Raw genomic sequence first — 70,969 nt, forward strand, 5'->3', positions numbered from 1 at the left:
GCCCCAGCCATGTGCCGCAGAGAGCGGAGCCCCCCTCTCCGTGCTCGGGCACCGCCCCGCTCTCTTGCCGCCGCTGGGGCGGGCCCCGGTCTGCTGACGCAGTGTCTAAGCCCGGGGCGCACGCTTCGGGTTTTTTCTTACTTTATTTTGTAACATTTTTTCTACCCTTCTTTCCCTCCCTCTCCCGGTCACGTCTCTCCTCCTTCTCCTCCCTCTCCCCACCCTCCTTCCCGTCCGCGGCCCCGGCCCGGCAGGAGCGGCAGGAGGGGCTGGAGCGGTGAGGAGCGGAGAGGAGCGGAGCGGGCAGCGCCCGGGATGGGGCGCGGCTCAGCGGGACCGCGGCCCGTCTGCCCCCCCCTGTGCCCCCCCCTCCGACGCCCCCTCTGCTGCCTCCTCGGGCTCCAGCTGGTGCTCGGCGCTGCGCACCCAGGTGGGACCGCGCTCTCCCTCCTTCCACTTTCCTGAGTTTTCATATCGGGGGGAAAAGGGGGGGGGGGGGCAAACCACGTCGAGCAGCCAAACCAGGGCGGGAGGACCCCCCCCCCCCCCCGGCCGGGCTCCCCCGGGGAGGGGTTGGCGGGACCCCGGCGGCGCGCAGGGCGGAGAGAGCCGCCTCGCTATAACTCGGATCACATCGCTGTGACTTAGTTCATCGCGGAATGCATTGCTTGCTTTTGCTACGGTTTGTTTTGCTCCATCCCTCTCCGGTCGTGGCGCCTTCCGCCGCGTTTTGTTTTCTCCAGTTTTGTCGCGCCGTGGTTTCTTCCCGATCCGCCGCATTGGCACTCCGTTTAATCCCTCTTGAGTTGAACTCTCCGCGTCGAGCAGCCACGCAGCGCCGGCCGAGGCCAGCGGAAGCGCTTCCGCGGGCGCGGGGGGGCCAGGGCCGGGGGCGCCTGCCGGCCCGCTGCGCTCCGCAGCCGCGCTCCGGCTCTTTGTCTCTCCGGAGAGGGCAGTTCGCGAAGCGGGAGGTCGGGAAGGGGCCGAAGGGGTTTGTTGGAGCTTGCGGCCCTCTCCCATCCTGACCCCCACCCCTCTCCCGACATGTTACTCGTATGAAAGAGTGCCCCCCTGAATCAGGGCCCGACTGGGTATTTGCAAAGTTTTTTTTCTTTAGTATCTCCTCACAATAAAGTAAACGGGTTGTGTGTATATATATATATATGTATTTAATCTTCTGAAGGCACTGTGAGCCAGACATTGGAGGTTCCTCTGCACGTCCCCTGAAATTGCCGTTTGAGACCCTTTTTTATTCCTGGATAGTCTAGCCTAGAACTAAGGAACTGCTTTTGGGGCTTCATTGAATTATTTTGGCCCTATTGATAAAAATTTAAAATTTCAAAAGAAAGCAAAATTGGCTACTTTTGCCTGAAAATAACAACTGTAAACCCTTGGCCTATTTTGTCAGAGAACATTTAGCAAATCCAAAGCAGATTTGGAAGTGGCAGCATAGGAACACTGCCCCCACCTCCCCTTGCCCCCTTGCTTTCCTCTCTCCCCCCAGTCTCAGAGTTCCTGGGGCTGAGCCACCTCACTCCAGGGGCAGACATGAGGTCATGGACATGATGACAGTGGGCAGCAATCCCATGATAAGGGATCAGTTCTGGGATCAGAGGAGAAACTGCTTGGCTGGGAGATGGGGAAAGTAGGAAGCAATGGGAAAGGAGACCCCTGTACCCTTGGGCATTTGGAAGAGCGGTCAGGGTCTGCTGCTGTTTGTAGACATCTCAGCTGGACTTTCCACAGCTGAATTCCTGTTAGACCTCCCCATAATTTACTTGAGGGCTGTGAATTCCTCCTTCTGTGGGCTTTAGGGGGATTATTTCATTTCAGCAAGGTTTTGATACCTTTACAGGCCAATTCTGGCTGTTTCATCTCAAAAAATATCAGTGGGATCCAGGTCTGGCAATTCTAAGAACAGAGGCACCTCTGTCCCAGCTGTGGGACGGGAGTGTGGTGGCAGCCGACCCCGTGCCAGGCATGGGCGAGGAACAAGGCTGCTTTCAGTGGCTGCCAGCCTGTGGGGCTGTGTCACTCATGCCTTGCTGGTGCTGAGCACCCTCAGCTCTTTCTCCTCCCCATCTCGACTTTCAGCTGCTCCTGCCCTGCTTCAGTCCTGGTTGAGGCCCTGTGGATGAAGGGGACGGAATATAGCACCACTGGAGGTGCGACGTCCAGGATTTCCCAGCACCAGGCTGGTTTACAGCTCAGAGAGGATCCTCACTAGGAGTTTGGGATCAGAGTAAAGTAGTCCCAAGAGTTCCTTGTTTCCAAGGACACTTTCAGTGGGGGCCAGCCCAGAAGACAGGCATTGATTCCTGTGGGCAACTCTTGCTTTCTTGCTTTTCTTTCACAAATTTCTTGTGAGATTTGTCCCAAACCCTCACCGCCAGGACAGCCAGAAAGGTGAAGCAAGAGCTCTTGGCAGGAGGTTTTGGACTCCTTGCTGGGATATCTCCTCCAGCTGACCCATCTGTGTAGCTACATGCCTTCCCAGGGAAACGGAGCAGCAGCTGCCATCCTGCCAAGGCTGCAGACAGGAAAAGGTCCTTGTCTCAGTGCCAGGACTTGGTGTTGGATCAACTTCCCACATATGCAGTGGTCAGTGTAGGTCCTGCCTACTTGTCCTGCCTACTGTTGGCTGTGGGGCAGGAGAGAACGCAGAAGAGACCTGGAAAGAATTTGCAGCTGTAGAGCAAACTGAGCAGCCTTTACATTAATTTCCCCCTCCATTTTCCCCTTCCTAATAGAAATAGCTTGTTGCATGGCAAATGCAGCCCCAAGAAATTATATCTTGATCTTCTTCGGACTGTTTAGGAGCAGGAAAAGGGGTCAGAGGTGTAAGCTTTGCTGCTGGAGCCTGGCAGGGCACAAGGAACAGTGGAGACTGCTGGAACATGGCAGCAGGGCTGGGGATGGTGCTTATGCAAGAATGACAAGAGTGGAAAGAGACTTAATTTAACCTTCCATGCAAAACTGTCCCCTTCCCCTAAAGCCACCCAGCTGGTGTCAGGACTCCAGGGTGTTTCCCATAGGGAGGTGCTCCTTGCAAGCATGTGCAAAGGCATTTTCAGGCGAGGTCTTGGTGATGGTTAAAGCCACGTTGCAGATTTTTCTCTCTGGCTTCATTTTCTCTCTGGCTGGATTTTGCACCTTTCCCTGCAAGCAGAGGCACTCTCCTTAAGTATTACTTCATTAAGTATTTTCCAAGGAAATATTTTGCCCCAAAATCAAAGCAAGTGTGTGCTGAGGATGTTATCATCCCTCTGTACTAAATCATTTTTTCCAGATGGTAAAAGAGGCTCTGGTCCCATTGCCTCGGTGGGTGCTTGGAGCAGGGAAGGGAAGGCTTTCATCCAGCTCTGCCACAGGTCCCAGTGTTATCCACTGGATCATCATGCCCTGCTCAGCTCCATGAATGCAGCTGGATCTTGGGTGGGAGTAGGAGTGGTGGCCACCCTCCCACCCACTCCTGCCCATCCTGAGCCAGCATTTCCTTATCGTTACAATTCGAGATGGCACAAATAACGATACATAAACTCCGGTTTCTTCGGAGGACACTATAGTGGACATTTATTGAGAGGCACATCCTTTTATTCAGTGTTTCAGTACAATGAATATTATTGGTCATTTGAAGCAACACCTCTCAATCCTTTCTTACAAATAAACAACAAGTTAGAAAAAACACCAGGTGTCAGGAAATGGGATATCTGCAAGGATTGTTTGAGTACCTCATGATTTCCCAGGCCAGAGTGGGACACAGCCTCAAGCTACTGCCTGAAGCCTTAAAATCTATTTTCTGACAACTGTCAGTTCCCACATTTCCTGAAGGGTTGTTCAATTTGGTTCTTCATGTGCAGTGAGAAGCAGGATTTTAATTAATCTGCTAAGTGCACAGCTCGGAGAGCATCAACATTTTTCTCATTCCTAAGATTGCTTGGAGCCCAAAAGAGACTCACACAGATGCTCTTGTTCTTAAAGAACCCATCTGTAATTTCTTAAGGATTAGAAAATGATTAGTGGATTGACTTGCAAATTCCTGGGAGCACTCTTTAGTCTGAGAGCAAAGGTTTTGCTGTTTCAGAGGGCACAGAGTATTTTCCAATATCTCCATCCCACTGCTCAGTCCTGCACTGCACCTCATGCTGTCGCAATAGGGACACATATGGGATTTTCCATGTAAAACAGCCTTGTTTGCAGGATGGTGCAGAGGTGGAATGGACAGATGGAGCTTTTCCCATTCTTCCATCTGAATCCAGACACAGCAACTTGGGGCCCTGTAGTAGTGGCCCCATTACCCCAGTAATGCCTGGTCTGGGAGTGCTGGGCATGAGGCAGGGAAAGGGCACCCCATGGGAAGTTTCATGGTAAATATAATTTCAATTAAAAAAAAATATATATATATATATATATGTGGAACACTGGAGGCTGCCCAGGGTAGTGTGAATGTTCTTGGGTTTGGTGAATAGGAGGGTCCCTGTCCAAAGACAGTGATACCACTCCTCATGGAAAAAACATTAGGATTGGTACTGGAGAAGCGAGGGAGGAGAAATCTATGGATCTTGCATCATTTTGCGGGGAATTTCTTTAGTAGTTTTGAAACATTTGGTAAGTCTTCCAGCTGTGCTGGAAGCGCCTTGTGTATACGAGGACGTGTCAGGGCTGTCCTGCATGCCACGTCACACCACTGGCCAGTTTGCTGGCCAGAGGGTCTGGGGTGCTGCTGCACTGTGTCCTGGGAGGGAGCCTTTACCTCTCCCACTGTGCTCTTGATGTGTTCATTGCACTTCTCCATCCTGGCTGGAGCCCATTCAGTGAATGGTGCTGCCTTCATCTCCCTGCATTCCTTGGAAGTCAGAACCTCTGGATGAATGCAGCTGCTTCAGGGCTGGAGCCTGTGCCAAGTCTAGGGAGAAACTGGGGAAAATTTCCATCCTTTTATCCTTTGCTGGGTACCAGAGGGCAGATTCTGGGGCTCTTTTCTCCCTTGTGGCCACTGTGGTAAGTCCCTTGGGCAGCCCAGGGGCAAGCATCTCTTCTGAAATGCATTCATTTGTCGGTGTCCCAGGCAGGATGCTGGGAGAATGGGCTTCTTAATGTCTGCAGAGAGGCTGAAGCCAAGTATGTGGTGTCCTTCCAAAACCTTTACAAGACAGCAGCGGTGAGCTGGGTAGTAGGTAGCCATCATTGTCGCAGCCAAGTAAGGAGCTCATCTCATAGAGCTCCCACCATATAAACAACAGCTTCTCTCTGACTGCTGGGCCAGCCAAGAGGCGTTTCTCAGCTCCAAGTGCACATCCTGCTGCTCCATCCACTGCCAACCAGACTGTCTGAAACTTCACTTTCTTCTTTGTAGCAAGAGGTGCTTTACTCCGTGAGGTCTGCTTTTAAAAACAAAACAAGAACCACCCTCTTTTATTCTGGAGCTTGGCTTGGAGCACCCAGAGCTACTTCTGGCAAGTCTAGCCTCAGGGTTGTGCTGTGCTGGGTGAGTTGGTGGGATGTTGAGCATCATTGCGCAGTTGCTGCAAACCTCGAATTTAGAAGCATTGAGGGTGGGGGTTGTGTCTCCTCTCAGCTCTGAGCAGACAGGACTGGTGCCTTTTATGAGCCAGACGTGTCCTAGGGCTGTCGATATCACTGCATTTCCTTCCCTTTTTTTTTTTTTCTTTTTTTTCTTTCTTCTTTTTTTTTTTTTTGGCCTGAAGTTCCTCTCTAAGGAGTTGCATGGAGCTAACGATGCCAAGAGCATCTAGGGGAGGTAGAGCCATGAGGTCCTTCCTGCAGGCTGGGAATATTGTTGTGTTGTGTGATTGCTGGCAGCTGGGAGGCTCTAGCTCTGCTGTTGGGAGCTCCCATAGGCATAGCTGATGCTTTTATCACTGTTTCCCATTCCCAGCCTTCAGAAGGATGCACAGGCTCCTTCGTCCGGCCAAAAAGTGGTGCTCTTCGTGGCAATGGCTCTGCTTTTTGCTCTTCTCCCCACCAAGATGTAACAATGGCATCAGCCATGCCTGGACTGACTGCTGGAGCTGGGAACTTGTCTCCAGGAAGAGGATTTTCCTCCAGAGGAATAATTTGTCCAGTAATATGAAATTCAAGATTGGGTTGGGGCTTTTCCGTCACCCTGCTGTATCCCTCAGCAGAGCTGTCTGGTCATGGCTGGGGGGGCAGTCCTGGGATGCCCACCCAAATGTCACTGGAAGGTGAATTGTCAGGCTGGTCCCCTATTCCAGCAGTTCCTTCTCCTCCTCAGGGCTGTGCAAACTGAGCCCAGCTGAGGCTCTGTCAGGTGAAACTTCAGTGTTTCATGAGCAACTATTTTTGGTTCTCTGTGGAGTCACAAAATGGCTTGCCTTGAAAGGGTCCTTAAAGACCATCTCCTTCCACCCCCTGCCATGGGCAGGGACACCTTCCACTAGGCCAGGCTGCTCCAAGCCCTGTCCAGCCTGGCCTTAGACATTCCCAGGGATAGGACAGCCACAGATTCCCTGGACACCCTGTGCCAGGGCCACTCCACCCTCACAGGGACAAACTTTTTCCCAATATGCTGTCTAACCCTGCCATCCTCCAGCTTAAAGCCACTGTCCTGTCACTCCCTGCCCTTGGCCAAAGTCCCTGTCCAGCTCTCTCAGAGCCCCTTTAGGCACTGGAAGGGACTCTAAGGTCTCCCTGGAGACTTCTCTTCTCCAGGCTGAACATCCTCAGCTCTCCCAGCATGTCTGTATTTTTTTGTCATCTTTTTCTATGTTTTTTTTTTTTTTTTTATTCCAGGAGAATTTTTCTTCTCTGTTGCTGATCTTTTCCTCATACATGGTGCATCCTCACATGTTTATCGTGAATGAGTTCCCACTTGCTGCAGTTTCTCACCCATCAGTGCCATGTGGGTTTCAGAGCCACTGTTCATCCTTGGGCTGCAAAAATGGGCTGAAAAGATGGTGATTTGGAGTAGGTGGCTTGGAGATGCTGTGCCCTGTTTGCGGGCAGGCGAGACTCATTACATAAGGAGGTTCAGGCTGAAACAGGGATTCCTTTCTGCACCATGCAAGTGAAGGCTGGGTTTCTTGCTGCCAGATGTTACAGGTACAACTTTTTCTGGGCTCACAAATCCAAATGAAGGTATTAGCACAGAGGGCTGCAGCCCTTGAGAGAGCTCATGAATCTCAGACCACCAATGGAGGCCTGTTTGCTAGCATGGCTGGGGCACCTAGTGGGGCTTCAAGGCTTTGCTGCCTTTACCAGGTGGTTTGGAGCAAGCCATATCCATGGTGTGTCTGCAGCACAAGAACCTCTGAGAGGGAGGTGGCTCTGGGTGTGCTCAGCCTCCTGCACAAGCAACCTGGAGCTGTGTTTTTTGAGACATCCTATATAAAGGGGAACCTTGAATAAGAACAAGGGCATGGAGCACCTTTGCCAGGGCAGCTGCAGGGCAGGGCTGAGTTCCAGAGGAGGGACTCTGGCATCACATGGTGGCGTGATCACCCTCACAGAGGAGCCAAAGAGGTGGCAGGAGCTGGAGAGGATGTGGTAACAGAGCCTCACAGTACTGACATGTTGGGGACAGCATTTGCTTTCAGTTGTAATTGCAGCCAGAGCCCTGTAGCTGCTGCAGTCCACAATAACTGGGAGTGGGGTCTAGCTTCAGTCCTTTCTTGAATTTGCTCTCTGCGTTTGTTGCTGGTGATGGGAGGATGACAAATGCAATGGAGCAGGGATACTCTGGGTGTCCTGTTGTGGGTGGCTGAGCTGGAATGTGCTTGGGGCTGGGTGGTGCCAAGGATGCCCATCCATGTCATGCTGCAGGGCTTTCTCTGTCTACTGTCCCTGTGGCCTCTCTCATCCAGTGCTGCCTACAGTCCCCAAAATTGCTGGTTGTGAAGCTTTTCATATTTGCTTGAGGGTGGTAAAGCTGTTGTAGGAAGAGTTGAGCTGAGTTCCTTCAGTCCAGGCTTCCTGCTGGCCAAGAACTTGCTTTGTTTTGATTAAGAAAAAGAACCTGGAACCAGCACAGGGTGTAAAAGCTCTCTTGAGGTCTGCCTCAAAGGATGGCAGCTTCTCCATTCCTGCAGTGTTCAGCCACCAGTGCCAAGGCCAGTTTCTCCAGTTTCTCCCACTGTGCTTGGGTATGAGCAGCTGAGTATTTCCCACACGGGAGAGGAGAGTGTTTCTGCTGGCAGAGCCAGTGTCCTGCTTTCAGTCCCAGCTCCCCCCCCATCCCCACCATCACACTGCCTTGTGGCACCAGCTGCTTTCCATGATCCTGCCAGTCGGCTGAAGGCAGCACCCCAGTGGCTGCACAGCTGGGACAAGACACTGTCCTCGATGGAAGTGTGTGGGATTTTGCTTTGCTTTCACAAGTCATCTGCAGAGGAGGAGGACCAGGATGTGATGGGTCAGAGCTACTCTGAGCTGGCTGTGCTCAAAAGAGGGAAGATGCAGGAGGGAGAGACAGAATATATCAATCCCAGCCCTGATTTAATTTTGGTGATCCCAAGCAGAGCATCTGACAGGATTGGGTTTTCCAGGGGTCTTTGTCCTGTGCCAGAGGACAGCTTCTCTTTGGGAAGGATCTGCCAAAGGTGTTGCCATGGGTGGATTTCCGTAACTGGAGGGTGATTGGAAAGCTCTGCCTGTGTAGTTTCAGGTCCACAGGTGGCTACCAAAACCTGAGGAACATCTCTGAAAGGAGTCAGCCATATCTGTGCCATGGCTACTGAGGGCAGGAGAGTGGGCCTTGGAAGAGATGAGGACATTCCCAGTCCCTTTGGGATACTCCTCTGGAGCCGTCTCCTGCAAGGATTTGGTTTAGTCTGCAGAACACCAAATTGGGAAAAAAAATTAATTGATCCAAACTTGCCTCTTGCCACCCAACTACACATCTGTCCTGGGGTCAGGAGTGCTGAATGCTCCTCTCAGTGCCCAGGAACGAATCCAAGCACTACTGCTAAAGTCATGAACACCATGGACCCAGTCAATCCCAAATTCCATAGAAATAAGGAAAGGAAGGTGTATTTTTGGTGAAGCACAGCTTTGCTGCCTTGTGTTGAGCTCATGTGGGTTATCCCCCCAGCTCCTCCCCAGCTGGAGTTTTGCACAGTGAGCAGTTTTGCACAGTGGTTTAGAAGGAAGAGCTGTGGGGATGCCAAGACAAAGCTGGTGCTGGAGTTTTCCCATTCCTTCATGGCCCAGCAGACACTGGGGACACACACTGCCGTGGCCTCTCTTGCCTTCTTTGAGCCAAGGGGCTGAGCTGCTTGCAGCATGCAGGGGCTGCCCAAATCCCATAGCCTATAATTTCCTGCCTCCTGCTCTTCTCTTTTTAGAATAAAATGGTATTTTGTGGTTCTCTGGCCCCAGGCCTGCCCCATCCAGTCTGGATGGCTTCCACTGCAGGGCCACTGGTGAGTGTGACCCTTGCATGGTGCTGCCAGCCCCAGTATGGCACTGAGCACCCTGACATCGATTCCTGCTCCAGGGCTTTTCCAAACAATTTTTTAATTTTTTCTTGCAAGACCAGGCTCACAGGTAACAGGGAGGGGTGTCCTGTTGCTGATGCTCCCTTTAGTGATGCTCATGGTAGGGCAGCTTTTTCTCTTCTAAGGAGCAAAGCACTGGTCTTCAGCTCCTTGCAGAGGAGCCACTGTGGCATCAGGCTGTACCCCAGGGAGGCCTCATCCTGCTCCAGTGGGTCGCAGTACTGATACTACATCAACCAAACCTGTTTAAAGACTCCCATGTCCCTGGTGCTGGAGTGGCTCCACTGCCCTCACTGTAGGTGGGAAGGGGAGAACAATGGGCTGGGTGTGGCATGGGTGGTGCTGGCATGGGGAGAAGGTGTTTGGTGGGGGATGAGCTGGTTTCCCACTGTCCAGGTCAGAATCAGGCCAGATCCAGCTGGAGAAACACCAGCACCAGCTTAAGGAACCTGAGCTTCAACCAGCCAGAATCAGCCTTTGTGTAGATTTTTGCTTATTTTCTCACTTGCAATTATTTTTAAAATATTTTCAGCAAAATTAAATGTTTCCCTTAAATTAACTAAAGCCCTGCAAACAAGCTGCACTTTTGTTTATTTAATATCATCAAATAAATGTCCTCTGGGCTGGGGAAGGGGCCTCTGACATAATTTCTGTCCCAGAGCTGGGTTGATGCTGAAACTCTCAAAAGAAGTGGGAATGTCTGTCTTCCTACACTTCTTTGTTCCCTTTCATACACAGGGCAGAGAAGTTCAGTGAGCCAAGATGTTTGTTGCTTGAATGTGCTGGAGCTGCCTGCAACAACAGAGCTGGGGCAGGGTGAGGCTGTGGGGAAATAAGAAATGAAAAACTTTTCAGCCCAAAAAATTCGTACAATGGCAAAGTCCAAAGCAAACCAAAGCAAAATATAGTGGGGCCCATGAGTTCACTTGGACTTCTGGTCAGTGTTTGTGGTGTAAAAAATGGGATGTTTTGTAACAGGAAAACAACAAAAGTGGTGGTGTTGATGTGGTGCTTTCGGAAGATTCTTGCTGGGATGTTGGGGCAAGAAGAGGCAGTGAGAAGAAATTTAGCTTAGAAACATTCATTTGAAGAAATAAAGAGTCTTTCAAACATGACACATCAGCTGGAGCAGCGTGTCCCATCATAATGTCTGGGATTTACTGGTTTATACAGGTTTTGGGATAAAGTCACGTGGTGGGGTGACCCCCAGTGATGTTGGGGTTCAGGGAATTTCCTTGTGGATGCATGGTTGGCCCATGGCAGCAGGCAGGACTGTGGGACATATGTGGAGCTGGGGTTGATCTTAGCCTGTCTTCTCTTATTGGCTGCACCTCTGTCTGCTGGCAGGGATTCCGCTCATTTGGCTTCTGCCTTCCAGTGCCTGGGCTGGGATTCCAAAGGGTCCTGGCATGGCATTTTGTATTTGCTGGGGCTGTGCAGGCATTTTCCTTCACAGGATGGGAGACCTTCCCCAGCAGTTCCTGTTTGCTCCACAGTTTTTAGCGGGTCCTCATGCATAGCAGTGACACATGCACTATTTCCCTGCTCTGTTTTTCTCCGCCCGGAGCAGATGACCGGTGCCGAAGCCATTGGCTTCTCCAGCACTGGCATCATTGCAATGCCTGGGAATGCTGCAGCCAAGTGCTGCCCGTGGGAGGTCAGTTTTGAACAGCTCTAACAATGCAGTTAGAGTGGGCAAGCACTTTGCTCTGGCTCTGATACCCAGCAGCCACCCTTGTTGGTGCCACACTGGATACAGACACCCACCCATGTCATTTTGCCCAGAGCCCACCACCAGGAATGGGCACTGGAACAAACCCTGAGTCAGTGCTGAAGGGCAGCAGTGGTCCCCAGCATCCCAGGTGCTGTGCCCAGGGATGCATGCCAAAACTCACTTTGTACAGAGCCAGGATGTTCTGTCAGGGCTCAGAACTGTTCATGGCACTTACTGAATCCACAGTGATGCTTTCACCTTTTCCATTTGTTCTCTCCCCAGACTCCAAAGTCTTTCTCATCTACAACACGGGTGTGCAGGGCTGCCTGGAGACCAAGGACTCGCTGGTGCGACTGGCCAAGGGCTGCAACACCAGTGCCCCAGCCCAGCAGTGGAAATGGGTCTCCAGAAATCGCCTCTTCAGTGTGGGGGCCATGCAGTGCCTGGGGGTGTCATGGCATGGGGCCAATGCCACGGTGGGGCTGCACCTCTTGGCCACCTACGAGTGTGACCGCGAGTCGGTCAACATGCGCTGGAGCTGCCGTGGGCTGGGGGCGCAGCTCTCACAGTATCTAGGTGCCCGCCTGAGCAATTCCTCCCTGGACAGGGGGGACCAGGCACATGGCTCACAGTGGAGGACGTATGGCACTGAGGAGGATCTGTGCTCCATACCCTACTCTGGTAACACCTCCTTGGGCGTTAGTGTTATCCTGTAACCCAAACCAATCCCAAAATGTGAGCTGAGGCTGTGGTGCTGTAGCAATTGAGTCCTGCCTGGGAAGCTCAGTCCCCGTTTTCTGGAGCTAGAGAACCAAGCAGGATTGGGGCAGTGGGGAGTGGGAAGCCTCTGGGCACCCCATAACCCCCCCCCGCACTGGGCCAACCTGCACCCCTCACCCCAAATTTTCCTTCAGTCCCCATAGACACATCCTCAAGCAAGGGCTCCTCTTTTCCCTCAGAGATTTACACCATCCAGGGCAACTCCCATGGGAAGCCCTGCACCATCCCCTTCAAGTACGACAACCAGTGGTTTCATGAGTGCACCAGCACTGGGCGGGAGGACGGGCACCTCTGGTGTGCCACCACCCAGGACTATGGCAAGGACGAGCGGTGGGGCTTCTGCCCCATAAAGAGTAAGTAGAGGGACACATCCCATGGGAAAAAGCAAAAAAAAACCCATGTCAGTCCCTCTTGGGGACTTTCAGGGTTCTCCTGTAAGCCTTCTGCAGTGCCAGAGCAGCAAGTTATTTGTGGTTTACTGGGTTATTGGGAGGTTTTGTGTGTCTGTTGTTTGCTCACCCTGCTCATCCCCACAGGCAATGACTGTGAGACCTTTTGGGACAAGGACCATCTCACTAACAGCTGCTACCAGTTCAACTTCCAGTCGACACTGTCATGGCGGGAAGCCTGGAATAGCTGTGAGCAGCAAGGGGCCAACCTGCTGAGCATCACAGAGATCCATGAGCAGACTTACATCAATGGTGAGATTCTGTCAGCTTGGTTGTGTACTCCTCATCTGGGGCAGAGCTGATGGTACCGTGGGCATTGCCACTGCCAGTTTGCTCTGCCTGGCCCAGGTTTAGGGGGGTGACAAGCTGGGAACCGAGCTGGGCTTGCAAGACTGATTCTGCCCCTCTGGCTGTGTTGGCTCCAGGTTTGTTGACTGGGTACAGCTCCACGCTCTGGATTGGGCTGAATGATCTGGACATCAATGGAGGCTGGCAGTGGTCAGACAACTCACCCCTCAAGTACCTCAACTGGGAGAGTGGTGAGACAGGGGAGGTTGTGTTGGTGATGAGGTCTGAGGAACACCCTGTGACCACCAGAGATAGCCCCACGGCAAGGGAGGTGGCCCTGACTGCTCCAGGGTATCCCCTTGCTGCATGGGGACAGAGAGCCCTAGGGGCCTGGGACATCTTTGGAGCTGGAGCAGGGACACAGGGTGCTAAGGGGGAATTGGCCTTCTGCAAGCACTCATTGACCCTGTGGATAACCTGGGCTGATGTTCCTTGTTTGTCGCATTGCTGCATCCCTGCTTAGTGCTAGAGTGTGGCATAGGAGTAGTCTCCAGCTGCAGACACCCATCCCTAACCCTGCCCTAACCCTGGGGTTGGTCATGCCTGGTGCCATCACCCAAAGGCATTTGGGGGCTACACTGAAACACTTGAAGGAGATTTGAGGACAGGTGGGAGGAGTTCAGGTCTTGTCCTTTGATCCCCTGACTGCTCTCGACATTTCCAGGTAAAACAGTGACCCTTTGGGTTCTTGTGCATTGAGACTCTATAAATAATCCTGGTCATGTTGTCACATGTCTTCGTTGTGCAAAATAACAAAATAAAGAGGTTTTGCTGGTGTTGAAGCAGGCAGAGCTGCATTAGTGGCTCTGTCCTGGCTCCTCAGTAGCCTGTCCCCTCCTTATCCCACTCCGCAGACCAGCCCGACAACCCCAGTGAGGAGAACTGCGGGGTGATTCGCACAGAGTCATCTGGGGATGGCAGAACCGTGACTGTGGTATCGCCCTCCCCTACATCTGCAAGAAGAAGCCCAATGCCACAGCTGATCCCTTCTTGATGGGTGAGCAGGGGATGACCAGCATTGGGAGTTGGCAGCTCTGTAACTCGGTGTGCTCCCAACCCAGCACAGTCAGGGGATGCTGTCCATATACCTATATGTGCCTATATACCCATGGTGTCCTCAGCTTGCTGTCCTAGGTGTGCAGAGCAGGGCTTGATTTAGGAAAAGTCATCCCCAAGGAGCATTTCCAGGAAGTGCTTTGTGCCATTCCAGATTGGGTGGTAAGGGAGGGATGGAGAACAGCAGGTCACTATGGTCCCCAGGGAGGGGATGCGCTCTGCTCTGCCCTCATTGCTCTGGAGACAGAAGGGATTTTGTTTTGTCCCTGGAGCTCTGAAGCCACCATTCCCACACCTTCTAAGCCTGTTATATTTTATAAAGCCTGGTGGATTTTGGCTGTGGCTTTCCCCCTGTGGCTTTGGCTTGGTCTGCTGAGCACCCGCAGGACTGCAGTCCTTTCCCTGCCAAGGATAGGGCTGGATAGCTGGGCATGAACCCTCAGGCCACCTTGTATCCTGGCAGACTCGTGGTCGGAGGTTAAGGTGGATTGTGAGCCCAGCTGGCAGCCCTTCCAGTCCAACTGCTACCGGCTGGTAGGAGAGAAGAAGAGCTGGCAGGAGGCAAAGAAGACCTGCCTGCGGAGCGGGGCTGATCTGGTCAGCATCCACACCCTCTCCGAGCTGGAATTTGTTACCAAGGATATCAAGCAAGGTAAGGAGGAGCTTGCTGTGCCAGCAGCACCTTTCTTGTCTTATGGGCTCCATGAAAAAGTCCCTGGATGTGCTAGAGGCTGCAGAGTTGACCTTGTGCAGGGAGTGGAGGTCCCAGGCTGGAAGGTGCTGTGTTCCTTGGAGGAGCCCATAATCTGGGTGCATCTTCCATCCAGCAAATGTAAAAGCTGTTCCTGGAGCCTGCAGTGCTGAGTCAAAACTACACAGCTGCAGCTGGGAATGGTGCTAGTCCCAGCGGGTTAGTGTAGGAAAAAAATGGGGAAAAAATTCCTGCTGGACTTTCTGGAGGAGGCCGGCATAGGAGAGTGGAGGAAGGAGAGGAATTATTGCTGTCCCCAGGCTGGTAGCAGACTGGGATTTGCAGGAAAGGAATGGTTGAAAACAGTAGTTCACTGGACCTGAACCTACAGACCTGGACTTCTACTCCCATACTGCTAGCCCTTCTCTGAAAGCTGCAGCCAAATGTCCCTGTGTTCCCACTCTGAGAGTCCATGTCCTTGTATTTCCCACTCCGAGGATCTATCTTTGCAGGCAGGAGCTGCCGTGCCCTGTCCAGCTCTGTCCTGCCCACTGGCACAAGGAGGTTAGAGCTGAGCACTGAGTGAGTTTTGGCAGGTGCTGTGCAGAGACCAGTCCCATCACGAGGGCTGAGGTCACCAGGGGATTCTGCACAGGGTCAGCCAAGAGGAGGGAATTTCATTCCCTCCCTTCTTCTCCTGGCAGATGTGGAGGAGCTCTGGATTGGCCTAAATGACCTCAAGCTGCAGATGAACTTTGAGTGGTCAGATGGGACGCCTGTGAGGTTCACGTACTGGCACCCCTTTGAGCCCAACAACTTCCGTGACAGTCTGGAGGACTGTGTGACCATCTGGGGACCGGTAAGAACCTGGAGGGGATCCTGCACCTCTGTAAGGAGCACCGCAGCATCCTTATTGCTGAGGAAGACATTCCTTAGGGAGTGTCTCCAGCTGGTTCAAGCTCATCTGAGCCATTGGGATGGGAGGAATCCATCTCATCATCCGTGGGGATTTGGTGTGGGGAAGAAAAGTCTTTGGACCCAAGGTAAGGGGTGCAGGGGCTGGGACATTTCCCAGGCTGTCAGACGGGCTCATTGCCACTCCTTTTCCCACCCTGCAGGAAGGAAGGTGGAACGATAGCCCCTGCAACCAGACCCTGCCATCCATCTGCAAAAAGCCTGGTCAGGTGAGCCAGGAGAAGGAGGAGGATGACCACGGGTGCCAAAAGGTGAGGGCCACCTAGGACAGCAGTGGCTCTGGCTGCCCCACAGCTCTTCATAGTGCTCAAGGCTTCAGGGGGCCTATCCTAAAATGATTGTGGGGAGCCCTGCGGAGCAACACCCAGAGCAGCTGGTCTGTTTCTGAGAGCTGCTGAGCTGGAGCTCTCTGGGGCTGCTGAGCCTCTCACTGTCATGGTGAAGTCCATGGGAAGAAATTGGGACACAAAGCACATGCATCTGTGCGCATCATCTAAGACCCTCCCATCAGGCAGCCTTGACTGCTATCAGGATGTTCATTTTTTCCCCCTTTTGCCTCTCTTATGCCAAAACACAGGAGCACATGGGAACCTAGCAGGATGGAGGTGGCTGCTGGCCCTATGCTGTAACATGATGGCAGGTTGCCTCCTGCAAATCTCTCTTCCAGCCTTTCAGAGCTGGCCAGTTTGCTTGCACCCTGACTAGCAAGCAGCCACTCCAGGCCAGCTCCCAGAGGTGCTGCTGGGCTCCTCCCATGTCTTTGCCCCATTTCCAGCCACTGCTTGGCTCTGCCAGAACTCGGAGGAACACAAATCCAGGAGAGCTGCCATGCAGGGCCAGATTTGAGGGCTGCCAGACATAGCTGGAAGAGCCCCAGTGTCCACAGGTGCTGGGGATGAGATACTTGGTGGCAAAGTTCTGCTGCCACGCATCTGTGTGTCCCCAAAGCAATCCTGAGGATTCCCTAGGCAGATTTGACTCCCTCCTGGCTCTCCAGCCACAGTCTTATCCTGGTCCTGGGTGCCCAGCAGAGATACACTGGGAGGAAAACTGTGAGGGACAAATGAAGCAAGAACCATGCTTCCTTTTACTTTCTCATTCTCAATGAGGACCTTTGCCATCCAGAGGAAGCAGCTGGTGGAGAGGAGGCAGGTCTTGCTTGGGGGTTTGCTCCTATCCACTCCATCCACTCTGCTGGTTATTCATGGTGGCATTGCCACTTTCCCCCCCACTTTAAAAATCCCCTTTATTTCAGGAGCAGCCTTAAAGAAAGCATGAAGGATATCCTTAAATGAAGGATAGAGGTTTGGGCAATGGGAAATGCAAATCAGGAGAGGGATGTGAGGGTGCACTGGGATTGGAAGCTGGAAGCTACAGTTGGGGTTGGGGATCATATCCTGGCCCTCTTTTGGATCACAGGGACTTGCTGTGATGCTTAATGTGTGGCAGTGCACCCCCAAGGTATTAGGGGTCCTGAGGCTGCTGCTTGGTTGGAGACATTGCATTGTCCCAGGATAGGCCCATTTCTTGGCTGTTCAGTTCCATCATGCTGTTCCACAGGGACCCAGCTTATAGGTCTGTACCTGGATTTGCCAGCTAAAGAAAGAAAGGCTGTAGGAGCAAGAACTTGGGGCAAAACCTGGGATTTGCGGTTGTTTTCATTTCTTAAAGTTGCTCTCCTGCTTCCCTCTCCACTGTGCTGATGACACTGCACATAGCATGTGCCCCCACTGTCCCTCCAATGCCCAAGGGACCCAGGAGTAGAACCCTAGTGATGCTTCCCCTTCCAGGGGGACTCTGAGCCTGGAGCCACTTGGCTTCTTGACTGAGCCACTTCAGCCTTGCAAAGGGTGTGTGTCCCCTCTTGCAGATGAGCCTCCATGTCCCTCCCCACTCTGCCACCACCGCTGCCAGCCCCAGGGCCACTCTTCTCCCTGCTGTGGCAGAAAACAGGCCCTGTTGTGTCTCCAGCCCCGGAGAGACTCCAACATCAACAAGGCAGGGATTAAAGCTGGCTGCAGTGGTACTCGCTTTGGATTCACCCCTGCAACATAAAAGAGGAGGATTGTGTTCCCCTGCCTGCACCTTGGCTGGGGCTGGATGCTGGCAGGGAGAGCTGCTTACCCCAGCTTTGAAGCTGCCTCGGTGTTTGTTTTCCCTGTAGCCATGTCCTCTGGGGCCAGGGACTAGTTAGAGCACAAAGCTGAGCGGGGTCAGGCAGCTAGGGGCAGGAGACTTCCCAGGAGAAGGCAGAGGCAGTAGTGGGATGTTGCTCTCGTTCCCTGGGATTGCTCCCATTCTTCTGGAGAGGTCCAGGTGGGCAGTGGTGGATGTTCCCTGTCACCTGTCCTCAGGGCTGGAAGTGGCACAGCCCATCCTGCTTCTGGCTGGGCGAGGACCGTGTCCCCTACAGTGATGCCCGCAAGACGTGCTCCGACTACAGCTCCACGCTGGTTACCATCACCAACAGGTCAGAGCCATGCCAGTGGTGGTGAGTTTGCCCCAAAAAGAGCCCTGCAGGGTGGGGGCTGGAGCATCATGGGCAGCTCAGTGTCTTGGCTCGCTGTATTGTCCACTGTCACTGTCCTTCCAGGTTCGAGCAGGCATACGTGAGCAGCCTCATCTACGGCTGGGATGGGGAGTATTTTTGGACAGCTCTGCAGGACATCAACGAGACAGGCGCATTCCACTGGCTGAGCGGTGATGAGGTGATGTACACTCACTGGAACCGCAACCAGCCCGGTAAGGGATGGGGGTGGGATGGGGACTCCCCCTTCATGCGGGGTGGGGCTGACACTGTCCCCCGGCACAGTCCAACCCTAAGGCTGCCATCTCCCCTGCTCTCGTGAGTGCTCCAGGTTACAGCAAGGGTGGCTGCGTGGCTCTGGCCACCGGCAGCTCCATGGGGTTATGGGAGGTGAAGAACTGCAAAACCTTCAAGGCCAAGTACATCTGTCGGCAGAACATGGGCACCCCAGTCAATCCTGAACTGCCTGGTCCTTCCCCCACGCCCAGCCTCACTGCCACCTGCCCCCCAGGATGGAGCTCCGACCCCAAACTCCGTCACTGCTACAAGGTGAAGGGGGGTTGGATAGGTCGGTGTGGGGATGCACGTGCCTCCCCAGTGCAGGGGAGTGAAGGGGCACATTTTGGTGCTTGCAAGAGACACCTCACAACCCTGGCTGGTGCTGGATGGCAGAACTGTGCTCTGGAATGTCTGCCTGCTGGTGGGAACAGTGCTCTGCTCCTGTTCTGCTGCTGAGCCCCCCATGCTCTGGGTTCTTCATTTCCCAGGTATTCAACTTTGAAAAGCTGCAGGAGAAGAAGACATGGATCACTGCACAGGAATTCTGCCGGGAGCTGGGAGCCCAGCTGCTCAGCTTAGGCAGCTATGAGGAGGAGCATTTTGTTGCAAATACCCTCAACAAGATTTTTGGGTGAGAGGGTAGCAGCCTCAGTGTGTCCCACTGTTGGAGTGTGCTTGACTCAAGCCCACGGCCTTCCTGGTGCTCTGGCACATTTGAATGGATGAATGGGTGGATGGATGGATGGGTGGATGGATGGATGGATGGATGGATGGATGGATGGATGGATGGATGGATGGATCTCTCTGAGCACAGATTGGTGTACAGAAGGTGCATCAGTTGATGTGGGAGATGTGCAGGAAGTTCAGTGTGATTTGGGGGTGGAGCTTGGATTTAAAGCAGCTCCAGCCCTGAGACGGCATGCCTGTTATCCTAGTTCCTACCTTCAGGTATGTGGAGATGGCAGGCTTTTAAAACAAACAGAAAAAGCCCTGATTATAAATATATATTTGTATATAAATATGAACCCCTGTGGTTTGAAGGGGATTGTTGTACTCACCTCTCCTCTTGACTCTCCGTAGGGAGTCAGAACCAGAGCACCATGAGCAGCACTGGTTCTGGATTGGCCTGAATCGGCGGGATCCCACTGGTGACCAGAGCTGGAGGTGGAGCGACGGGCTGGGGGTGAGTCCAGGGAGCGTCTGGGTTGTGAGGGGGACAAATCTGGTGCTGGTGGAAATGCCCAACGCTGCCATCTCTCTCAACCCCCCCCAAGTTCTTCTACCAGAACTTTGACCGCAGTAACTATGATGACGATGACATCCGGAGCTGCGCAGTGCTGGATCTGGCCTCCCTGCAGTGGATGCCAATGCAGTGTGAAGCCCAGCTGGACTGGATCTGCAAACTACCCAAAGGTACTGGCAAAGGGGTCCCCAAACCCATCAGCTGTCACTGACCTGGAGGAGCATGGGCTGTGGGGTGGTAGCATCCTTGGGAGGAGGGAAGGTGATTCCTAATTCAGGGACTAGGAGAGGTGCTCTCACTTCTGGGGGAATTTAGGAAAGGCATCCTGCTGTTGTAGTCCATGGACTGTCTGCAGAGAAGCATCCCAGCCTGCATCTCACTGACAACTTCTCTTTGCCCTTTTTCCAGGTGCTGATGTGAAGGAGCCGGAGATCACAACCCAAGGTGTCTTGACCACAGCCTGTGTCAAAACACAGTCACAGACTATTCTGAATTGGATGGGACCCACAAGGACCATTGAGTCCAGCTCCTGGTCCAGCACCCCAGCAATCCCACCCTGTTCTTGAGAGTGTTGTCCAAATGCTCCTTGAGCTCTGGCAGCCTTCAAGCCATAGTTACTGCCCTGGGGAGTTAAGTGCCTGACCACCCTCTGGGGGAAGAACCTTTTCCTGATATCCAACCTCAACCTCTTCCTGACTCAACTTCAGGTCATGCATAGACCACCTGATATCTTCAACAGGTGTCTGCTGCAGTGTTATTTGGAGGAGGATGGATCCTGGGCAGGGTTGGGGGCGGCGGGGGGAGGGGAACCCAGGCATCCTGCTGCAGCTCCACTGCAGGAGAGGGACAAAAGCAAAGCAGTCCAACAAGCAGGGATCAAAGGTCAGGGTGACTATGGCAGGGGTGTCAGCCTCAGTGTGACACCGGTCCCTTCCTGCAGGCAGCAAAGAGTGGGTGAAGTACCAGGATGCTGAGTACAAGTTCTTTGAACACCACTCAACATGGCTGCAGGCACAGCGCATCTGCAGCTGGTTCCAAGCCGAGCTGACATCAGTGCACAGTAAAGCTGAGCTGCACTTCCTGGGCCAGAACCTGAAGAAGGTACCAGGGGGACAGGAACTTCCTAGGGCACCAGTGGGCTCTGCTGCCTTGTGAGCTGCTCTTCCTTGTCTTCTTTCACCCTTTTCTGGAGGGACAATATCTCGGGGTGCTGGGCTTTGCTGGGGTCATGATGGACTTGTGTGGTGGCTGGTCCCGATACCTGGGGGTGGTTTGGGGGTTCAGCAAAGTGGTGTTTTTTGCCTTGCTTTTGTAATCTGAGGAAAGGTCTCTGATCCCCATGGCAGCCTCAGTTGCCCCCAAAGATCCCCCAGTCCCTGAAGGGCACTGATAATGTTCTCTCTGGGCATGCAGTTCTCCAGGGGCCAGGAGCAGCACTGGTGGATTGGACTGCACACCTACGAGAGTGATGGGAGGTTCAAGTAAGTCACAGACAGCCACTGTACCCTTGGATGTCCCCACACTACAGTCCCCATCACATCCCCACACCACTATGTCCCTGCATGTCCTCACACTACTGTCCCCATCTCTCAGAGTGCTGACTCAGCAACTGCATCTCAGGAGTCTCATCCTGGGCTGCTGGGCTGTAGGTTCCTCACCCAAAGTGCAGTGGTGGGACACGCTCACAGTTAGGGCATTCAAGTGGTCCCATTCACCAGTAACTGCTCAGCCTCGTGCTTTTGATGCTGTACCAGGTGGTCTGATGGGTCCCTCCTCAACTTTGTCTACTGGGCACCAGGCAAGCCTCGGGCCATCAGCAAGGATAGGAAGTGTGTGTACATGACAGCCAGCCGAGGTGAGGGCAGAGCAGGGCAGGGCTCTGCATGGGTTTCTGAGTGACTGGGGCAGAGGGGCATCATGCCCATCCTGTCTCTCCCCACAGAGGAGTGGGGGGACCAGAAGTGCACGACAGCGCTGCCTTACATCTGCAAGCGGAGCAACGGGACAGCTGTGAAGCCTTCTTTCTCCCCGGTACCTGCTGCCACAAGTGGGGGCTGTCGCCAGGGCTGGCTGCCCTTCCTCAGCAAGGTACCACTGGAGGGAGCAGTGACAGCATGATGGGAGAGGGCATGGCAGGATGGGAGAGAGGATGGCAGGATGGAGAGGTGATGGCTGCTTCCTGGTCTTTCATCAGCCCTGCAGAGGCACAGAGGGGCTGGCTATAAAATGGCAGAATGGAGAGGGATGCGTGCACATGTTTTGTGGGGAGTGCTGGGGGATGCATTTGCAGGGATTCTGGGAGATGTGCTGTGAGATGGGGAAGGCGAGGTGTATGTACAGGTTTGCCAGGAGAGATGTGGGAGAGCCAGAGGGCTTTGGGCATGGCAGGCATGAGGGTGTGCAGGGGACAAGGACCATTGCGGCTGCAGAGGATTACTGGGTGGGAAGGGTATAGGGTTCAGGGTTGGGGGCAGCTGCACCTCCTAGCTCATTCTGTGCCCCTGCCTGTGCAGTGTTTCAGCTTCAATGGCCACAACAAAGACGAGCTAGTGAGGTGGCCAGAGGCGAAGCAGGTGTGCGAGAGTCAGGGCGCCATACTGGCCACCATTACCAGCCCTCTGGAGCAGGGTAGGTCTCCTCTGCCCCACCAGCCCACCAGAGTTCCACCTGCTGGGGGTGGTCCTAAGCATCTCACCTGTCACTTGCAGCCTTCATCACATCCATGCTGCCCAACATCTCCTTTGACCTCTGGATTGGCCTGCACGATGCCCAGGGGGAGTTCCAGTGGGTGGAGGGGGAGCCACTGCGGCACGTGAGCTGGGCACCTGGAGAGCCCTCAGGCTGCAGCTCCTCCAGCCCCCATGATAAGCCGGTGAGAGAGATTCCCCATAGCACCTGCCTCCCCCAGGAAGGTCTCAGCACCAGGCTCAGCCTTGGAAAAGGAAGGATTGAGCGAGCTGGGGTAGCTCTCCAAGGGCAGCACAGGATGCAATCCTGCAGGGTGGGGGTTTCTGGCATGGGGATCTCTGTGGTGTAGTACAACAGTGCTAAGTAGGCAGTGCTGACCTTGTGGCTTGCCTGTGCAGACCAACTGTGTTGTGGTGTGGCATGGCTCACCCCCTCTTTTCACGGGACGCTGGGATGACCGGAGCTGCCTGGAGGAGAAGCATGGCTATGTCTGCCAGCAGAGCATAGGTAGGAGAGGGATGAGGGACAGCCCCAGCTCTCTTGGCTGGAGATCTGCCACTGCCATCCTGGTGCCCCTTGCTGTGGTGGGACTGGGGAACTTGGAGCAATGGGTTTAGCCTGGTGAGAGTTGGGGAGACAGACTTAACTTGGACAGGTGGGTCCCTGGTCCCAGCCTTTTGTGAGACAGCCCAAACCTGTGCATGCCTGCCTGGCTCAGTGTGTCCCACAGAGACATGCATCCTGGTGGAGAGCTCCCAGATCAGGATGGTGCTAGGGTGTCACTGGCTTGTCATCCCTAGGGATGTCCCTCTGCCCTCCCCAGCTGCACCAAAATGTCACCAGATGCAACCAGCACAATACTGCCAAGGACAGCCTGGCCTGGGTAGAGATGGACAAGGAGGTGACCCACTTGGGATGTAGGAGTGTCCTCTGTGCCATCTGACCATGTCTCTTTGCTCCTCCAGACCCATCCCTGAGACCTGCACAGGCATCGTTTCCTCCTTCTCCTACCGGCACCCTCTTTTACCACAACACCACTTACCGCATCCTGCAGAAACCCCTCAGGTGGCACGAAGCGCTGCTGCTCTGCGAGACCCTCAATGCCACCCTTGCCACCATCCCCAACCCCTACACCCAGGCCTTTCTTACGCAGGCTGTCAGCAGCCTGCGGGCTCCGCTCTGGATTGGGTTGGCCAACAATGAGGTGAGGGAAGGGGGCAGGCATTTGGGGTACTGGTCCCCAGGGTGGTCACAGCAGCCCCCTGGGCACTTCCTTACTGTGGTCTTCCAGGGAGGCCGGAGCTACTCATGGCTGACGGAGGAGAACCTCATCTACAATAACTGGCAGGACGGGGAGCCCCAGCAGATCACTGGCTGCTCCTACATGGACATAGACGGGACCTGGCGCACAGCTGGCTGTGACACCAAGCTGCAGGGGGGCATCTGCCAGCTCCAAAGAGGTGCTGGCCAGGGGGCCTGGGGTAGTCTGGGTGGGGTGTGACCAAGGATTGGAAATGGCATCCCACCAGGGACTTTATGGAGCATGTCCTTGTGGGTCTGGGTGCCCTAGTGTGCTGTGGGAGTCCAACATCCTGTGCCCCACCACACTTTTAATGTACCATGTGCTCCCCAGGTCACCCCCGCACACACAAGTGGAGCTACAGTGGCAGCTGTCCCAAATCGCTGGAGGACTCGTCCTGGATCCCCTTCCGAGACCACTGCTACACCTTCCACATGGAGATCACTCTTGGGCAGAAGGACGCCATGAGAAGGTGCCAGAAAGGTATGAAGGGGTTGGGATGGTAAAGGAGTGTGATGAATCCTTGGGAATGGTAGAGAATGGGATCCCCAGGATGTTTGTGAGTGCAGCAGAGCCCTCTTGTCGCTGTGCCTGTGTCCAGCCTTGGTTAGCCATTGTCTCCTTGCTGTTTCGTGTTAGGGTTCCCCAGTTCCCTTGGGGGTGGGTCCTCAGTTTTTTCTTCTTGGACACTGCTGCTCCTTTCAGTTCTGGGCTCCTCTGTGACAGTCTTTCCTCTGCAGTTGGCGGCACAGTGTTGTCCATCCAGGATGAGATGGAGAACGTCTTTGTGTGGGAGCATCTACAGGCATATGAGGGCCTTTCCAAGGGGGCCTGGCTGGGCATGACCTTCAACCCCAAAGGTACAAAGGAATGAATGAGGTTTGAGATACTCCCCCAGACACCTCCATGAATTCCCACCAAATCTGCAGTGAGCAGAGGAAGCCCTTGGTGGTGGCACCAGTAAGGAGGGCTCATGCCATAGGGTGACCAGGTGCACCAGTATCTCAGGCCATGCTCGACATACTGTGTCTGCCCTCCTCTGGCTTGGTGGCATAGGAAACTCAAAGCCTTCTCCAAGGCACTGGAGCCTGCAGATTCAGGAAGGTGCACTGTAGCCCCTGGTCCTCCCCATCACACCTCCCCACCGTAGAATCCCAGAATCCCAGATTGGTTTTGGTTGGAAGAGACCTTAAAACCCATGCAGTCCCACCCCCTGCCATGGGCAAGGCCATCTTCCACTAGACAAGGTTATCCAGAGCCCTGTCACACCTCCTTGTACTTTCTGAACTGGGGCAAAAGTGGAGTGTACTCTTCAGCTTCTTCAAGCCTAATTTTCCTATTTCCCAGGTGGCATCTTGGTTTGGCATGACAACACTGCTGTAAACTACTCCAACTGGGGCCAGCATGACACGGGGCCCAGCATGCTTAGCCAGAACAGCTGCTACTGGATCCAGAGCAGCAATGGCATGTGGCGTCTAGGCTCCTGCACAAATGTAACCATGGGGGTCATTTGCAAGATCCCCCGAGGTAGGGCCCCCTCTAATGCCCAAGGCTTCTGGGCTGATGTAGGGTGAGCTGGGGGCCTGGGCAGGGTGCTGCATGGCAGAGCTGTCACACAGGCAGCACCAAACACATGTTTTGGGTAATTTCAGTACCAGGGCTTGTATGGGTTGATGTTGGGGTCTGCAGGTCCCCATTGGGCTAGGTGATGGGCTGTGCATATCTCAGTGGCTGAGTCAGTTCCTTGGGGCAGGATGAGGCCAGTGGGACAGTGGTGGAGCAGAGCCAGAAGACCACCCCAGCTGTTTATCACCCATTGCCTGTGTGGTGCAGCACTGGGAGCAGTGCCGAATGTGGGTCCATTGGTGCTGGTGGTGGGAAGATGGGAGGGTGTTGTTGCTATGCGCTCACCTGTCTGTGTTGCCATTGCAGTGGAGGAGAGCAGCTTTTCCAGGGCAGGTGAGTGGCGCCATGAGCCTGGGCACAATACTGGGACTGGAAACCAGGAGTGGGAGCCAGTGCCACAGCCCAGCTCGTGTAAATAACCAAAGGATTGGGATTTGCGGGTGGGGAATGCCATTCCCAAGTGACTTTGGCCTTGGCTTAGGACTCCTGAGCCGCAGGAGCCTTCCTTCCATGAAGGTGGGTGTCTGCCCAGCTACTTGCCACACTCTCCTTCCTGTGACCACACTGCCTGGTCAGTCTGGGGGATGGCCAGCATGTGTGCTGTTAGGATCCCAAAGATCATCCCAGGCAGCTGCTAAATCTTCACACACACCAGGAAAGACACAGGGAGTCTGCCCTGCTCCAGGAGGTCTGCCAGGGGCAAGATGTCCTCAAAACAACAAAGCAGATTTGCAGAGTCACAGAATGTGCTGAGTTGGAAGGGACCCCCAAGGATCATTGAGTCCAACTCTTTAAGTGAATGATCTGTATGGGAATCAAATCCGCAACATTGGTGTTATTAGCATCATGCTCAACCAACTGAGCTAATCTCATTCCAGTCCTGTCCTGCTCTGATCCACCATGGGGGAAACAGGCTCCCCAGAGCAGTGGTCAGCCTCAAGACTGCCAGAGCTCAAGAAGTGTTTGGTCAGCACTCTTAGGCACAGGGTGGGATTCTTGGGGTGTCCTGTGCAGGTTCAGGAGTTAGACTTGGTGGCCTTTGTGGATTCCTTCCAACTCAGGGCATTCTATGATTCAATGACCCTGCCAAGAGACATTAGTCTGGCTGGAGCCCCACCAGCCCCAGCCTCTCGTGCAGGCTGAGGAAGGAACAGGAGCCATCTGTCTGCCTCTCAACAGCCTTTCCTCCCTGCAGTTCTGCCAGAGAACACGACAGCCATAGCAGTGGTCGTGCTGTCAACGCTGGCGCTGTGCGCCGTGCTGGGGGTCGTCCTCTTCCTGTACAAGCGTCGACAGAGTGCAGAGCGCAGCGCCTTTGAGAGCGCTCGTTACAGTCGCACCACCTCCAACCCCAGTGAATCTGCCGAGAAGAACATCCTGGTGTCAGACATGGAGATGAATGAGCAGCAAGACTAATGGCAGAGGGGACGCTGGGGGTGGGGACCTGGGGAGGGGGGAGGATGAAGAGCATCACACACACTATCCCCAGGGCACATGGGGCAGGGGTGGCAGTGGGACTGGTGTGCAGGGCAGGGAGCGGGGCTGGGGTCAGGGTTAGGGTCCAACCAGATGGGCAAGAGGAGGGAGCCAGGGTCCCTCCTGCCCCGCGTGTCACTGCTGTCACTTCTGGGCTTGTCCCCAGCTGCTGGGGTTTTGCCTGCAGCAGCTGTGGAGGCAGTTTCAGGGGTAAAAAGTTTTGAGGAAAGTTGCTGCACATGTTTGAGAGCTTTCCAGCAGCATGAACAGGCTCCAAGACACCTTTGCCTTGGGAGAAGGCAGGCACAGGCATTCAGGTCCTGCAAACAGGCTCTTCCACCCAGGAACTGAGCTGGTGTTCACGAAGACATCCTCCCAGGCAAGAGGTCTCCAAAGCTGATCTACCTCCCCTCTGTGTGCAGCGACAAGGACCCTGGCAGCTTCCAGCCCCAGCACTGTGCCGCTCCTTCCCTCTCTTCGGCCTCATCCCCTGCCTCCAGCAGAAAGCAGTAGAGATACTGTTGCAGTGTTCCCAGTGTGGACCCCCAGGATCAGCAATGGAATCCCCTCCTCCTCCCTTGCACATTCCTAGGGCTGTGTCCAGCCCCAGTGAGGCTGTGTCAGCTTCCCTGTTCTGTAAGGCAAAGCTTATCCCGTTCTCTTAGGTGTGTGCATGGTAGAGCACCACAGCAAACTGCTGGCCCAGCCCCTCTAGTGGGAGCATCCTCAGAACCACAGGAGGGGTTGGGTGCTGAGGCAGGAGATGCTGCCAGAAATCTGGGGACACCCTCTGTGCCTTGCCAGGCAGGGATGGCATGGGACTCGGCACTGGTGGCTTATTGGGCCCAGAAGGCCAAGGATCAGTGCTGCAGGGTGGGGAGGATTTGGAAGTTTTGGTGGTTGTTTTGAAGTTGGTATTTTGGTGTCTTTTTAAGGAAATGGTGGTAGCTTTTGTTGCTATACTGTACTGAGTGCGTGCTGAATATATACGTTTTTTTCACACAGCTGGCTGGGGTGTGTGTGGTTGCCTGTTTCTCATGTAGGGTGTAGCAGATGAGGAGGTGGAGGAGAAGGGAGAAGGCAGTGTCTGACTAATTCCCTGCCTGACTTTTGAGCTGTGCAGGAAGGAGTGGCGTTTCCCAGGGCTGTGCCATCCTCCATCAGCTGCATGCAGCAGCATCCCTGCAATGAGGGATGCCTGGTGACAGTGAGAATTGTTAGGTCCCGAACGAGGGTTCCCTGCTAGGAATGGGATCCAAACAGCCCCTTGGACCTCTGAAGGGTGGTGACACAGCCCTACAAGAGATGTTGCCTTTACCCCTCTGCCTCTGAGGCTTGAGTTTGGGTTGGTTTTGCTGCAAGAACAGGAACAAAGAAATTTTTGTCTGTCTTTTTACACCTGTGTAGATTTTAAAATCTGTTGATTTCACTTAAGCTGGACATTAAGTGTTTAAGAAACTGTTGGGGGGGTGGGGAATCCAGGTACCACTGGGGTCTTGTTTACTTTTTGGCAACCTACAAAAGCTGCCATGACATTTCAGGGTAAGGAAGAATCTGGAGCACATGGACTTGCCCCAGCTCCATTTCTCTCTCTCTTATTTCCTGAGGTCCTTTCTGGTTTGGGGCAATTGGTTCTGTCCATGGGCCCATGCCTTCCTGATGTGGGAGCTAGATCCTGAAAAGCCAGGCGTGAATTCCTTCTCATCCCCCGCAGCTGGAATTCCTGCTGCAGAGCTACTTGGAAATAGCATGCTGAGTTGGAAGCTGTGCCGCTGGTGGGGATAGAGGTCCAGGATTAACTCCTTCTGGACGGGCAGAGGTGTTAGGAAGTCCAAACAAACAAAGATTGAGGTTAGGATTGATGGGCAGGTGTGAGGGAGGAGCATTGCTGAGGGTGCAGCTGGGCAGGGTTGGGGCTCTTTTGAAGTGATGAGACTCTGGGCAGGGTGGGAGCAGGGTAACACGGGGCATTATGGGTGGGATGGTGTGGAGTAATAGGTGCTGGAGGAAATTATGGGCCATGGAGAGGCTGGGAAGGAGCTCCCACAGCCATGCAGGAGCTGTTAAACTTGGCTCTCACCCAGCCTGGCCTGGAAGACCTTGCTTAAGAGAGTGTTCTTTTTATCTTTTTTCTAGTACAAATTCTTTTGTATTTTTTTCCTTCTCCTTTGCTATTGATAAAAGAAGTCTGTGCTGTCTAGAAGAAATGTTGTCTGAGAAGAGTTTTGTGAACTGTTGGCAGTGATCAGGATTACGGGGAAACACATATATGGTTTCATGGTATCTCCTATCACCATTAGATAATGTGAAGAATTGCTTAACAGGACCCTATATACATACATACATATATATATATATATATATATATATATATATATATGCGTGCTTTTTTTACTTTCTGTGGTTTGTAAGATCCTTTTAAAAGCTTGGAAATAAAATTTCCTTCCCACTTCTTTTCTTCCTTTTATTTTTTCCCCTTCCTTTTAACCCTTTTAACTGGGAAAAGCAAATCTTGTCTTTCCCTATGTCCTCAACAACTAATGGATATAAAGCTGAAATGACACTTTGCTGCCTGCAGTAAAGGAGATTCCAAGGTGCCCAGGTGAGGAGGATGTTATATTGATTCTTTGTGTTTTTTGGTTGCATGTCCCATGGATAATGATGTCTTTGCTCCACTAGTTGTTTGGAAGTGTTGGCTGGTGCACTCCCACACAGCAGGCTTCCCCTGCTTGCACTAGTCACTCAGTGCTGTTTTCTCTACCTCCCTCTTCTTTGGGGCTGCCCCATCCCTTCAGTAGCCTGGGACTGTCCACACCCACCGCTCCCTTCCCTGGGGTCAGAACCAGCACTGTCCCCGCTCCCTCCCTGTGCTGGGGAGAGATGTGATTTCATAATCACTGAATCACATAATTACGGAATTTTTTAGGTTGAGAAAGTTCTCTAAGCTCATTGACTTTGACCGTTCCCCTACCCACTGCTAACTCATGTCCCCAGTTGCCTCATCCACACAGCTTTTACATTTCAGTGAGGTTTCGTTTGTATTTACTGGGGTGATTTGGTTTTGTCCTTGGGTGAAGAGCACAGGACAGGCACCTGGAGCAGAAACTCTCAGGATGCTTTGAAGGAAGAAATTATTTTTCTCTTCTATTGTTTCTCACCCAAGAGATGAGAGGATCTCAGAGGCTGCTCCATTTAATTGCAAACAGCAGCGGAAATAATGCAGAGCAACACTGCACTGCAGCAGGGAAAAGGAGACTGGAGTCACCTTCAGTCATTCTGGAGTTTAAACCCTCTCAGAGTGACCTGACCTGAATTCAGGTATGTGTTTTCTCTTCAAAGGAAGCGCAGCAAAGCTTGTACTACTGATGTTAAATAGTGAAGATCAGAATGTGGTTTATTTACATTTTAATCTAAAAGAAATGTTGCCTTTGGGGGAAAGCACAGTTTGTAGTAGCCAAAGGCCTTTTCTCACAGGCATGAAGAATGTCGGCTTTTTATCAACTCTTCTAAACTTGAACTGAGCATGCTCATTTTTTAACACTCATTAGAAAATTCCGTAAGATCTGGTTCAGAATGGGTTCATCTGGAGAAGGATACAAAATAGCCTCATTCTTTTAATCCCCTTTAATTTCCCTGCTGAATACCAAGGTATCAGACAGACGAAGGCAGCACCTCCAAAGCAGGCAACTAGGACATTCTGTATTAGTCCCTGGCAGGTAAGCTGCCCATCAGCCCACAGATCAGCCCTGAATCGTGGGCTAATGTGAGGGTGTGGAAGGGGAATGTCTCTTTTATTTTCAGAAGCAGTTTATAGCACATGTAAGTGCAGCATACCACACCCAGACCCCAGGTTGGGCTTCATCTGATAAACCTGAGTCATCTCAGGATTTTAGCACAGCCTGAGTCTCCCATTGTGTCAGCTCTGTTGCACTTACTGGTAGATCTAAACTGGGTCAGGTGAACAGTGACCTGAAGTTCTCTGGTCTGAATTAAAAAAGGAGACTAGGGCAGCTTGGTGAACTGCACTGTCCATGTCCCACCTGATGGCAGGTGCACAGAATCCTGCCCTCAGAGGCTAAGTCCCTCAATTTGATAGGTAAAAGCAGACCTGAGCTGCTTAGGACTTACGAATCATCTACATTGAATACTTGTAACCAAGCACTGAGATGGCCCCAATATCATCGCTGTGTGGGAAGCACTCTAATATATTTGGGAGCTCAACAGCACAGGCAGTGCAGAATTCACCATGCCAGCATGTAGTGGGTTCGTCTACAGGCTGTAGCTAGCAGAGTGTAGAGAGTGTGAGGAGCCTGCTTTGCTGAGCTGCTCTTTGCCACTCAGATCCAACACAGTGGTTCTTGTAAAGGTCATAATTCAGTGTTAAATGTTCAGGAACATGAATATGCTGAGGGGCTGCAGCACAACAGAGGTCAGGGCTTTGCAGAGCCACCGGCATGTCTGGGCTGTTACCAGTGGTCACTGCCATTTTGAATCAAATCGTACTTGGCAGCTGTTTTCATTTCACTGTGTGATAAAAACCACGACTCTGAAAACAACCAGTTTGTGCAAAACAAACACCACAAGGCTTTTGTTACCTCATTCCAAGAAGCCAGCATAAGCCTGAATCAGAAGGTATTAATCTGTGTGGGATAAAGGAGGAATCCAATTTCTGTGAATGCAGTGTCTGCTTAGTAAGTAGTTTTGTTCAGGAATAATCAAATATGCTGCATGCTCCTCACTTAGGATGGTTACCAGTCAAATTATCATGTAGAGTTCATGCTTAATTGTTACCTTCTACTTCTAATTCATGCAGTCAGTACACAGTTTGGAAGGCTCATTGTGAATGCCAGTAAGCACAGTCCACATGTGGATCATGTTTCCAGTGATGGACAATAACCAGTACAGTGTTAATCAGGAGCAGAGGGGATACTGTCTCCCTTAAAATTTACAAAATTATACCATCTCATCACAGAGTACAAAGGATTATAATGTATAGAGCAATATGTTTCAAGTTCATGTAATTAAGAAAATGTGTAAATCAGGCAAGAATTCAGAAAGTTGATGTACAAATCTGAGCCTTAAAAAGAAGCTTATACGAATTTATACAGCAAATTTGTACACATCAATTCTTTTGCTGAGATGCAAATCCTCCAGGCTTGTTACTGTACAGTGCAGTGAAGTCTTCAGGCTCTTTTCTAGCTTCACTTCCGAACAACAGCTGTACTTTCTAGTTGCTTTCCATGGATTCAGCTCTGTGTGTCAGCATTCAGGTCAAGATCTGAGCAATTGTTTTCCTTCTGTCTACATTCTCCCTTATAAAACAAAGGAAAATCTCCCCTTTGTTGAGGCCACGGTAGTTGTTAGAGTATGCTAAATACAAGAACTTTCCTGTAAGTTCATCCCACTCCAGCTGAGAGAAAGCACTGGTGTGCTCTGGTCCTCTTGGCTGGAAGCTGTGGACAGGATCACATCATTTTATAAGCTCAAATTCTAATCAGAAAAAAACTCAGAAGCAAAGAACGTCAGTGTTAAATGTGACTCCAGATGCATATCAGGGAACCACAGGCATCTCCACAGCTTGTGATTTTAAAGGTTAAAGGAAGTTAGTTAAAGACACAACTTGCTAGCCAACTGTTTCTAATTAGATGAGGCAGTTTTGGGACATGATCAATAGAAATGCCATTGACTTCACTACTAGTTACCTTGACCTGTGATTTTTGGAATTAATTAGCTGCCAGTGTTTGGTGTAGGCGAATCCGCAGACGACTGGGGCAAGGAATTCTGCCAACCTGCATATTCTAGAATATGTGGTTTTATTGCAAGGGTCGTGGGTAAAACGGCCTTGCCTTCAGCCACCAGCCTCGGCTGAAGGGAAGTCCTAAAGAGAGAGGGAGAAAGAACAGGAGGGTGAGAGCTAAGAGAGGAGGGAGCGAGAGAGCAAGGTGGCAGGGGGAAGACAGCACGAGAGAGCGAGAATAGGGGGAAGAGGAAGGGTAAGAGTTAAGAGTTAAGAGGAGAGGTAAGACTAAGAGTTAAGAGGTAAGAGCTAAGAGAGCTAAGAGTAGTGGGAAGGAGAGGAGGAAGAGGTAGGAGAGCGAGGTCCTTGTTACATTATATCTTCTTTTGTGATGAATATTCTAATTTACAGTGACCAACCAATACAAGACACAAAATCCTATAGAATCTACATACAGCCTATAAGAACTACTATATTACCATACTGTGTTATATTTTAAACTCTAAAAACTACTCTTTAGACTTCTGTTTTGCTACATTGACCTTTAGATCCCTTAGCCAGCAGAAAGGTATTATTCAATCAAAAAGGATTCTCCTTCAGCTAGCTAGGCTATTGTTTTCAGGTTATATAGTAACTAAGACTCAGTATCCTACAACTCAAAGTAAGCTTTCATTTCTATTTCGATTATAAGTTTCATATTTTTAGAATCTTTTGCTAAGCAATCATATTTATAAGGTTTCCCTGATTCATCTTCCCCAACAGTTTGGACTTTAAAAGACAACAGTAGAAGGACTGTGTGACATAAACACACTTGTTTTGGCTTCAGTCAAAGTAGGGAAAAGTAGCAGTATATAAAAACAGTGAAAAGGGTACTTGATACAAAGGCTTCTTGGTGGAATTCCAAGGTCATGAGAGTTTTAATTGTTTTTCTCAGAGTCAGGATCTGTAAATGAAGAATGAAAGGTGGTTTAGAATTCCTTTCTCCATCAACAAGAAGAAAACTAAGTGACATTAACAAGATGAAAAGCCATTGCTTTCTCTTAAGCCTGGAGATAGAGAACAGTAACTGAATAATTATTTCGATTGCCAATTATCTGCACAGTTGTCTTGCTGTTCTGCTCTCCAGGACACTTGCACAGCTCCTTCTGAAGTTGATTCTGCTGCCCATCTGAGGGTACAACAGCTTCCTCAGTATTCAAAGGCTGTTTATCAAAAGCTATAAATAGATATGGCCTTCATTTATACAGTTTGACTTACTGTGAAAAGTATAAGGTGTAAATAAGGTTTTCTATTACACATAAACTTCTAAGAACTCCAGTGCCTCAGTGTCTTTTTGCTTAAAATGGGATTTCTTTTAATCCTTACAGTACTGTTGGTAAGTTTTAATATGTGGAAAACCTTTTCAAGCCACTGGTTGCAAATCATGCAAAACCTGCAGAGTCCTGCTTGCTTAGATTATCTATTATTTACAATACAGCTGAAAAAGCAGTTTTCCTTTTGATGGGCTTTTCAAATCTGTAGCATTGTTAACTCTTCAATATTACATAAGAAGTAAATTTAGTCCATTGAGTAACTACCAGGTTTTTTTTGCATAATGGCTAGATGTGGGACAGTGTTTAAAAAAAAAAAGAGGATGGTCTATTTAGAAGAGATGTGATCATTAATTAATTAAAATTTAATTCAAACTACGATTTTATATTCTAAAGAATGTGTCAGCACGGGCAAGTCACTTTTTGTCTCTCTGTTTGAGAACGTTTTGCCTCATGCTCTGATGGAAGGCAGTATGCTGGAAGTGGAGAAGGCAAGTCTTGCTGTAGGAATTCCTCACTGTTGGAGCTAATGGAAAAGAGTCTGTGAAAGTCCCAGCATGTAATTAGCCAGGCAGTTACAAGACATCACTGCATCCCCAGCCAACAGAACCAGTGTGGTGGTTTAGCATGGATGTGAAAAGTGTTTTCTTTCACAAGGAAGTTCTAGCATGAACTGTAATTAACAGCTTGGCTGACGAATGGGAGTGTTTCTATGCCTCTGGAAACACAGTCTTGAATCACAAGTTCTGGTAACTTTTCTCTTTCCAGTCTGTGAGAAGGTAACACCATCTCTTGAGTTGGGGTTTGGGCTGGGCCCCCCGGGGCCAGGCCTGCCGGGCCTCGGGGGGATGGGGGCCCTGCCTGTGAGACAGCAGCCAGGGCTGGCTGCGTCCCCCTCTGTCCCCTCCCGGCCCCTCCGATGAGGAGAGGAGGAGGAGGACTGCAGACCAGCAGTCTGCCCTGCGCCAGGGCCACGGTGGCCGTGCTCTGGGCCTTGGTTGCCAGAGCTGCTGGTCCGAAGGAGGAGAGACTTTTAAGAACTTTTCTCTGGAGCTCCAGGGAGCTGATCCAGGTTTGAGCCGCTTTAGATCTGACCAGGGGTGGAGGAGGTTTCGTCCATCAGCGTTCCTGAGCCTGCGCTCTCTCTCTCTCTCTCTCCCTTCCTCCCCCCACCATCACCTGTGGCCTTGAAGCTCCAAGAAGCCACTGGAGAGAAAAAAAATCTGGACAAAGACTTGAACCCTTTTCCCTCCTCTGTGGAAGACAGAGTGATTTGAAATGTAGAGACAAAGTCAGTGAGACAAAGTCAGTGAAAGAACTGAGAAAGACTATTTGGAAGATGGGATGGAGGAAGTGGACATTTTTGATCAGACTTCTCTAGATGTGAATTATGGAGGAAATGGACTGTTTTTGTAATATCCTAATGCTGCTTGGGGGAATGCAAGTTCTAGCCAAAGGGTTGTGTGTATTGATATACATGGGTTTTAATTAAGAATTTTGATTAGAATATGTCCCTAGCTCCTTGGAAAGAACAAGGAGGTTTCTATTTCTTTTGAGATAGAAGTGAATTTAGAGATGGAAGAAAATCCCTGTCTTGTACTAGAAAAGCATTCTTAAAATGATACCCCAAACATGTGGAACCCCATAAACAGCATGGAAAACTGTTATATGAGTGAGACTGCACAGAATCTGCAAAAATTCCAGGCAGTTGCAGATCTGTCGCCTTGGAAGCCACCAGATCATTTTCTTGTGGCGTGTTCTCCATAACCCTAGAGAAGCTCCTCTCCCAAGGTGATGTAGGATCATATTTAAATGATGGCAACTGACTGAAAATCATGGTTTTCTCTCTGTGGTGAGTGGGAAAGTGAACAGTTTGGGGGAGGGGGGGAGAAGGTGTTTGAATGTCTCAGAATGTCTCAATTTTTTTCCCTCTCTTTTTCTTTAGTGTATATTAATAAAATCTATTTGTTTTGACTTTTAAGTTGTGCCTGTTTTGCGTTCTTCTCCCAAAGCCCTATCTCCCAGTTGATAAATGAAAATTCCTGGCCAATGCACCACGGCATAAATGGTGCATTGGCCGGGAAACCAAATTGAAACTACAACAACCAGAAGAGTTCTTCTTTAGCCAAAACCCATGGAATGGGAAGCACATCCATCAAAGGAACAAGACCCACTCCAGCTATTCAAGCTTTGCTGAGAACATTAATTGTGTTACAGGCATAGGAGCTGTAGTCTTGCTCCACTCGTTTGGCATTTCCCATTGTTCCTAGTCATTGCAAGCCTTTTAAATCCTGTTTATATGTGGTGTCTTTCCTGTAACTGGCATGTTTGAAAGAGAAATGTCACTTTAGCAGCAGCAGCACAATCAGCTCCTCAGTAAACGGATCTGCAAGATAACAAATACCTGTCAGTCACTGGGAAAATGTCTATTTATATATGCATTCTCATTTTTCGCTTCACTAAGAGCAATGGATTGTAATAGGACCTGGAAGGTGAAGGAAAAGTATTTGGTTTTGCAAAAGGTGGCAAATTCACACTCTGGAGAATATTATTATGCTATGGTAATAAATTATTTACTATAGGGAAAGTTTTCTTACCCTTGTATTAGAATTTTATTTCAACCTTTTAAAGAAACACAACTATTTCTATCAGTTGAGGGACAGGAGTCCCTGTTCTGTAACACAATTTAGCAATGTTACATCAGGAACAGGGAGCTAATCTCTTTTTTAACCAATATTCATTGTCGGCAAAACGTAGTAAAAGATGAAATTTGCCCAAATAGCCATTAAAAATCCAAATTGGAACAAAGAAAATAACCTCTTTAATAGAAAATAGATACCATACCATGCAATGGATAGTTTAACTCCAAAATCAAAGTGAAGGTTGTGAGTAGGAACTTTGGAGGCAGCAAATTTACAATTACAAGGAAAAGAGCAAATGTAAATGTGTGCATTACACTCAGGGGAAGTGAATGATCCCAGACTCACCAGGTGATAGCAGTATCAATAAAAAAATAACTTCAAGCAAGTTTCATAACTACATATATATATTTTTTTTCCCATTGATTCAATTAAAACCCCCTTGTTCACAGAAGATGTTCCAGGGTAGGTATTACTGTGGCTTAGATGTACTACAGGATTGAAAATTATTTCATTTTACTGAAGTAATCGTCACATTCAGGAAAAGCTGTGAGGCAAAACAGAGTTTGAAGAGAGGGAAAGGGGACACAGACTGAAAGGGTTTGTGGAACAACAAAGACTGCTGAAAACATATATTTTTAATCAGTAATACCAGCACTTCTTTAAAATTCCTGTCTGGAATGCAAGTGTTATAAATGATAAGCAGCCAATTCAAAATAACAGAATTTATTATGCAAATTAAAAAAAAAAAAAAACAATTAAAAGCCACAATAAAATTGGACAACATTGATCGAATGCTGGGTGGGCAGAGTGACAGTAACAACAGTACCATCCAACCTCAGGCACACACTCCAGGTCCGGTGTAAAGTCTTTTTATATAGTTTATTTGTCTTGAGGCTAAGTCCATTGAACGTCCACATATTCATGTGTCCAAATATTCATGTGTCTTTATTTCCAAGCGAGGTCTTGAAAGGAGTGTAAGTATGAAAAGACGTTGATAGTCTTCCTGGATCTCGTCTTTGGTGTGCTGATTTGATCATCCTCCGGATCCCCTGTCAAGATTGATATCAGATGTCGAGCAGCTGTGAAGTGGAGGCCCATCATTGATGAATGGGCCATCTCCAGTCCAGCTATGTCATTTCTGTTGCAAATCTTGTGGTTTCGCAGCTTGCACTACAGGTCTTGGAATCTCAGAGATGCCCTGGAGTAGCTTTTTAATAGAACAAATCTTTGATACACGAATTTATCCATTACATTTACCACACAAGATAAAAAAAAAAAAATATTGCAGATATGTTTTAGCAGGTTTCTAGGAGTCCCAATATCCTTCTGAACTCAGCAGGGATAGGCACCTAAAAATCCAGTGGTGATTGTAGGTCTTGAACCCTGAGAGAAGAAACAGCCCAGAAAGGTTCTTCAAAGGATGAGGCTTCAGCTGGTCTTTGTTCAGACACTGACCTGGTTTGGGAAACAGCTTGGGCGACCTCCTCTTTTTGATGCAGCCCTGCTCTTTGACATTACAGCTGTATGGGTAAATGCTCAGTGCTCTAACCCACAGAATCCAAAATCATCTTTGTTATAGATGGGTAATATGATGATTTGCTCTCACAATTAGAGGATGGATATGATGTATATGTTAAGAGAAGTTTTATTGATGTATGGTGATGCTATTGGGATTTGTTGTTTGGATGTCATCTGTTCTCCCCATAGCCTCCTTTTCCACTCTCTCCTTTTGCTTTCACTGGACAGCCTGGGTTGTCAAGGACATGGGGAGAGAGGGCCCTTTCGTGGGGCATCTGTGAATAGAAGAGGCTTCTTGGCATGACAACACCTGACCTCCAGGCAAGCTGCATGAAAGAAGCCTCCACCAATGAATGGCAAAGAAGAGTTGACTGTCACGCTTTGTGAGGGGCCAGGGTTGCCTGATGCAACATTAGGGGTATAAAAAGTGGAGCAGCCACTCTGTGGTCGAGCACATGGAAGTTAGTCATGTACTCCCAGGATGCTGCCCTTTTTCCTTATTCAGTCCTTTGTTGTATTTGTTAAGGTTTAATAAACCTTCTAAAATTTTAAAAATGAGCGGTCATTGCACACAATCTTGCAAGTGAAAGCAGAGCATTTTCTTACAGAAAATGTAAGAAATAGAGATTTTCTTAATATGTCATTGCACCAAAAAAGGTAATCCAGCTCCTTAACCTGGTTTGCATATGCCTCACTGTTAGCAATGCTCTGGTAAACAGGGTGGGTATGTAGAATTTCATGATCAGCTCAAAGGAAAAAAAACCACAATGACTTTGTTAGAATTAGATGAGAACAAAGGCCTTATTAAAAAGTCTTTAAGGAGATGCCAGCATTCTTTCTAGATGTTACAGAAAAAGCTCGTAAGTGCTGATACAGGCAATTTCACGTCTTACTGAAACAAATAATCAGGGAATAGCTGGCACATAAAACACATAACTAAGTCAATTTTACTGCAGCAAACTTTAAAAGAATTAAAGGACCAAGCCCCAACAGCCAGAATTTGTATGCTGTGGGGGGGTTTATTTTTCTTGTCATTTTTTATTGTTTTCGTCGAGAACCTCTTAATTAAATATCCTTACTTCACACTTGATATCATGTAAATTTTCCTAATTTCTTAAACTTGCATTTCCTGAATTTTTTCCTCCTTCTTTTTGATGTCTAATATGTTTCATTTATATCTAACATTCCTCCTGACAATTCATGAGATTGTTCATATTTAATGGGAACAATTAAACAAGAACTTTGTAAAACTTTAAGGTCTTTTGGAGTTCTAAGCTCTACAGCTGACTTTCAATTTCCTCTGCTTTAGGCTGTCTTGAGCACCTGGAGAAAGGCAGCCAAGATTAACAAAGGTTTCCCATTTTAACACTGATTAGACATACAATTTTATATAGCTAGAAAAAGCAAAGAGAATGCTCTGTAAGAAAATAAAGTATGGAAGTGTTTAAGAAACAGGACAAGTGTGGAAATACTTGAGATAAAGTAAAGCTTTGGATTACTTTCAATATCAAAATGACTTGTAAACAGACATGACTGGTTTGCCAATAAATTTTACCCATCAATTACTTTATATTTCCATGACTTGTTTCATTTAAGCATCTAGTACTAAGACAAATCTAAAAGTTGTAAATTATTATTATTTTTTAAAAGTTGTTGGTTTTTGGGATTAACTTTTTGCATGGGGAAAGACTACAAGATCCTCCGATATTTTTAAGGATTTAATAATGATTTAATCATGTGCTAATAGCACTCAAACTGGAGCACAACTGAACTTAAACTACGAGTAAAGAATAGAACCTGTTAAGAGATTTGTGTGGGAGAGAGTCTGGCATCTGCACTTGATGATTGTCATTTCCAAGTCCAGTTTGAACTGAGGCTCAAAGAAGAGAGGTGCATGAACATGACATTTGCTGATACAACCCGTGTGGTCATTTCAGCTCAAGGTCTTTTGCCTCTTCCTCACAGGATGGCACCTGGAGCATGAGGTAATCTTTATCCTCCCTTTGGGTTTTAACTGGGAGGGGGGTGGACAGGTATTTTTTCAAAACCCAAAGGTCTCCTGTGACAGAGGGTCACACATGCGGCTGCTGTTAGGAGCACAAAAGGACGAAACAGGCCAGCAGGAGGTCAAGCAGGAAAAGCTTCTACTTTATTTTTCTGGCTCCATATATATACAAATTTACAGACAGGCCAAGATTGGCTACACAGGTAGCCACCTCTTTGACTTCATTGGTGAACATCACCATCAATCATCTTTCTCCTCCCAGAGGAAAAGAATGTAAACAAAGATATAATTTTTAAAAACATACATAGTTTATTTGAAGCTGTGTGAGAACAAAATGCAAACAGTGAAAAGCAGGCAAACTTGAGGCAACAGTCTCCTATAACTGAAAGCTCCTGGTTTCACCCCGTTTGCCATCCAAGCTGTAGAAACACGGACCTGCATGGGTGAAAGCTGAAATGATGCAAACAGCTCAGCAGCAGAAGAGCACTCATGGCAAACTTTTATTAAAACAGGATCAAAATCTCATTAATTGTTGTCTTGGTTTGGGAAGACAGGTATCTGCCAGGGAAAGCTGGAGTTTCCCTTGGAATGTAGAATGTAAATCACCTCCACCTCCCGCCTTTTCCAATTACAAATTTGCAATTAGATGCTTTCAGGCAAAGATTAGGGGATAGTAATAGCAGTCATTTCTTTACCAGTATGTAGAACAAAACAAACAAAAACAACTACAGCATTAATAACAAAAATAACCTCAAGGTGTCATTGGGACACTTTCCACTGCACCAGATTGCTCCATGCCACCTGTGCTTGAACACCTCCAGAGGTGTGGAGTCTGCAGACTCTCAGGGTAACCTGTGCCAGGGCCTCACCACCCTGACTGGGAAGAATTTCTTCCCAATATCCCATCTAAACCTGCCCTCCTTCTCCTCATGGCCATTCCCCCTTGTCCTGTCACTCCAGGCCATGGTCCAAAGTCCCTCTCCAGATCTCCCAAAGCTCCTTTAGGTGCTGGAATGGGCTCCAGTGTGTCCCTGGAGCCTTCTCACTCCCAGGCTGAACAGCTCCAGCTCTCTCAGCCTGGCTCCAGAACAGAGATGTTCCAGCCTGCAAATGTCCATTGTGACACTGCAGGGCTCCCTGTAACCAAAGGTGGTGCATTGTCACACTGTGGAACCAGGGAGACCCTTGTGACCCTGGGGTGCCCCATGGAAACAAGGGGCCATTGTGACACAGCAGAGCCCCAAGGAACCAAGGACATCACCGTGACACTGAGAAAACAAGGAGAGCATTGTGACACGTGGCATCTCACAGAACCAAATGGCCATGATGATACTGCAGATCCCCTTGGAACCAAGGAGACCATTGTGACACTTTGGGGCCTCAAGGAACAAGGGAACCATTTGAACACTGCAGAACCAAGAGACCACTGTACCACTGAGGGGCTTCATGGAACCAAGTGTCCTTTGTGATACTGAGGAACCAAGGGGCCATTGTGACACTCTGGGCCCCCATAGAACCAGTGGGACATTGTGACACTTCAGGGCCTCCTGGAAGCAAGGAGAGCAATGTGGCACTGGAAAGGCTCATGGAATCAAGGAACCTTGTGACACGGGGGGGGCAATGGAACCAAGTGGTCCATTGTGACACTGAGGCGCCTCAAGGAACCAAGGGGACATTATGACATTTCAGGGTCTTGTAAAAACAGGGAGATCCTTGTGGCAGTGTGGGGTCTTGTATAACCAAGGGCCAGTGTGGCACTGCAGGGCCCCACAGAACCAAGGGCCATTTTAAAACTGCAGAGACAAACACACAATTGGGACACTGGGGGCCTGACTGAACTGATGAGAATAGAGTGACACAGTGAGGCCTTATGGAAACAAGGATCCAGTGGGACACTTTGGGGTCTCATGTAACCAGGAGTCCAACTGTGACACTACAGAGCCAAGGAGATCATTATGACACTACAGGGTCTCATGGAACCAAGGGGCCATTTTGGCACTGCTACCAGAAATGGGATCACAGTTTCCTCTGGCATCTATCTGCTCAGCATGAGCACTTTTCCCACGGGCTGAGAGTGGATCTCTGCATGCCCATGGACTTCATGGATTACAGAGGGACAGTTTGTTTCACTGTGATCCTCACCACAGTTTGCAGAGAAATTTTGGCTCCGACTCTTAGAGCACCTCCTCCCCCTCCTTTTCCACTGACCTGGGTGCTGCCATGTTGTTTTCACTTACATGTCTTCACTTCCTCCTCTTCTCTATCTAAAAGAAAAACTGCTGCCTGGAGGTGCCATTGCCAACAAGTTCCACTAATTCAAAGACTCTTGAAGCATGTCATAGTGCCAAGAGGTTGCTTTTGTCTAATTTCCATGTTTGGAAATCTATTATCACGTTTCCATTACCAGCCATGGCACTGCCAACAGGAATCTCCTTGGTTCTGCCGAGTCATAATGGACCCTTGGTTCCATGAAATGCCTGGCTTCCCACAGGCTCTCAGAAATTCTTATGGCCCCTCAAAACCCCCCACAGCCCCTCACAGCCCCAGCATGTGGCTCCTCCCAAGAGAGAAGGGGTCAGGCCCTGTTTGTTCTCCTTTCATTTCGGTCCCTTCCCAGCCATGAGCCAAGAAAGGCTCAAGTGGAGCCTTTCCCCAGCCTTTCCCTGGGGGTTCATTGCGGCTGAAGCCCTGTGCTGGCGCTGGCCCCAGCGCCAACATCCCTGCAGCCCCGCAGGCCTTTGGTGTCCCCCCGTGTCCATCCCCTGTCCCCGAGTCCCGCCCGGCTCCGGCAGCAGCAGGAGCCGCAGCGCAGCGGGCGCCGGCCCGGCCCGGCCGGGGCTCCCGGGCAGGAGCAGCAGCAGCGCCGACCCCTTCCCACCTGCTGCTGCCTGCCTTCCAGGGCTTTGTCCGGCTGAATTCTGGACTAGAGCAACACTCACCCACAGACAGCCCTGACTGCTCAGGGCCCGCCTGTGCTGCCCTGAGCCAGCCTCCAGAGAAAGAAAGGATCGGCTTCCAGCTCTGTTTTCAGCCCTGTTTTACTCACCCTGAGGTGACAGCAGGAGGCTGCTGCTGCCATTGCCTTGGGAATTGTAGCTCATGGCTGCTCTTGCCCCTCTTCTGCTTGCCACTTGGATTTTTATAAATACTGCAATAAAACTGCAATTGCCTCTTGTGATCGGTGCTACCCAGATCGCTTTCATGACGGGAAACTCAGGATTTTTGTGTCTGACATCAGGAGTAGGAAACCTCCAAATGCTCCAAATGTCCCTGAGCACAAAGTTGAGGAGAATTAAAGCCACACAGGCCATGTTTGCAGTGCTCAAACACAGCACTGTTGCTGGTGCTGCTGAAAGAGAATCAACTGACAGAGGTCATCACAGAAATTCCCTCTGGAGTGTCGGAGAAAATGAAAAAAATCAACCAGGAGAAAGAGAAACCAGAACTTCTTGACTTGCTTCACTGTTCTTTCTGAGCAGCGGCAGAAAGTGGAGATGCCCAGAGGTATTTCCAGCTGCTGCTGACCCCAGCTGGAGCCCAGCCCGCTGCCCAGGGCCAGCGGGAACCTGAGCCCAGCCCGGGCAGCTCAGTGTCGGGAGCTCAGCACACGCGGGGCCAGCCCCAGAGCCCCGGGCACGGCCGCCCACGGCGGGGCAGCGGCGCAGGCGGAATGTCCTGCGGCCCAAACTTCCTGCTCCTGCCACACAGTGCCCATCCTTCTCCCCCTGCTCCTCCTCTCTCGGCACGGCACCAATTCCAGCTCGCAGGAGGCTTCCCAACACAGGGCTCAGGCTCCAGTTTCAGCCTGAGTGTTCCTGCAGAGGAACAGGGCATCTGTCAGGCAGTTCCACAAGCTCAGGGTTCCCATTTCATGGGAAATCTGAGATTCAAGTGGCCTTGTTAGAAAGGACAAAAGTGGGGGGAATGGACTGGAAATTATTAGGAAAAAATTACCCTTCCTACAGACAATGTTCACCAAGTCATTCCCTGCATTTCTCCTTTTCAATTTCTTTGTGTCATCTGCCAAAGGGCTTGTTTTGGTGCTTTTCATGAAGAGATTGTACTCTTGATTTATAACAGTGCAAGAGATGTAGAAGCATCTAAACTGAACACAGGAACAAACTCCCTCTCTCAGCCCATTTTCATGTTTAGATCACTTCCAAAATGTCCATGGGGATGTTGGAATGATTATCACACAACTCTCCACTTCTGGCTGCAGGCTCTGGAGATTCTTTCTCTGCATTCAGCCAGGATTGTATTCCCTAACAATTCACAGAATCACAGAATCACACAATGACAAGGTTAGAAGAGGCGTTCAAGATCATTGAGTCCAACCCGTGCCCTAAAACCTCAACTAAACCATGGCACCAAGTGCCACATCCAGTCTTTTGTTAAACACGTGCAGAGATAGTGATGCCTCCACCTACCCAGGCAGACCACTCCAGTACTTTATCACCTTTTCCGTAAAAAACTTTTTCCTAATAACCAACCTGTAATTCCCTTGGCACAGGTTACCACTGTGTCCTCTTGTTCTGTCAGTTGCTGCCTGTACAAGGAGACCAACCCCCACCTGAGTACAAACACCTTCCAGAGAGTTGGAGAGAGTGATAAGGTCACCTCAGAGTCTCCTTTCCTCCAGGCTAAACAACCCCAGTTCCCTCAGTCGTTCCTCACAGGAGTTGTGTCCCAAGCCCCTCACCAGCCTCGCTGCCTCCTCTGGACACCCTCAAGGGTCTCAAAGTCCTTCCTAAACTGAGGGGCCAGAACTGGACACAGCACTCGAGGTGCAGTCTCACCAGGGCCGAGTACAGGGGCAGAATGACCTCCCTGCTCCTGCTGGCCACACCATTCCTGATCCAGGCCAGGTGTCATTGGCCTTCTTGGCCACCTGGGCACACTGCTGCCTCACGTCCAGCCTGCTGTCCATCAGTGCCCCAGGTCCCTTTCTGCCTGGCCATTGTCCGGCCACACCATCCCCAGCCTAGAGCACTGCAGGGGTTGTTGTGGCCAAAGTGCAGGACTGGGCACTTGGACTTATTAAACTTAACCCTACTGGACTTTGCCCACCCAACCACCCAATTCCAGGTCTCTCTGCAGAGCCTTCCTACCTTCCAACAGATCAACACATGCTCCCAGCTTAGTGTTGTCTACAAATTTACTAATGAAATACTCAATACCCTCATCAGTGTCATCAATACAAATATTGAACAGAGATGGCCCCAGCACAGACCCCTGAGGAACACCACTGGTGACTGTCCCCAGCTGGATGCAGCACTGCTCCCCACCACTCTCTGGGCCCAGCCATGCAGACAGTTCTCAACCCAGCAAAGAGTGCTCCTGTCCAGGCCGTGGGCTGCCAGCTTTTCCAGGAGTGTGCTGTGGGAGACAGTGTCAAAGGCCTTGCTGAAATCCAAATAGACAACATCCACAGCCTTTCCCACATCCACCACGCAGGTCACCTGGTCATCAAAGGAGACCAGGTTGGTCAAACACAACCTTCCCCTCCTAAACCCATGCTGGCTGGGTCTGAGACCCTGGCCATCCTGTAGGTGCTGCATGATGACACTCAATATAAACTGTTCCATTACCTTACTGGGTACTGAGGTCAGGCTAACTGGCCAAGAATTACCAGGATCTTCCTTCCCACCCTTCTTGTGAATGGCTGTCACCTTGGCCAGCTTCCAGTCACCTGGAACCTCTCCAGGGAGCTGGGACTGTTGGTAAATGATGGAGAGCAGCTTCACAAGCTCATCTGCCAGCTCCCTCATCACCCTGGGCTGGATCCCATCTGGGCTCACAGATTGATGAACATCCAAGCGGCTCAGCTGTTCTCTTATTGCCTCCTCCTGGATAACAGGGGCACCATTCTGCTCCCTGACACCATCTACCAGCCCAGGAGGGCAGGTGTCCTGAGGACAAGCCATCTTCCCACTAAAGACTAAGCAAAGAAGGCGTTAAGCACTTCTGCCTTCAATTACTAAGTTCCCTCCCACATCTACTAGACAACAAAGGTTGATCTTCCTCTTCCTATTGCAGTTAGGGGGACTGTGTGAATTCCCAGAAGAGCTGTGTGAGGTCACTGGGTTGGTCACTCTATCCCAGCCCCATCACAGTTGGCCCCTGAGAAGGACCGTGAGGTCCCTCCCATGGGAGACAGTTCTCTGTGAATTGCCCCAGCGTGGATCCACTCACCAGCTGCAGCCCTACTGCATCTGCTGCCACGTGAGTCCCTGCCGTGGGCACACAGTCCTCCCAAACTGCTGCAGTGTTGGTCTCTCTTCCCACGGGGGGCAGTTCTCTAAGGACAGGCTGCTCCAGCCTGGGAGTTGGACCTCTCACTCCACCGGGTCTCCCACTGGATCACAGCCTCCTCCAGGCATCCATCTGCTCTGGCATGGGCACCTCTACCATGGGCTGTGGGTGGATCTCTGCATCCCCGTGAATCCCCAGGGGCTGTGGGTGGATCTCTGCATCCCCGGGCATCACCATGGACTGTGGGTGGATCTCTGTATCCCCAGGGACCCTCATGGGCTGTGGGTGGATCTCTGCATCCCCGTGTATCCCCACGGGCTGTGGGTGGTTCTCTGCATCCCCGGGCATCCCCATGGGCTGTGGGTGGATGTCTGCATCCCCTGTGGATCCCCATGGGCTGTGGGTGGATGTCTGCATCCCCTGTGGATCCCCATGGGCTGTGAGTGGATCTCTGCATCCCTGTGGATCGCCATTGCCTGAGAATGGATCTCTGTGTCCCCCGTGGATCTCCATGGGCTGCAGGGGCACAGCTGCTTCACCATGGTCTTTACCGTGGCCTGCAGAGGAATCTCAGCTCTGGAACCTGGAGCAGCTCCTGCCCTCCTTCTCTTCTGACCTTGGTGTCTCTATGTTGTTTCCCTCACATGTTCTCACCTCCTCTTCTCTGACTAGCAGCAAAAACCTTGTGACTTTATTTTGGTTTTCTTGTTAAATATGTCATCACAGAGGCATTACCGACCTCTCTCCTTGGCCCAGTTTTGGCAGCAGCAGGTTCACCTTCAGAGCCATCAGCCACTGGCCCTGCTGGACATGGTGGAAGCTTCCAGCAGCTCCTCACAGGAGCCATCTGTGGCACCCCTGCTGCCACAAACTAGGCCCTGCCAAACCAGTACAGCTTGTTCTGCTAAATTTGCTGATTTCTGAAAAGGGATTAATTCACATTCCTTGTTACAAAGAACTTATTTCTTTCTGCTCAGCTACAGCTTTTTGCATAGTTCAAGCATTATCTTGTTGTCTTGGCATCAGGACCCAACAGGCTTAGACTTAGCTGTCCTTTGTCCCACATGCAAACAGAACCTGCCCCCAGCCAGTGCCCTGAAGACAGACAGGGTTCTGTAGGGCCAAGGACAGTGCACAGAGATTTGGGATCTGTGAGTGCTGGCAGGGAGAGATCAGGTACAGAGATACACTTCCAGGGGGAAAATCTCCAGGAAACAGAGAGAGTCACTGTCCCTGACCCCTATGATCTCCAGTCCCTGCTGCAGGGCCAGACCTGACTCTGCTGCTCTGTGGGGCTGGGGCAGGGGTAGGGAGAGTCTGGGCTCTGCACTGCCAGGGAGAGGAAAACAATGGAGCCTTGGATCTATGAGTCCCTGCAGTGTCACAATAGTCTCCGTGGTTCCATGAGTTTCCATGAAGAGACACAATGGCTCCTTGGTTCCCTGGGGTCCCACAATGTCACAATCGCACCCTGGTTTCATGAGACCCCAAAACATCACTACGGCCCACTTTGTTCCATGAGGCCCTGAGTGCCACAACTCTCTGCATGGTTCTATGTAGCCCCACAGTGTAACTCTGGTGCCCTTGGTCACACCAGGCCCCGCAGTGTCACAAGGCACCTTTGGTTCTCGGGGCTGCAGTGTCTGTTCTGCCTGTGAACAGGGTCAGCACCAAAGACACAGACACAAAGTTCAGGAATGGTGAGATTTATTATAATGCAAAACCGCAAAGAGTCACAAAAGGAGAAGCTCAGCTGTGCACCCAATCATCACTACCAAAGATTCCCTGTAGTGATTAAGAAAGATCCAGCACCAATTCCCCTCAGACTTTCCCATCACCCACACCCACACATGAGCCGGGGAAGCTGTCCCAGCCAAGGACAGGAGAGCCACTCCTGGACACTGGGAATTCCTGCAGGTGCCTCCAGCCACAGGTGGGGTTTCAGCTCGGCTGGGAGAGGACCCAGCTCTGATAGTGCTGAATAAACAACATGACAGCACTTCTAGTGCAGGAACATCTGGTTTCATTCTCCTCTTGGGTTCCTCCCAAGGCCTGGCCAGGGCTCAAGAAAGTTGACTTTGACCATACAGCCCAAACAAGGCCAGATGTTGGATTCCATGGCCTTGTGCAGTTTCTAAATACAGAAAGCTCGATACATGTTGCACTAATGAGTGGATACATCAATCACAGCACTAATGGCAATGCATATGTTGTTAATGAGCAGATACAAAGATATCCTTTGGTTGGAAGGTTCATCCACAGGTCACCTTTGGCTCAGGGCCTGTTGTCCAGGCCTTGATACTTCAGGGATGTAGTTTAGTGCTGGGCTTGACACTTCTGGGTGAATGGCTGGACTGGATGTGCTCAGAGGTGTTTTCAAAAAGAAAGAATTCTTTAATTCCAAGATTTCCATCTACTGGATTCAGTTGGGTCCATGTTAGCAGCATTGCTTTGCTCAAAAGTTTCCTCTTGGTCAGCGCTTGTGGCCTAAGGCTTCAGCTCCTTCAGCTCCTGGTGTTCAACTGCTCACACTGAATGAGACAACTCAGAGAGAAGAATACAGTTCATCCTATTCCTTCTGGGACACTGAGAGGGGAGGGCGTGAAAACAGGAGCATGGTTTGGTGTGGTCTCCTCTCTGCCCTTCACACCTTTCAGCGCTTTGAACCAGCCCAGAGCTTTCTCCAAGAGTGCCATGAAGCAGCTGTTCCTGCTCCCAGGTCTGGCTCTTCCCAGGCTCTGACCTTGCCTGGTTTTGTCCCTCTTGCTGGGCCCTCTGTTCCCCCTGTGCTCAGTGGCTGCTGCCCAGGACTGTGGAACTGGCACAGCTCCAGTGGTCAAGAGTCTCCTTTCTCTGCCCTTGGGGCTGCCTGGTCACAGGAGCCTTTTCCATCTGGAGGCTCCATGTGGAGAGGAAGTCCCAAACTCTCTTCCTTGCACAACCCCCAGGAGCCCAGGGCTGCCATCTCAAGACCCTGTTGGCCCTGAGGGTCCCAGGTGTCTCAGGCTTCTGTGACACCACTGCACACAGGAGGGAACAGTGGCAGGGGCTGTGCTGGAAGTCAGCTCCATGTGCTGCTGCTGCTGCTGTGGGGGTGGTTTGTGCAGCCCTGCCCCAGACTGAGGGATCAGACCCAGGCCCTGCTGCTGCTCCCTGGGGATCAGGCACACTTGGGTTGTTGCTGTCAGTGCCAGCAGAAGCCGTGGCTGCAGCAGCGGGTGCTGACAGTGCCCCAAGGCCCGGGGCCGGAGGGGTCCCTGGGCTGGGGGCTGGTAGGGAGCTGCCCCTTGTTCTCCCTGTGCCCCACGCAGAGCTGGGCTGGGCACAAGTGGGGCAGCACAGCTAACAGGGAGCCTGCCATTCTCTTCCAGCCCTGTCTGCTCAGAGTTTGGGCCTTGGAGCTGCAGGTGGACCAAGGCAGCTGCTTCTGCTCCCTCTGTGTGTCCCCGTGTTCAGCAGTGCTGCCTCATCAGTCTGTACCCAGCAAAGGGGAAAAGCCTCAGCCCTGCAGGGCCAGGAGCATCCGGGCTCTGCTGGAGCAGCTCAGACAGTGGGAAGGGAGCTGGTCCATATGGGGAACAGAAGCAAAGAACATAGCTATTTTAGGATGTGTTACCTGCTTAAAATAAAAAAGGAAAAAGTAAAGAAAAAACACAGAAAATATACAAAAAAAGGAAAGCAGAAAACAAAAGTGTAGTGACAAAGCTGTAACTTTGGGTTAAGAGGTAACTGATCTTTTTAAAAAAGAGAACTCAGTCACTTACTTTGTAAAAATTCTGATGGAATGGATCCATCTTACTCACCTCAGCATCTTTTTTTTTGCATGATTTTGGGGTTGGTTTCCAATTGTTGTGGTTTGAAAACAAACCGAGTGAGAGGCTCTAAGTCAGAAATACAATTTAATGAGAAGAGAAGAAAAAGAAAAATAAAGTAAAATAAAATAAATGCAATAATACAAAAAAAAAAAAAAAAACCCACTGACAGAATCAGAATACAACCTGATCAGGGTGCTGGAAGCAGTCCAGGCGAGGTGGTCTTCCTGAAGCAGTGATCTCATAGAAAGGTCTGATAGCTCCAGTCCTCTGGGTATCCAGTGGGTGAGGGCTGCTTGTACTGTCCCAAATATCTGCTTATATCCAGGTGAGAATGCTTGCCTCCTCCCCTTGGGCGGAGCATCTCACAATGCATCCCTTATTCTATTACCATCTACAACATGCCCAAATCAATACATTCTTACAGAGGTATGAATATATACATACAGAATGAAACCTTACATACTGCTCTCACTCAAAATTAGGTCTCCCTGTGGTGCACAATGGGTTTCTCCATCTTTCTGCATTCTGGACCAAGTGTAACCAGGTCCTTGAGCAAAGACAATCCCATGGATGGGTCTGCCTTTGCCTTAAGTGGGATTAATCCAAACACTCTTTCCTAAAATGCCCTTCATGTGTACCACAGGTACTTTGTCTCCATTCACTGTGTGTAAGGGTTCAGACTGGGCAGGACCACCTCAATTGATAGATTCTCGGGTGTTAACTATCCATGTGGCTTTGGCTAAGTTTAGTTCCCAATTCTTGAAGTTCCCTCTGCCAAGAGCCTTCAGGGCAGTTTTTAGTAGTCCATTGCACCATTCAACTTTCCCGGCAGCTGGTGCATGATAGGGAATGTGGTATATCCATTCAATACCATGTTCTCTAGCCCAGGTGTTTATAAGGCTGTTCTTGAAATGGGTCCTATTGATCGATTCAATTCTTTCAGGGGTGCCGTGTCTCCACAGGATTTGTTTTTCAAGGCCCAGGATGGTGTTCCAGGCAGTGGCATGAGGCACGGGGTAGGTTTCCAGCCATCCAGTGGTGACTTCACCATGGTCAGCACATACCGCTTTCCTTGGCGTGTTTGGAGAAGAGTGATGTAGTCAATTTGCCAGACTTCTCCATACCTGTACTTCAGCCATCATCCACCATACCACAGAGACTTCATTCGCTTGGCCTGTTTGATTGCAGCCCAGGTCTCACAGTTGTGGATGACCTGTGAGTTGCTGTCCATAGTAAGGTCCACCCCTCCATCACAGGCCCATCGATATGTTGCATCTCTTCCCTGATGACCAGAGGCATCATGGGCCTAACAAGCTAGGAATAATTCTCCCTTGTGCTGCCAGTCTAGATCCACCTGTGATACTTTCACCTTGGCAGCTTTGTCTACCTGCTCATTGTTGCGATGCTCCTCATTAGCCCGGCTCTTGGGTATATGCGCATCCACGTGTCGAACCTTCACGGTCAGCCTCTCTACTCGGGTGGCGATGTCCTGCCAAATGTCAGCGGCCCAAATGGGTTTTCCTCTGTGCTGCCAATTGGCCTTTTTCCAGCGATTCAGCCATCCCCACAGAGCATTAGCTACCATCCATGAGTCAGTGTAGAAACAGAGCCTCGGCCACTTCTCTCATTCAGCAATATCCAAAGCCAGCTGGACAGCTTTAAGCTCTGCAACTTGACTTGACCCACCTTGTCACTTGGTAGCTTGTGCAACTTGTCGTGTGGGGCTCCATGCTGCAGCTTTCCATTTCCGGTTAGCTCCTACAATTCAGCAGGAGCCATCAGTGAATAGAGCATATCATCTTTCAGTCTCCGGTAGCTCATTATATGGTGGGGCTTCCTCAGCATGTGTTACTTACTTTTCTTCTTCTTCTTCTTCAGATGATAATCCAAAAGTTTCACCTTCTGGCCAGTTCGTTATAACTTCCAGAATCCCAGGGTGATTTGGGTTTCCAATGTGGGCGCGCTGTGTAATGAGGGCAATCCATTTGCTCCATGTGGTATTGGTGGCATGATGCGTGGAAGGAACCTTTCCCCTAAACATCCACCCCAGCACTGGTAGTCGGGGTGCCAAAAGCAGGACAGGGAAATAATTGAGATTTTTTTTGAGAATGTCCTGGGTTATAGTTTAAGATGTATTCTATCACCATGTTCAGTTAATGGCCCATCAATGGCTTGTGCATGACTCATAGATAACTCACTCTTGGTGTTATCTCTCTTTAATGGGCCATCAAGGACCCCCTATGACTCACCATCCCCTTGTGAGATGCGCCCAAGGGGAAGAGCCAAGCATTCTCACTGAATATAAGCTGGGATTTGGGACAGTGCAAGCAGCCCTCACCCATTGGATTCCCAGAGGACCGGAGCTACCAGACCTTTCTACGAGATCACTGCTTCAGGAAGACCACCTCATCTGGACTGCTTCCATCACCCTGATCAGGTTGTATTCTGACTCTGTCAGTGTTTTTTCTTTTTGTATTGTTGCATTTATTGTATTTTATTTTATTTTCCTTTTATTCTCATTAAATTTTGTTTCTGACTTAGAGCCTCTCACTCGGTTTGTTCTCAAACCACAACATTTCCCCCAAAATCCCATTTTTTTCCCAAAAACATCCCAATATTTCCCCCTAAAATCCTAATTTTTCCCCCCCAAAATCCCAATTTTTTCCTCCTAAAAATCCGTATTTTTCCCCCCCAAAAATCCCAATTTTTTCCTCCCCAAAATCCCGATTTTTATTTAAAATATCCCAAATTTTATCCAAAAAATCTCATTTTTCCCCAAAAACATCCAAACTTTTTCCACCCCAAAATCCCAATTTTTCCCCCCCACAAAATCCAAATTCTTTCCCCAAAAATCCCATTTGTTCCCAAAAAAATCCTATTTTTTTCCACTAGAAAATCCCAATTTTTCCCGCAAAAAATTCAAATTTTCCCCCCAAATCCCAATATTTTCCCCTAAAAATTACAAATTTCTTCCCCACAAAATCCCAATTTTTTCCAGCTAAAAATCCCAATTTTTTCCCTTAAAATCCCAATTTTCTTCCCCCCCAAAATCCCAATTTTTTCCCAAATATCCCAATTATTTCCCCCTATAAATTCAATTTTTTTACCTAAATCCCAATCCCCTTTTCCTAAAAAAAAAAAAAAAAAAAAAAAAAAAAAAATCTTTCTCGTGAAAAAAAATCCCAAATTTTCCCAAAAAATCCAGGTTTTTTTCCCCCAGAAAATTCTAATTTTTCCTTCCAAAAATTCCATTTTTTTCTATCCCAAAATCCCAAATTTTCCCCCCCAAAAAATCCCGGGTTTTCCCAAAAAATCTCAATACTTTCTCACCCAAAATCCCAATTTTTCTTCAGAAAGTCCCAATTTTTTCCCCCAAAAAACACCCAATTTTTTTCCCCAAAAAATCCTCATTTTTCCCCCCAAGAATCTCAATTCTTTCCCCAAAAAACTCCCAGATTTTCCCCTCAAAATCCCTTTTTTTCCCTCAAAATCCCAATTGTTCCCCCCAAAATTCCCATTTTTTTCCCCAAAATCCCAATTATTTCCCCCTAAAAATTACAAATTTTTCCCCCCCAAACCCTCCCAATTTTCTTTTTCATTTAAAAAATCCCATTTTTTCCCGCCAAAACCCCAATCCCCCCCCAAATCCCAATTTTTTTCCGTCAAAAAATCCCATTTTCCTCCCCCAAAATCCCAATTTTTTACCTCCAAAAATCCCAAATTTTCTTTTACGAAAAAATATCCCAATTATTTTCAACTCAAAAATCCCAATTTTTTCTCCCCAACAATCCCAATTTTTACCTCCAAAAATCCCCATTTTTTCCCAAAAAAAATCCTAATTTTTTCACCTCAAAAATCCCAACTTTTCCCTCCAAAATCCCAATATTTATCCACAAAAAACAATCCCTTTTATCCCCCCAAAACATCCCAATTTTTCCCCTCAACAATCCGAATATTTTTCTCCCTAAAAATTCCCAATTTCCCCCCCAAAAAACTCACAACATTTCCCCCCAAAATTTCAATATTTTCGCCCCCCAAAATCTCTATTTTTATCCGCCAAAAAAATCCCAAATTTTTTCCCCAAATCCCAATTTTTTCCCCAAAAAATTACAAATTTTCCCCCATTACAAATTTTTCCCCAAAAATGCCAATTTTTTTTAAAAAAAAATCTCAATTTCTTCCCCCGAAAAATCCCAATTTTTCTTCAAAAAAATTACAAATTTTTCCCCCCAAATCCCATTTTTTTCGCCAAAAATGATAATATTTTTTTCAAAAAATCTCAAATTTTTTTCCGAAAAATTCCCAATTTTTTTCACATAAAATCCATTTTTTTTTCAAAAAATTATGTTTTTCTTCAAAAAATCTCAATTTTTTTCCTTCAAAAATCCCTCTTTTTTTCCCCCAAAAATCCCAATTTTCCCCCAATGAATTATAATATTTTTCTTCAAAAAATTGCAAATTTTTTCCCAAAAAACCCCAAATTTTTTTCCCAAAAATTGCCAATATTTTCCAAAAAAATCCCAAGTTTTTTTTCCCCCAAAGAATTACAAGTTTTTTTCAAGTCTCAATTTGTTTCCCCAAAAAATCCCATTTTTTCCCCCCAAAATGCCAATTACTTCCCCCCAAAATTGCAAAATTTTTCTTCAAAAAATTGCAATTTTTCTCCTAACAATCACAAATTTTTTATCAAAAAATCCCAATTTTCCCCCCAGAATTATAATATTTTTCTTTAAAAAATCTCAATTTTTTCCAAAATATCCCATTTTCCCCAAAAAATCTAAATTTTCCCCCCAATAATTATATATCTTTTTCTTCAAAAAATTGCAATTTTTTTCCCAAAAAATCCCATTTTTTCCCCACAAATGCCAAATTTTTTCCAAAAAATTTCCAAGTTTTTTTCCCCCCCAAAATTACAAATTTTTTTCAAAAAATTTCGATTTTTTTCAAAAAATCCCGGTTTTTTTCTCAAAAATCCCAATTATTTTTTTAATTTTTTTTTTTTTTTAAAAATTGCAATTTTTTCCACAAAAAATCCCAATATTTTTATCCAAAAATCCAAATTTTTTCCCCAAAAACTTACAAATTTTTTCTTCAAAAACTCTCAAATCAAAATTCAGCCCAAATTGACCCCCAAAATCAGCCCATATTACTTCCAAAATCTTTTAAAGTTTAGACCCAAATAAGCCCAAAAGACCCGAAAAATCAGCAGAAATTACCTTCAATTCAGCCCAATGATATTCAGCCCCAAATTGTTCCTAACTGGCTCAAAATTGTCCCAAAATGCAGCACAAACAATTCCACAATCAGCCCCAAAACCAGCCCAAATTACCCCCAAAACCACTGAAAACACAACACAAACTAACCTCAAAATTTACCCTGAAATGACCCCCAAAATCAGCCCACATCACCTCCAAATTCTCCTAAAATTCAGCCCCCAAAACAGCACAAATCAGCCCAAAAGTATGAAAACATTATCCCCAATTCAGCCCAAAGTATCCCGAATTCAACCCAAAAATCAGACAAAATCAACTCCAAAATCAGCCCTAAAAACACCCAAATATGTGCTCCAAATGCTCCCCAAATTGGGCGGCTTGGCTACTCTGTGCTAGGCTGGGCTGGGTGAAGCTAAGATGGCTGGGCTGGGCTAGGCAAAACTGGGCGGGGCTATGCTGGGCTAGGCTGCGCAGTGCTAGGCTGCGCTGTGTGGGGCTAAGCTGGGGTTGGCTGGGCTGGGCTAAGGTAGGCTGGGCGGGGCTGGGCTGGTTGGGCTGGGCTAGGCTGCCCTTTGCTAAGGTGCGGTGGGAAGGAATCTGTTGACTGGGCTGGGCTGGGCCGGGCTAGGCTTGGCTGGGCAAAGTTGGGCTGGGCGGGGCTTTGCTAACTGGGCTGGGCAGAGCTGGGCAAGGTTCATCTAGGCTGGGCTGGGCTGGGCTGTGCTGCCCTATGTTAAGGTGGGCTGGGCGAGGCTATACTGGTTGGGCTGGATTGAGCTGGGCAAGGCTGGGATAGGGTGGACAATGCTGGGCTAGGCTTCCCTGTGCTAAGGTATGCTGGGTGGGGCTAGGCTGGGTTGGGCTAACATGGGCTGGGCTGGGCTAGGGTAAGCTAGAGCAAGTAAGCAGAGTAAGCAGAGCTAGGCTAGACTGGGCGGGTCTAGGCTTGGCTGAGCAAGGCTAGGCTGCCTAGACGAGGCTATGCCGGACCAGGCTTGGCTAGGATGGGATGGAGTGGACAGGCATAAGGTGGCTGGGCTAGCCTGGGCTGGATGAGACTGGGCGGGCCTAATCTGGGCTGGGCTGGGCTAGTTTGCGCTGGGTTAGCCTATGCTGAGCTGGGCGTTGTTGGGCTGGGCTGAGCAGGGCTAGGCTGGGCTGGGCTGTCGTGGGCTGGGCTGGGCTATGCTGGCTGCGCTTGGCTGAGCTGGGTGAGGCTGGGCTACGCTGGGCCAGTCTAGGCTAAGCTGGTCTGTGCTAAGGTGGGCAGGGCGGGGCTAGGCTGGCTGGGATGTGTTGAGCTAAGCAAGCCCTGGCTCAGCTGGGCTAGGCTGGGCTGGGCTAGTGTGGGGTGGGTGGGGCTAGGCTACTCTTGGCTATGCTGGATGGGGCATGGCTGCTCTGTGCTAGGCTGGGCTGGGCTAGGCAAAACTGCGTAGGGCTATGTTAGGCTAGGCTCCGCAGTGCTAGGCTGCACTGTGCGGGGCTATGCTGGGGTTGGCTGGGCTGGGCTAAGGTAGGCTGGGCGGGGCTGGGCTGGTGGGGCTGGGCTGGCTGGGCTAGGCTGCCCTTTGCTAAGGTGTGGAGGGAGGGGATATGCCATCTGGGCTGGGCTTGACAGGGCTAGGCTTGGCTGGGCAAAGTTGGGTTGGGCAAGGTTATGCTAGCTGAGCTAGGCTGGGCTGGGCAAGGCTGTGCGGGGCAAGTCTGGTCTGGGCAGGGCTAGGCTTCCTTCTGCTATGTTGTCCTGGGTGGGGCTATGCTGTCCGGGCAGGGCTGGGCTATGCTGGGCAAGCCTGGGCTAGCTACTGTGAGCTAAGGTGGGATGGGCAGGGCTATGCTGGTTGGGCTAGGCCGAGCTGGGCAAGGATGGGCTAGACTGGGTTAGGCTGCCCAGTGCTAAGGTGTGTTGGAAGGGGCTATGCTGACTGGACTGGCCTGAACAAGGCTAGGCTGGGCTGGGTGGGGCTAGGGTGGTCTAGGCTGGGCTGGGTGGGCATGGGCTGGGCAGGGCTAAGCTATCTGCGCTGGGCTAGGCTGGGCAAGGCTGGGCAGGGCAAGGCTGGGCTGGGCTGATCAAGGCTGAGCGAGGCTTGGCTGTGCTGGATGGGGCTAGTCTGGGCTAGGCTGCGCAGTACTAGACTGCGCTCTGTGGGGCTATGCTGGGCTTGGCTGGGCTGGTCTGGGTTGCCCTCTGCTTTATTTTGGTGGGAGGGGATCTGCTGACTGGGCTGGGCTGGGCAGGGCTCTCCTGACTGGGCTGGGTAGAGATGGGCAAGGCTGTACCAGGCCAAGCTGGGCTGGTCGATGCTGCCCTATGCTACAGTGGGCTGGGCTGAGCTGGGTGAGGCTGGGATAGAGTGGACAAGGCTGCGCTAGGCTTCCCTGTGCTAAGGTATGCTGGGCGGGGCTAGTCTGGCCTTGGCTGGGTGAGGCTGGGCGGGGCTAATCTGGGCTGGGCTGGGCAAGGCTGGGACCAGGCAAGGCTGCGCTGGGCAAGGCTGAGCGGGGCTTGGCTCTGCTGGGCAGGGCTAGTCTGAGCTAGCCTGGATTGGCTTTTGCAAGGCTGAGTGGGACTAGGGAAGACTGGGCAGGGCTCTGCTGCTTATTGCTCTACTTGGCGGGGCTATGCTGGCTGGGCTGGGCTGGGCTTGGCTTGGCCAGGCTGGGCAGGGCTAACCTGGCCTAGATTGGGCTGGTCGGGTCTATGCAGGGCTGGACAGGGATGGTGTGGGCCAGTCTAAGCTAGGCTGCTCTGTGCTATAGGTGTGCTTTGAGTGGCTATGCAGACTGGGCTGGTGTGGGCAAAGCTAAGGTGGGCATGGTGGGGCTGGGCTGCGCTGGCTGGTGTGTGCTGGGCCTGGGTGGGCTAAACTGGGCAAGGCAGAGTGGGAGGGGCTAGGCTGGGATTAGCAGGGCCAGGATGGGCTATGCTAAAGTGGGCTGGGCGAGGCTCTGCTAGCCTGGCCGGACTGAGCAAAACAAGGCAGGGCTCGACTATGCTAGGCGGTGGAAGGTTAGTGTGAAGTGGGCGGGACATGGCTGGCCTCGACTTTAAGGACTGGGGCATGGCTGGGTACCACCCATGTGAATCCTGGCTGGCCTGGGAGTGCCAAAGGTCTCCTGCAAAATGCAACCAGGAACCTGGCAGGGCAGGTTCGGTTTCCCAGGGAAAAGAGCCAGCATTCATACCCAAGACGCCATGCCTGGGGCCAGCCTTCCGCCAGGAAGAATTTGAGACAGATCAGGGTTTCTCCCAGACCCAAGCTACCACCTATGGGAATCCTGGCTGGCCTGGGAGGGCAAAAGGTCTCCTGCAAAATGACCCAAAGAACCTGGGGGGGCGGCTGCAGTTTCCCAGGGAAAAGGGCAACCTATTGTACCCAAGAGACCGTGCCCGAGGCTGGAAATCCACCGCCAAGAATTTGAGACAGATCAGGGTTTCTCCCAGACCCAAGGTACCACCCATGGGAATCCTGGCTGGCCTGCGAGTCCCAAAGGTGTCCGGCACAATTACAGCAGGAACCTGCACAGGCGGGTTTCGTTTCCCAGGGAAAAGGGCCACCATTCATACGCAAGAGGCCGTGCCCAGGGCCAGCCTTCCGCTGGCCAGAATTCAAGATGGATCAGGGTTCCTCCCAGACCCAAGGAACCACCCATGGGAATCCTGTCTGGCCTGGGAGTGCCAAAGGTCTCTTGAAAAATGCCACCAGGACGGGGGGGGGCGGGTTGGGTTTCTCAGGGAAAAGGGCCACTGTTCGTACCTAAGACGCCGTGCTTGGGGCTGGCCTTCCGCTGGCCAGATTTGAGACGGATCAGGGTTTCTCCCAGGCCCAAGATACCACACATGGGAATCCTGGCTGGCCTGGGAGGGCCAAAGGTTTCTTGCAAAATGACACCAGGAACCTAGGAGGATGGATTCGGTTTCCCAGGGAAAAGTGCCACTGTTCATCCCAAGATGCCATTCCCAGAGCCGGCATCCACCGCTAAGAATTCGAGACCAATCTGGATTTCTCCCAGACCCAAGGAACCACCCATTGGAATCCTGGCTGGCCTGGGAGTGCCAAACGTCTCTTGCATAACGACACCAGGAAACTGGGAGGGCGGGTTTGCTTTCCCAGGGAAAAGGGCCACCGTTCGTACCAACGACTCCAAGCCCGGGGCCGGCCTTCTGGCGGCCAGAATTCGAGACGGATCAGGATTTCCCCCAGACCCAATGTACCACCCATGGGAATCCTGGCTGGCCTGGGAGTGCCAAAGGTCTCTTGCAAAATGACACCAGGAACCTGGCGAGGCGGGTTTGCTTTCCCAGGGAAAACAGCCACCGTTCATACCCAAGACACCGTGCCCGGAGTACACTTTCAGCTGGCCAGAATTTGAGATGGATCAGGGTTTCTCCCAGACCCAAGGTACCACCTACGGGAATCCTGGCTGGCCTGGGAGTGCCAAAGGTCTCCGGCACAATGACACCAGGAACCTGAGAAGGCAGGTTTGGTTTCCCAGGAAAAAGGGCCACCATTTGAACCTAAGAGGCCATGCCCAGGGCCGGCAATCTGCCGGCCAGGATTTGAGACGGATCAGGGTTTCTCCAGACCCAAGGCGCCACCTATGGGAATCCTGTCTGGCCTGGGAGTGCCAAAGGTCTCTTGCAAAATGCCACAAGGAATCTGGAGGGGTGGATTCAGTTTCCCAGGGAAAAGTGCCACCGTTCATACCCCAGATGCCATTCCCAGGGCCGGCATCCGCCGCTAAGAATTCGAGACCAATCCGGATTTCTCCCAGACCCAATATAGCCCCCATGGGAATCCTGACTGGCCTGGGATTGCCAAAGGTCAATTGCAAAAAGACACCATGAACCTGGGGGGGCGGGTTTGGTTTCCCAGGTAAAAGGGCCACCGTTCGTACTCAAGACAACGTGCCCAAGGCCGGCCTTCCGTTGGCCAGAATTCAAGACGGATCTGGGTTTCTCCCAGACCCAAGGTAGCACCCATGGGAATCATGGCTGGCCTTGTAGTGCCAAATGTCTATTGCAGAATGACACCAGGAACCTTGCAAGACGTGTTTGATTTTGCAGGGAAAAGGGCTGCCTGTTGTACCCTTGGAGCCGTCACCTAAACTGGCCTTCCACCAGCCAGAACTCGAGACGAATCCGGGTTTGTCCCAGACCCAAGGTACCACCCATGGGAATCCTGGCTGGCCTGGGAGTGCCAAAGGTCTCTTGCAAAATGACACCTGGAACCTGGAGGGGCGGATTCGGTTTCCCAGGGAATATTACAACCGTTCATACCCAAGATGCCATTCCCAGGGCCGGCATCGGCCGCTAAGAATTAGAGACCAATCCGGATTTCTCCCAGACCCAAGGTAGCACCCTTGAGAATCCTGGCTTGCCTGGGAGTGCTAAGGTCTCCTGCATAATTACACCAGGAACCTGGGGAGGAGGGTTTGGTTTCCCAGGGAAAAGGGCCACTGTTCGTACTCAAGACAACGTGCCCAAGGCCGGCCTTTTGCCGGCCAGAATGCGGGACGGATCAGGGTTTCTCCCACAACCAAGGTACCACCTATGGGAATCCAAGCTTGCTGGGAATTCCGAAGTTCTCTTACAAAACGACACTAGGAACCTGGGTGGGCAGGTTCGGTTTCCCAAGGAAAAGGGGCACTGTCCGTACCTACAACACCGTGCCCGGGGCCAGCCTTCCGCTGAGCAGAATTCGAGACAGATCAGGGTTTTACCCAAAACCAAGGTACCACCCATGGGAATCATGGCTGGCCTGGGCATGCCAAAGGTCTCTTGCAAAATGACACCAGAAACCTGGGGGGGCGACATCAGTTTTCCAGGGAAAAGGGCCACTTTTTCATACCCAAGGCACCGTGCCAGGGGCCAGCCTTCCGCTGAGCAGAATTCGAGACAGATCAGAGTTTTACCCAAAACTAAGGTAGCACCCATGGGAATCCTGTCTGGCCTGGGAGTGCCAAAGGTCTCTTGAAAAATGATACCAAGAACCTGGGGGCAGGTTCGGTTTCCCAGGGAAAAGGGACACTGTTCGTACCTAGAGACACCGTGCTTGGGGCTGGCCTTCCGCCGGCCAGAATTTGAGACGGATCAGGGTTTCTCCCAGAACCAAGGTACCACCCATGGTAATCCTAGCTGGCCTAGGACAGACAAAGTTCTCCTGCTAAATGACACCAGGAACCTGGTGGGGGCAGGTTTGGTTTCCCAGGGAAAAGGGCTATTGTTCGTACCCAAGAGGCCGTGCCTTGGGCCAGCCTTCCGCCGGCCAGATTACAGGACGGATCAGGGTTTCTCCCAGACCCAAGGTACCACCTATGAGAATCCTGGCTGGCCTGGGAGGGCCAAAGGTCTCTTGCAAAATGACACCAGGAACCTGGAGGGGTGGATTCAGTTTCCCAGGGAAAAGTGCCACCATTCATACCCCAGATGCCATTCCCAGGGCCGGCATCCGCCGCTAAGAATTAGAGACCAATCCGGATTTCTCCCAGACCCAATGTAGCCCCCATGGGAATCCTGGCTGGCCTGGGATTGCCAAGGGTCTCCTGCATAATGACACCAGGATCCTGGCGGGGCGGGTTTGCTTTCCCAGGGAAAAGTGCCACCGTTCATACTCAAGAGGCCGTGCCCGGGGCCAGCCTTCCGCTGGCCAGAATTCAAGACAGACCAGGGTTTTTTTGAGACCCAAGGTACCACCATGGTAATCCTGGCTGGCCTGGGAGTGACAAAGTTCTCTTGCTAAATGACACCAGGAACCTGGGGGTGCGGGTTCGGTTTCCCAGGGAAATGGGCCAGCGTTCATACCCAGGACGTTGTTGCCGGGGTCGGCATTCTGGCGGCCAGAATTCGACATGGATCAGGGTTTCTCCCAGAACTAAGGTTCCACCCATGGGAATCCTGGCTGGCTTGGATGTGCCAAAGTCTCCGGCAAAAAGACACCAGGAACCTGGAGGGGTGGGTTTGGTTTCCCAGGGAAACGGTCCACCGTTCGTACCAACGACTCCAAGCCCGGGGCAAGCCTTCTGGCGGGCAGAATTCAAGACGAATCAGGATTTCCCCTAGACCCAATGTACCACCCATGGGAATCCTGGCTGGCCTGGGAGTGCCAAAGGTGTCCGGCACAATGACACCAAGAACTTGGGAAGGCGGGTTTGGTTTCCTAGGAAAAAGGGCCACCGTTAAAACCCAAGAGGCCGTGCCCAGGGCTAGGAATCTGCCGACCAGGATTCGAGACAGATCAGGGTTTCTCCCAGACCCAAGGCGCTGCCTATGGGAATCCTGTCTGGCCTGGGAGTGCCAAAGGTCTCTTGCAAAATGACACCTTGAACCTGGAGGGGTGGATTCAGTTTCCCAAGGAATAGTGTCACCATTCATACCCCAGATGCCATTCCCAAGGCCGGCATCCGCCACTAATAATTCAAGACCAATCCGGATTTCTCCCAGACCCAAGGTAGCACCCATGGGAATCCTGTCTGGCCTGGGAGGGCCAAAGGTCTCTTGAAAAATGACACCAAGAACCTGTGGGGGCAGGTTCGGTTTCCCAGGGAAAAGGGACACTGTTCGTACCTAGAGACGCCGTGCTCGGGGCTGGCCTTCCGCCGGCCAGAATTTGAGATGGATCAGGGTTTCTCCCAGAACCAAGGTACCACCCATGGTAATCCTAGCTGGCCTGGGACAGACAAAGTTCTCCTGCTAAATGACACCAGGAACCTGGGGGGGCAGGTTTGGTTTCCCAGGGAAAAGGGCCACTGTTCGTACCCAAGAGGCCGTGCCTTGGGCCGCCCTTCCGCCGGCCAGATTACAGGACTCATCAAGATTTCTCCCAGACCCAAGGTAGCACCCTTGAGAATCCTGGCTGGCCTGGGAGTGCTAAGGTCTCCTGCATAATTACACCAGGAACCTGGGGAGGAGGGTTTGGTTTCCCAGGGAAAAGGGCCACCGTTCATACCCAAGACGCCGTGCACGGAGTAGACTTTCAGCCGGCCAGAATTTGAGATGGATCAGGGTTTCTCCCAGACCCAATGTACCACCCACGGGAATCCTGGCTGGCCTGGGAGTGCCAAAGGTCTCCAGCACAATGACACCAGGAACCTGGGAAGGAGGGTTTGGTTTCCTAGGAAAAAGGGCCACCGTTAAAACCCAAGAGGCCGTGCCCAGGACCGGCAATCTGCCGGCCAGGATTCGAGATGGATCAGCGTTTCTCCCAGACCCAAGGTACCACCTATGAGAATCCTGGCTGGCCTGGGAGGGCCAAAGGTCTCTTGCAAAATGACGCCAGGAACCTGGAGGGGTGGATTCAGTTTCCCAGGGAAAAGTGCCACCATTCATACCCCAGATGCCATTCCCAGGGCCGGCATCCGCCGCTAAGAATTAGAGACCAATCCGGATTTCTCCCAGACCCAATGTAGCCCCCATGGGAATCCTGGCTGGCCTGGGATTGCCAAGGGTCTCCTGCATAATGACACCAGGATCCTGGGGCGGCGGGTTTGCTTTCCCAGGGAAAAATGCCACCGTTCATACTCAAGAGGCCGTGCCCGGGGCCAGCCTTTCGCTGGCCAGAATTCAAGACAGACCAGGGTTTTTCGGAGACCCAAGGTGCCACCATGGTAATCCTGGCTGGCCTGGGAGTGACAAAGTTCTCTTGCTAAATGACACCAGGTAACTGGGGGTGCGGGTTCTGGCTGGCTTGGGTGTGCCAAAGGTCTCCGGCAAAAAGACACCAGGAACCTGGGGGGGTGGGTTTGGTTTCCCAGGGAAAAGGTCCACAGTTTGTACCAACGACTCCAAGCCCGGGGCAAGCCTTCTGGCGGGCAGAATTCGAGACGGATCAGGATTTCCCCCAGTCCCAATGCGCAAGCCTAGATTGCTCTGTGGTTACCAGGGAAACAAATCACCCCCAATCACCGCGGCTGTGTCTGGCATTCACTTTGAAAAGGAAATCCCCTTACCCTTGCTTTTTTTATTTTTTTTTTTCTTTTTGTTTTCCTTTTCTTTTCTTTTAAACAGTTTGTTCACCCACAGATGTTTTTCTGCTAAACAACACACGGATTCAAATTACACCATTAGTTATACAGTCCGTGATACATTTCAATCATGACGTAAGCACTCAAATCCCTCCGCTTTCTCAAAAATATTCTTCCGCGGATCGGCGGGAGTTTTAAAATCTCTTATAAACTTGCAAAACTTCCAAAAACACTCACAAAGGTTAGTAACACGCAGCAAAATCACACAAACCAGAACGCGTACTACACAAGCTTTTACAAACCACAACACATACAATACACAAATGATTCTTTTCCTCACCAAAGCGCACACAATCACAAAACCACAGGACCACCACACACACACCTTCGGCGCGGGACTACGACCCAGGACAGCACCTTCCGTGCCCCAAAAACTCGGGCCGGCCTTTCAGATTATGTATCACCAAGGCGCACCTTTAAACTACAAGCCGAGATCGAAGCCACCACTGCTCCCCAAACCAACAAAACCTGCGGCCCTGGGCCTGCTGCTGCCCTCCCCTCTATGGGAGGGAGCTACAGTTACCAGCTCTACCTGGAACACAACCAACCATTTACAAGACTCCGCGGAGTTTCCAAAACCCAGTCAGGCTTCTGCTTTGCATAAGAGGTCTCTTATGACTTATAAGGCGCCTCTATTCCAAGGTACCTGTTCCCAATATTTTAAACATACCTTTTGTCCATAGTTCCAGCAGGGTCTGGTCTTTTCCCCGGGGGTGTCAGCGGGTCGGTGGAAGCCCTCTTCCCAGGAAATTCTGGGCGGGCGCCCTGAGGGGTCCCAGACCCCGATGGCCCCCTCGGCCAGAGAGAGCAGTGTCCCTTCATGGTTGCCAAAATGATTTGTTAAAAAAATATGGATATTGATCTAATACCAATATCCAACTATGACGGACAAATACTCTCTAACAGTTTGAAGTTAGAAAGTGTAGGTTTATTACGACGCCAGGCAGCGTGCGGGATAGCTCCCAAATACACATGCCCAATTTACAGATGATCACAGGGTCTTTTTATGTACAAAAGTGTTGAATACCCAAAACACAAATGCATATTCATAACTCTGGTCCACCCCGTTCCCCACTTCGTATGGTAATTAACCAAAAAGCAATTAAGCATGCGTAGTTTGTTCTTTGAAATGGGTCCGTGGTCCTTTTTACGGGGTGGGGTCTCAAAATGATGAAGTAAGATGCGTCTTCCTCGCTTTGCCTTTTTAACCTTTTAGTGTTGGTGACACCTGGATCCTGTTTTCTCAAGACTATCTGATTTATGATCACACTGTGTTCTTGGAGTCTACTGATTAAGTTGACAGGTCTCTTGATTTATCTGTTCCTTAAATCCGACTTATGTTAAAAAAAAGGGAAGTTTACCTCAACAATGTCTAGTTAGTAAAAGGAAAGTCTAGGTCAGCAATATCTAGTTTAACTAAAGTCCTTAATTCTTTAAAATTAATATCTCAGGGGGAGAGAAGCTGATGGATGCCTTCTCTTCCATGCTTAATCTGATGGTGTGAGCTGCTCAGAGCTGCTCTCTCTGGGGCCTGGCATAGGATGAGGGGAGGATCCCAGGGTGCCAGGTGTGCTGGCAGCCAGGGCCAGGGCATGGCCCAGCCATGGCCCGGTCCCCTCTGCTGGGGCCCCTGGCCCCTGTGCAGGGGTCCGAGACCTGAGCCTGTGACTTACAAAGTGATATTAACTCCTTGCCAGCCAGAAGAGGAAAAGGCTGAGTAGCTTGGGATTTCCGATTTAAGCCTGGGCTGTCCAGAGGCATGAACAACACTCCTATTGGTCAGCCAGAGTCCATCCCCAGCCTCACATCCGTGCTAAACCACCACATTAGCTTTTTAATATATAGCTGTATAGTTTTTTGCACTTTCTTACACTTTAGAACAACTACCCTTTCTGTAGGAGTAGGGTAACAACAGTTACCCTTTTGCCACCTTCTTGAAATTCTGTTTAGTCTTCTTTTCAAGAAAAAAAATTCTAATGAGGACATCCTGTTTTGCACCAGGATCTGGGAGACATAACAAAATATAGGGCTAAGAAGCCCTGGAGGGACTTGAATGGGGCAGGTCCTAGGGTGGATTACCAGGACAATCAGTCTTCTATTGGATGGACTTGCTAGATATACTAGTTTGCTAAACTTATAAAAATTGTGACAATCTGATGCCACATGTGCACATAGGTATGTTTTGTGTCCCCGAAAGCTTTCATTAGAGAACTGCTCTTTATGTTGCCACTTTTAAGATTGTAAAGTTTTTCTTTTGATCTTAGGCAACAGACATATTTTCTTTGCCCCAAGCATATGCAGAGAATATGGACTTCTGGCACTTCTGCAGGTATGACTACTGATCCTGCAGGTCATTAGGCAAACAGCTTTGTTCTCCAACCTGTCCTTAAAGGCTCCCATGCCTAGGAGGGAACAGATGAAAGTGGTGCTTTCTATGAGCTGGGAGCAACAGGCAAACTCGAGCAGAGTGAGGAATGTCACTGCAGAGGGAGGTTTTCTGGCTATGACTGCACATCCTTCCTCATGCTGTGTGTGGAGGGGATAGAAGTCCAAACCACAAGACTTCTAATTTGCAATTGAGATTTACTTGTAAACTTCTGAGGGGATTTCCTTGGAACAACCCAGTCTTACTGTAGGCTGAAAAATCAGGGCAGCATTTTTTCCTGCAAAATCACAGTGTGGGTACTTACTGTTATAAATGGGCCAGGAGACCTGCTCTTTTGAAAAGCCTTTATTAGTCAGCGCTTTCAAGGGGGAACTCGAGGGGTCGCCTGCGCCGCCGCTGCTCCTGTCGCCGTTCTCGCTCCTGTCACCGCTGAGGATAAGGTGTCAGACGAATCTGCTGCTCTCGCCGCAGCAGAGTCCGGAGTTCCGGCCTCACGGGAATCCCCAGGAACTCAACTGGGCTTGTGTGGTCTAGGGGCGTCACTTCTTCCCAGTCTCTTTGTGGTTATGGCGAGGCGGCAGAAGCAGAATTCGGTCTCTAGGTAGCTGAGGGTCTTCTCGTTGTTGTAGTGTCTCCCTTTTATCTGGATTTTGTGCTGGGTCACGGCTTTTGGGTCCGTTTGCAGGCAACTGCACTTCGGTTTTGAGCGGTGCATCATGGAAGTCCTTGGATTTTCCTATCAGGCGGGGCCAGCAGTTCGAGGAGCCGGTGGGAATGGCAACAGCCTAGCCCGATGGAAGGGGAAGGGAACCCGGGATTTTAGAGGGGGTATACAACTTGGAATAAGGTTTTGAGGGTACAAATTTTGGTACAAACAGCATAACTTTCTTAACAGACAGGTTACAACTGGCATAACATTTTAAACAGCATAACTTTCTTAACAAATGACAGACTGTGTCAAAAATGGGAATTTCTTACATTTCATTCATTTCAGTCCCCCCTCTATTTCTTTGATCGGGCCTTTGCCCGCATCAATTGGCAGTTTTTGATTCATGGGATTATCTTTTATTTAGTTCTTCAGTTTGAGGTTCTAATTAAAGTAAAACTATTCCCTTATAGGGCACTTTCCAGTTAGGCGCTGCTTAAATGTTGCAGCATTTCATGCAATCTAATACTGCTTTATATCAAAACACGTGGGATTCACATGAGTGTGAACTCTTATAAGGGACTGCAGGTTCTCCCTGTCATAGATGGGACGGTGTGTATGTTTATTAATAGGACTATGATTAGTCCTCCCAAGAGTCCAGACAATGGACCATTGTCTCGATCTCACCTGGTCTTGCCTCTTGGGTTGGGGAAGTGGGACAATAGCTCTTAGAGCATGCTCTTTCGATGTGTTTGCTCAATAGGACTATGTTTTAGTCCTCCCAAGAGTCCAGTATGAACCATTGTTTCGATCTCACCTGGTCTTGCCTCTTGGGTTGGGGAAGTGGGACAATAGCTCTTAGAGCATGCTCTTTCGATGTGTTTGCTCAATAGGACTATGTTTTAGTCCTCCCAAGAGTCCAGTATGAACCATTGTTTCGATCTCACCTGGTCTTGCCTCTTGGGTTGGGGAAGGTATTTAGCTGGCCTTATAGAGTTCCTTTCAGTGTGTTCCCACTTCTTTCTCAGTGTTTGATTAGCCCTTCTGTGGTGTGCCCTATGAGAGATCTGTAATGATCTTATCACAACTTTTTAAAACAGCTTAACACTTCATGATAACTTAGAACAACTTACAGAGAACATTTTTAAATGACAGCTTTTGATAACAACTTGGAAAGATTTTGAACAACGGGTTTTTTGTTGTTTTTTGTTTGTTTGTTTGTTTCTAATTGGGCTTTGGTTGTCTCTTGAAGGTTATTTTAAGTGTGTCTGGGTCTCTAATGGTGGTCCATTCGGAGGGAGTCTTTGCTGGGGTATCAGAGTCACTGGGAAGTGGCAATGGTCTTTTTACTCGGGATAGTTGTGTATGGTGAAGCTCCTATGTCTGACCTTGGTCGAACTCAGATTTTCAAGAGTGCTAGGGGCAGACATTTTAGCCAATTCATTCCAGTTTTTGGTATTAATTTAGTTAATACATTTTTGAAGGTTTTATTTATTCTCTCAACTCTTCTTGAGCTTTGAGGATGCCAGGGTGTATGTAACTGCCATTTCATTTCTAAGGCTTTAATAACTTCATGCAGGACTTGTGCTACAAAGTGGGGGCCTCTGTCTGAAACGATGTTATTTACCAGTCTATACCGGGGGATGATGTGTTCTAGTAGTATCTTTATTACTACTTGTGCTGTTTTCCTTTTTGTAGGGAAGGCTTCCACCCAATGCGTTAAGTGATCAACTATAACCAAAGGTGCTTATGTCCGTGTACTGGAGGCATTTCTGTGAAGTTTGTTTGTATATTTTGAAAGGGTCTTAATGCTATTTGTCTTCCCCCTGGTGTGGGCTTTCTCATTACTTTTTGATTTACTTTTTGACAAATTAGGCATCTTTCAGTAACTGCTTTAGTCAGGTTATAGATTCCAACACATAGGTGTTCTCTCAGAAAATCATCACACAACTCTTGGGTGCCCCAGTGAGTTAAGTTGTGTATTTCTGCCAGCATTTTTCGAGCTATTGCCTTATTTAGGAATTTCTTTCTATCTGGGGTCAGCCATTCCCCTTGCTTCCTTTGGTGTAAACCTAACTTTTTTATTTTTTGTAATTCATTTTTATCATACATTGGTTTATTAAGTTTGTCAGCTGGTATATCATTCAAGGTAAGAATTTTTATTGGTTCTCCCAGCTTTTGAGCTGCTAGTTTGGCTGCTTGATCAGCCACTTGGTTGCCCCTTCCTTCAAATGTGTCTTCTTTTTTATATCCCTTGACATGTACAATTGCTATTTCTTGGGGCTTCATAAGAGATTCTAATATTAATTTAATTAATTCTTTATGTATCAGATCTTTCTCTTTTGAATTTATGCAGCTTCTTTTTTCCCAGATCTTTCCAAATATGTGTACTATTTTAAGTACATATCGCGAGTTTGTGTAGATTGCACCTCGGTCTTGTTCTAATAAATGTAATCTCCTTTTGAGGGCATAGACTTCACAACACTGGGCAGACCAGTTTGGGGGTAGTTTTTCTTTTTCTGTAACTTTTAAATTGTTTCTTTTTTTACTTTCGACTATTGCATAGCTTGATATTCTTTTTCCTTCAGTCAGCCTAGATGATCTATCAATAAATAGCACCCTCCCATATGGTAGAGGTATATCTTCAAGATCCTCTCTTGCTTTTGTTTGTAAATCTATGATTTCTATGCAATTGTGCTCTAAGTTCGGTGTGGGTTCCCCTGAGAGGGACTGGGCAGGATTTAGACTTTTTGATGTAGTTAGCTCTAAATCACTGGTGCCGGTTAAAATCACTTCATATTTTAAAATTCTAGAGTCAGTCAGCCATTGTTGAGCTTTTTGGCTCAACACTGTCCTGAGATTATGGGGGGTGTGTGCAATGATTTTTCCTTGCAGTGTCAGCTTTTGTGCTTCTTCTACAAGAACAGCTGTGGCTGCTACAGCCTGGAGGCAAGCCAGCCACCCTCTTGCAACTGGATCCAGAAGTTTGAAAAGATATGCGACAGGCTTTTTGTGTCCTCCTCATTCTTGGGTTAATAGTCCATAAGCTATTCCCCCTTCAGAGTTAATGAATAGGTCAAACTTTTTCTTAAGGTCTGGGAGACTCCGGACAGGGGCTGAAGACAATTTTGTCTTTAGGTCTTTCAACTGTTTTTCATCTCTATCTGTCCATTTCACAGGTTCAGGTTGGACTAATTTCTCATATAGAAATTTAATACTTTGGAAATATTTTTTCTCCAAAGCTTGCAATAACCAAATAGTCTTAATAATTTTCTTGTATCTTTCTTTGTAGTTGGAGCTGGGACTGAGAGCATACCTGAGATTCTCCCAGGGCTTAATTTCTTACACCCTTCCCCAATGAGGTGTCCGAAGCAGGTGACCCACGATTCTACAAACTGCAGTCTGTTCTTTGACACTTTGAGGCCTTTTTCTCCTAGAAAATTCAGTAGATTAATACTGGTTCCCTTCACTTCATCCCGCTCTTTCCCCGACATTAGGAGGTCATCTACATACTGCAGGATTTGCACACCGTTTTTAGGGATAAACTGTCTTAGTAACTCTTCTAGGGCTTGCCTGAAGAGGTTTGGGCTTTCAGTGGACCCCCGAGGAAGACGAGTCCATCTCAGTCGCTGCCCTCTCTTACTTTCAGGGCACTCCCACTGAAAAGCAAACCAATCTCGGCCCCCCTCTGCCAAAGGACAGGCCCAAAAAGCATCCCTTAGATCTATTACAGTAAACCAGGATTGCTCTCCAGGAATCCTGCTCAGGAGCGGGTAGGGGTTTTGTA

The 70,969-nt window shown here is 50.0% G+C and overlaps 1 protein-coding gene across 1 annotated transcript; it reads left to right on the top strand.

The window, feature by feature from the left end:
• Positions 1–254: 254 nt before the first annotated feature.
• MRC2 (mannose receptor C-type 2) lies at positions 255–26,574 on the top strand. Its single transcript, XM_066336840.1, is given in 31 exon segments — positions 255–430; positions 11,473–11,871; positions 12,150–12,323; positions 12,507–12,671; positions 12,845–12,958; positions 13,622–13,675; positions 13,678–13,764; positions 14,287–14,475; positions 15,219–15,373; positions 15,633–15,740; positions 17,844–17,959; positions 18,083–18,231; positions 18,348–18,565; positions 18,784–18,926; positions 19,376–19,478; positions 19,570–19,708; positions 19,947–19,982; positions 20,479–20,639; positions 20,952–21,019; positions 21,293–21,393; positions 21,481–21,626; positions 22,052–22,166; positions 22,247–22,410; positions 22,625–22,733; positions 23,192–23,430; positions 23,518–23,686; positions 23,860–24,009; positions 24,267–24,386; positions 24,874–25,053; positions 25,459–25,485; positions 26,348–26,574. Coding segments are annotated over 31 exon segments (4,434 nt in total). The 5' UTR covers positions 255–315; the 3' UTR covers positions 26,569–26,574.
• The last annotated feature ends 44,395 nt before the right edge of the window (positions 26,575–70,969 follow it).

This window comes from Sylvia atricapilla, chromosome 27 (assembly GCF_009819655.1).
Source record: "Sylvia atricapilla isolate bSylAtr1 chromosome 27, bSylAtr1.pri, whole genome shotgun sequence".
In the NCBI taxonomy this organism is placed as follows: Eukaryota; Metazoa; Chordata; class Aves; order Passeriformes; family Sylviidae; genus Sylvia; species Sylvia atricapilla.